A 72,089-nucleotide genomic window follows, 5' to 3' on the forward strand; every position below is an offset into this window, starting at 1 on the left:
GATGCTGCTTGGCCTGCTGCGTTCATCCAGCTCCACACCTTGTTATCACAAAGGCATTGTTAATGTTTGTTTAGACGTGTCCTTTTCCTAACTGGAGGGCAGCAGTAAGTGCTTTTAATTCAATGCTTTTAGTTCGGCTATCTGGGTGGAGTAACACCATTCTTTCTGTCTCCTGCCAAAAGTTCCTTTTTCAAATTAACCACAGTCCACGCAGTCCAGGCGTCACCATCATAGTACTTCCACGCCCCATCCATAAACATGCATTTCACATCCAGCCTCTCTAATGGTCCTTCGTTAACTTGACCTTTTTGCTTTTCTTCCTGCTCCATTGGGGGAAGCAATTAAATGTGTCTCTCTTTCCTGATTCACATAGCTTGCCAGGCTCTCTCTATTGTTTTTAACTCCTTTCACAGCTTGTCTCCTGGCAACAGTATGGTTTCCCATTTGGCTCATCGACTGTCCATAACACCTCTCAGTTTACCAGCTTGTAATAGCTGGACTGTACTATGTAGGGAGTGTATTACACCTTCCCAAATGTGTCGAGGGGGAGGATATCGTTAGCGCCCAGGTAGCACCTTGGATGACTCAGACACACAATTGTTGTCCCATCATGACCAGATCCACTTTGCCTGAGTAGGTCCCAAAGGCCAGAGCTTGTCTCTGTGTCTCTGTAGCACTACTGCAGAATGATTGCTCTTGCTTTCTCTGCAAAAGGGGTGAAAGGGATTTTTCACGTCATGGAGTCCTATTGTTGGTGTGAGGGCCAGTCTCTGTTTGATTTTGACAAAGGCTGTCTTTTGCTCAAGTCCCCATTAATTGCCTCTGAGCTAGCTTGTCCCCTTTCATAAGGTCTTGCAGTGATCCAGCAAGGTTGCTGTAATTTTCTACCAACTTCCTGCAATAGTTAAATAGTCGTAAGACTTGTCTTACCCCTTTAACAGTAACCTGAAAGAAGTGCGGATGATGCAAATCAGGAAGAAAAACAAAGTTCCTGGAAAAGCTCAGCAGATCAGGCAGCATCTGTGAAGGAAAAAACAGAGTTTCAGGTCCAGTGACCCTTCCTCAGAACAGACGACCGGACCCGAAACATTAACTCTGATTTTTCCTTCACAGATCCTGCCAGATCTGCTGAGCTTTTCCAGCAACTTTGTTTTTGTTCCAAAATATTGTCTACATTTTATCAGTTAATAACTTGCTGTAAAATTCAGTATGTTCCAGATTCAGGTTCTTTAATTTGTGTTTTTGTTATCCTTCAGTTCACTATCCACAGATCACTTCACCTAATAACAATAAAATAACATTATACATGGATCCAAAATTTCTCCAGCTCTTTTCATCTGTTTCCATCTTGAGGATACTTCTTCAATACGTTTCCTTCCTTGCTAACTTTCTGAATGATTGAGTGGTAACTACCTACCTATGCAAGTACCCACTTTGAGCTACAATATACATGGGATCAAACAGTACGGTTCTAATGTTCATCAGGCTTTACCTGCAGCTTATGCTTCCCACTTTTTACTTTTCCCGGGAGTTCCCTTACTACAGACCTCTACACCACCTGTCTTAGCTCAGCCTTCTTTCACACACAGTAAGCGTCCAAACACATTACAATTTCACCTACTGGTTTAATCATACACTCAAAATGCATGTCATCTGTGGGCCCTTTCACTCTAGCACAGGTGGAGAAGATCTTGAAAATACAGGAAACATTCAACCTTAATCTTGATCCCAGTAATAAGGTACCTCCGAGTTATGAGGGATTCCAGAATGAGCTAACAGTGTAACCAAGGATAAGCTTGCAGTAGCAGAGCTAACAAAACACTCCTGTCTCCTTGACTTCTCAAGGCCAAATTGTATTTGACTGGTGTGCTTGAGTTTTTTGACCAGTGAACAGAAAGGTAAAATGAAATAAAATGTGACATGGACAGATTTCCAAATGGCATTTCATAAAGAGCAGCACAACTGACTTGTCAGCAAAGTTAGAGCTCATGGAATAAAAAAAGTTATCAAAACAATATGAAATTCCTGAGCAACAGGATGCAGAGAGTCGTAGCAAACAGTTGCCTTTTTAGATTAGAGCAAAGTTTATATTGGAGCTCTCCAGGAATCAGTATTGGGGTCTCTGCTTTTCCTGACCTACATTGATGACCTAGACCTTGATGTGGAGGGAACAATGTCAAAATTTTGCGACGATACAATACTTGTAAATATTGTCATTTAGGAGGAGGATAATGTAGAACTTCAAAAGTTAGAAGTAAACTGGTGGAATGGACGGACTGGTGGTAGATAAACCTTAATGCAGAGAACTGTACAGTGATCTACTTAAAAGCAGGAAGGTAGTATAAAAGAAAGGGAACAATTCTAAGTCATGTGGGCTGGTGGTGATTGTTCAGGAGTTTAGGGGCCTGGATGTGTATATACTTTTCATCTGTTTCCATCTTGAGGATACTTCTTCAATATGTTTCCTTCCTTGCTAACTTTCTGAATGATTGAGTGGTAACTACCTACCTATGCAAGTACCCACTTTGAGCTACAATATACATGGGATCAAACAGTACGGTTCTAATGTTCATCAGGCTTTACCTGCAGCTTATGCTTCCCACTTTTTACTTTTCCCAGGAGTTTCCTTACTACAGACCTCTACACCACCTGTCTTTGCTCAGCCTTCTTTCACACACAGTAAGCGTCCAAACACATTACAATTTCACCTACTGGTTTAATCATACACTCAAAATGCATGTCATCTGTGGGCCCTTTCAGTCAGTCCTCCCAGAGGCCATATTCTTTAATTTTTGTAGCATTTTAACATAATAGCCAAACATACTTTTTATTTTAATCGTGATTCTTCTTACATCCCTTTCACTAATACTACTTTCCTTGTTTTAAAGTCAGTTTCTCCATGGATTTTGTGTCTTTGTCTTCATTTAAACTATGTTTTTGTGCTCTTCCGAACCACACTAATCCTTTCGTCAAGTAGGTGTACATGCCTAAGACGTGTTCTTCAGTGCATGTGTTTTCACCGTCGCATATTTGTTATCTCCGAGGTAACAGCCCCTTTTGCGTACTTACATCAGCATCCCAAGGCCATGTCACACATTCTTCACTCCCACATGATTTTATCAAATGATCTATGAGGTTTTAGTTATCTCTCCATGTATAGTCCTGATGCCTTGGGCAGCGGCTTGATCACCAATTCAGCCTTCTTGAAAAAAAAGGACAAGGACTCAAACATCACTGAGATAAAACTATCAGTTTGGTGATCTCATCTAAACTTCTTGTTGTCTAAAATGTATTTTAATCTGAATTGCTTCTGCTACCAGTCTCCACCCTTAATTACTTCACCTCATCCAATTTTGCAATTTAATTCCAGAGTTGTGTAGAGACGTGTAGTCCTTGGAACATAATCTTATAATTTTTTAAAACACAAGTCAAACATTTCTGTTTGATTCAAGCACAATGTACTTTGTTTGTTATTTCTCTAAGAGGAACCACATTTTTAAAAAAGTTATTTAATTACACATTCTAGATATTTGATATATCTCTATGTAAATTTGTTAAAATTCAATATGCTGTTTACTCCCTTAAAGTTACTCACCATTTTTAAGTATTGAAACCATTTAGACTTTGTGCATGCACTTTATAATTTGCCAGAATCATTTTAAATGTACAGGTAACCATTCCATTTAAATGTTTTGGAATACCAGGGCATGTGACTCTTGATATAGTTTTTGTCATGATGTGCTTAATTGCACCCAGGCTCAGTGGTTTTAAGATTTCTGACACTTACTACAATTAATATTTCCACAGTACTTCCCCAACACTGAAGTTTGTTATTGATAGATGACTTGATGGGTTGAGGGTTGCTCATCCATCACTGTGTTGCAAAGTTGAAGTTCTGTAAATAGGTTCGGCCTTAAGTGTCTCCAATTTCTTTAAAAAACACAAACTCCATCCATTCCACGTCAAGCAGAATGGGTTAATTAGTATTAATCTACCACAGATTCAAAAAAGGGGGTAGGGCATAAACTCCTGTGTGTAACTACATCATCCATCTCTCCTCCTTCTTGAAGCAAAGGAAAGCCCACCCCTTTGTTAAATTTGACTTTCCTAAACTCCACACTCACGGGGAGTTGCATTTTCAACATTCCACCGTCTCAATCACTTGGATATTAACAATGAGTCAATCTTATCATCCAGAATTAAAGGTTCACTCATGTGTTAAAGTAGTAGCTGGAAGTTCAATCTGGCCAGAAGATAGAATTCCAGACATGGTAATTTCTGGAATTAAAATTTACCCAAGTCCAAACATAACACGGAGCCAATCCCAACAATCCCAAATTTTACTAAGCTTTACAAACCAAATTTTTGAATCAACATTTTGCAAACTTTTGTCTTAAGCAATGACTGATGGCTTCTTAAAAGGACACTACATTAACCATACACATTCCACATTGATACAGGCACACAACACACTTTCAAATCTCCATCCATTCCCAAAATGCAAACTAATTTCAAGATATCCGCAGATCTCAAGCTCCAGGTAACAAAAACACACAAATTGCACAAGACGACATTGAGCAACCAACAAACAAAGGTGAATTCAAACCAGATCACAAAGAGTTAACACTTCTACCAGTTCAGTGTACTGCACAGCACAGAAACCCAGGTTCCAGCTCTCTCTTCTGGTTATAACTGTCCCCCATACTGTCAGGGGCCCTAATTGTGCTAATATATTAGCTATAGACCCAAATCCAGAGTCTGCCACACTCCACCCCTCAAAACAGGTCTCCAGAGCATCAGGTTGCTTTTCCCTTCTCTTACACATTTTCCCAAATCCCATTCTCATTTGCCAAAAATGTCTTGGATCACAGAGTGTATCCACAAGGGGTTCTTTTCAGATTTGGTTCTTCAGAGAAGTTGCGATAACAGCAATTTGCTTAAATATTAGCATTTATTGAGTAATAACAAAAGATGGAAAAAGAAAGGAAAAAGAAATTAATGCTCACACCCTTCTGCCTGTCAGGGACCCCTTCAATCAACGGCTGGTCCAGAGGCTTAGGTTGATCCTGGGACCTTTCGCGATCCTGGTCCGAGGTGAAGTCCAGCGACTTGGAATGAAACTCTCTCTCTTATACAGTGTAACAAACTGCAAGGCACAGCAAAACAACAACAGCAAAACACGTTGATTGTGCAGTCTTCAGCATGTGCGGGAATGTTCACAGGACTTATTCAATGTCACGCAGCTGTCAAATATCATCAACAAGTTTAGCCCTTCAGCCCATCCTATACATATCCCAGGAATCTAAAGCCCTTTCTCCTGCACAATCTACCCATCCATGCATTTCTCTCAGTTGGGTGGCCAGCTAGTTTGCAATACCAACGTGTGGGTTTAATTCTTACACCAGCTAAGATCATCAAGAAGGACTCTCCTCCTCAACCTCTCCTCTTGCCTGAGAGGTGGTGACCCTCAGGTTAAACAACCATCAGTTGTCTCTCTGTAATGAGAGAGCAGCCCAATGGTCTGGCACAACTGTGACAGCTTCACCTCACACTTATTTGCTCCATCCTCCCACATTTGTACTTACCAGCATGTGGGACTGGGAGTAATTCAAAATGCTATTTCTGTGGTCCTGCTTGCTTGCCTCTTTCCCAGCTCCCTCAAATTAGCTGGCAAGACCTTTTTCTCTTTTTATGGATATTGTTGGTATCAAATGGGCCATGGCCTCAAACTGTTCACCCTTCACATTAGAATGATTTGCAGCCCTCGGTTCCATCTTTGACTATAACAGCAGTGAGGCAGTGTATCAACATGCATTAATTTCTGCTGCTAGAGACAGACACGTCTGTTTCTCTAACCACAAAATCTCTTGTCAAAATTGCTGTCCCAATCTATAGCTGATCCATCCATTGCTGAAGCTGCACTCCCCAGAAGCCACTTCCCACTTGCACCAGGGGCCTGTTCTAGTCCTTCCCTTTTCTTCTGTCTTGCACTCTCTTAAGTTGCAATGTGACTACATCCAGAAATATATTAATCACATAGTTCACATACTGGTGCTGCTGTGAAACCAGCTGAAAGTGATAAGAAGTATCCTGGAACAGGACATGCATTTCACAGATCTGATGTGGTCTGCCTTAATTTATAAAATTCAATACAAATATATTAATGAGCTGCAAAAGAATAACATTAAGAAATCCTCTCAGCACCCTCCTTTGTGTTGATGTCACTTTTAAATTCTTCTAACCTCCATCCCTGACACATGTTCTCACTGTACTTAGCTGCACCGTCCCTGAAATCATTCAGCAGCTAACGTCCAGGCTTTCTGAATTTCTGAAAGGAAGAAATTACTTTGTTGTTTACTTACCCGTCCTCAGAATTCCACCGGCTTAAATACTGTGATGTCAATTTAAACTCCAAGTGTGCTCTGGTGTTTGTATTAGATAACTACTCCCTCCCTTCTATTCTTTTTCAACTTGGCTGACCTCCTCCCTTGGTCTCCACACTTTCAATTTATATAATTCAGTCATTGTCAGTCCTCCTTTATGGGCTTTGACCCTTTACCTTGATTTTTCAACTAAAATAACAATATCAACATCTGATACTGTGCTGATTACATTACAAAGTCTCTACTGTTTAAAACTCACACTCGAGATATCGATGAGACCTCAGTACACTGTCAGCTGTGACTTAGTGGTAACACCCTTAAACTCAGGTTTAAACTATTGAGCATGAAATCTAGTGCAGCACTCAGGGAATGCTGCAATGTAGGAGATGTGGCATTTTGAATAACATGTTAAACTGAGGCTGCAGGACAGATTTTCCTAAAGTCAGGAAGACTCCATAGGCCTTGATCAATGGTGGGCAGGAGGTGAAAGTAGAAGTCCTGCCCTCCAGATCAAACATCTAATTCTTGTTGAGTGGGGAGGCTGCAGGATATGATTGTCAGGAAGAAAGCCAATCTAGGCAGGCCTATTTGAACTTAGTGCTGAGTTTTGTTGTTAATCCACAGTGTGGGAGTCACAAGTCATGGAGTAGATGCAAACTCTTCAAGTGTGGATCAGATCTGTTTAAGTGACATGATCCATACGCCCAGCTCTTTAAACCTGGAATACAAACCAGGCTAAGCTATCAGTAAGAATTAAAGAAACAATCTGTTGGAATGCTTTGGTTAACTGGCCATCTAGAATAGGTTAGAAAATAAAATGTGACTGCCCGTTCCACAGTTTCAACAGAGTTCTTTGTTGACATTTCCCAAGAGCAATTATTATGTCGTCTTGGAATGATTAGCAGAGTTTCAAAAGATACAGTTATTAAAGCAGGAGACATTAAAATAACAGTTTGACTGTTTAAAGGGGCTATTAAAAGACTAAGTTCTGATGAAAAGTCATCAGACTCGAACATTAATTCTGCTTTCTCCTCACAGATCCTGCCAGACCTGCTGAGTTTCACCAGCAATTTGTTTTTGTTTCAGATCTCTAGCATCCACAGTTCTTTGTTTTATATTAAAGGATTAGCTGTCCTTGATATAACAGATTAACTTGATATTTAAAAGATTTGATTGAATTTTGTGTTTCACAAATAGGAGATTTTTTTTCACTGTTAGGTAGATTAGGAATACTGTCTACTATCTTCTTTTCGGTCAATGAGTGCAACTCGGTACAGACTGAGCACGCCACCTCCCCCAAACCTTCTTTCCCAGGAGTGTAGGTTGGGTCTAATGAAAACCCTTTAAATAGAGGTGTGTGACAGGATGAGAAATTTCCCAACCCAAGCTACCTGCCTTTGCGATGAAAATACCACCCCCACATATCTCAGATTAACATAAAAGATCCAAAGGCATTAATTCAAAAAGAGCAGGGTTATTTTTCTAATGTCCTGACCAATATTTATCAATTTATTCCTCAACCAACATCACCAACAGATTACTGGTCATTTATGATATAACCATGAGAATTTGCTATCCAGTAAGTAACTGCAAAGTGACTGCCACATTTCCTACAGTACTGAAGTGGCTGAATTTAAAAGTGCTTCATTTGCTGTAAAGCACTTTGGGATGTTCTGAGATCATAAAAGGTGCTGCATAAATATAACTTTTACTTCCTAGAGCTAGATTTTAGCTAAAGTGCACTGCCTAATCACCTTTTCCTCCACAGATCACGATGCTGAAGGATTGGAACAAACCTTGGAAGCCGGCCCCCATGTCTTCCAGTTCAGCTACAAACTAGAAGAATCTCTCCCATCTAGCTTTAGTGGTAGTCATGGGAAAATCCGTTATTATGTGCGGGCGTTCTGCACAGCCATTGGAGGAACTCTAGCACAGGTGGAGAAGATCTTGAAAATACAGGAAACATTCAACCTTAATCTTGATCCCAGTAATAAGGTACCTCCGAGTTATGAGGGATTCCAGAATGAGCTAACAGTGTAACCAAGGATAAGCTTGCAGTAGCAGAGCTAACAAAACACTCCTGTCTCCTTGACTTCTCAAGGCCAAATTGTATTTGACTGGTGTGCTTGAGTTTTTTGACCAGTGAACAGAAAGGTAAAATGAAATAAAATGTGACATGGACAGATTTCCAAATGGCATTTCATAAAGAGCAGCACAACTGACTTGTCAGCAAAGTTAGAGCTCATGGAATAAAAAAAGTTATCAAAACAATATGAAATTCCTGAGCAACAGGATGCAGAGAGTCGTAGCAAACAGTTGCCTTTTTAGATTAGAGCAAAGTTTATATTGGAGCTCTCCAGGAATCAGTATTGGGGTCTCTGCTTTTCCTGACCTACATTGATGACCTAGACCTTGATGTGGAGGGAACAATGTCAAAATTTTGCGACGATACAATACTTGTAAATATTGTCATTTAGGAGGAGGATAATGTAGAACTTCAAAAGTTAGAAGTAAACTGGTGGAATGGACGGACTGGTGGTAGATAAACCTTAATGCAGAGAACTGTACAGTGATCTACTTAAAAGCAGGAAGGTAGTATAAAAGAAAGGGAACAATTCTAAGTCATGTGGGCTGGTGGTGATTGTTCAGGAGTTTAGGGACCTGGATGTGTATATACAAACCACTGAATCTGGAAGGACAGATTGAGAAAAAAACAGTTTATTAAGCATTTGGGATACATAGGTTTGATAAATAGGGACACAGAGCACAAAAGCAAGGAAGTTACGTTAAACACTGATAACTAGATGAACCTTATCTGAGTTTTGAGCCCAGTTCCAGGTATTACACTTCAGGAAAGCTATGCAGGCATGAGAGGGTGTAAGAAAAGATTCAAGAGATTGGTTCTAGGGTTGAGGAACTTCAGTTTTGGAGACAGATTGTAGAGACTGGAACTGCTGTCCATTGCAAAGAGAAACTGGGCTTAAGTTCTCCTTAGATGGAAGAATTCAAGCTCATTAAGTGTTATATAGAGTTGATCAGGAAATACTTTTCGCATTGATGGAAGGATCAACCAGAGGGCACACATTTAAAGCTGATTGGCAAAAGAAGCAAAGACAACATGTGAAAAACCTTTTTATACACAGGGAATGGTTAGGATCTGGAATGCACTGCTTGAAAGTGTGCAGCAAACAGGTGAAATCAAGCTTTTTTAAAAGAAAATTGGATCATTATCTGAAAAGGAAAAATGTACAGTGCTACAGGGGAAAGGCTGGGGAGTGGTATGAGCTGATTAATTCCTTCAGAGGGCCGGTACAGGCACAATGACATGAATGGCCTCCTTCTGTACCATAATTATTCTATGACTACCTGTTTTGTTTTCAGTCTTCAACTGGGTTATAATTGTAATGGTTTGGTTTACAGTTGTAAGACCAAAGAGTAATCTATTGGCTGGTACTTATGGGGTACCATGTTCCCCGGTGCCCGCTTCATGACTTTAAAAAAAATCAACATCAACCCTGCAGTCATTTTACACTCAGCAGATCGTTAACTTGTTCAGTGTGAAAACTCTACCCCGATCTGGACAGATATGTACCTGAGAAATCCATCAGTCAATCGTCCCAGTGGCACCAGGTTCAAGTAGTGGCCATTGCTGGGACAGCAATCAGTGCCACAAAGAAGAGAAGGTTGTGGAAACCAGGTTGAAGGCAGCCCTGGCTGGCAGGCCCCAGTAATGGTAAGAAGGATGTATGGTACCAGATGTGGAAAATGATGGGGTTGGTTTAAATGGGATGAGAGGGTCGTGCATCCAATGAGCACAGCAGATCACTTCCAAAGAAGATTCCAATCACCATCTTTGAATATCTTAGAATCCCTACAGTGCGGAAAGAGGCTTTTCAGCCCAACAAGTCCACACCGACCCTCAGAGAAACCCACCCTGACCCATGCCCCTTAATCTACACATCCCTGAATACAATGGCCAATTTAGCATGGCCAATCCAGCTAGCCTGCACAACTTTGGACAGTGGGAGGAAACCCACACAGACATGGGGAGAATGTGCAAACTCCACACAGACAGTTGCCCAAGGTTGGAATCGAACCCAGGCCCCTGGCACTGTGAGGCAGCTGTGTTACCCATTGAGCCACTCAACTACATCTGTTGGAATCCCCAATTGGGATGATACTCACTCTCTCTATGGCCAAATAGCTATGAAGACAAGGTGTGGCCATTAACAGACTACTAAAGTGACTTAAGAGACTAATGGCCATTTGATACATCCACTGTTGAATGTAGGGGTTTGCGTCTGGGCATGCCACTTACTGCATTTTTTAAGATTCCTTCCCTTTCCCTTCAAACACACTGCAAGTGGAGTGTAAAATCTAGCGTTATATTTTGTGCTCAAATCCTTAGAATATACTTTGAATCCAACTAAGATTGACCATTCAATACCAGTAAAGAGAAAAGACAACCTGACGTAGAAATGGAGATAACAAAGTGTGGAGCTGGATGAACACAGCAGGCCAAGCAGCGTCTTAGGAGCAGGAAGGCTGACATTTCGGGCCTAGACCCTTCATCAGAAATGGGGGAGGGGAAGTGAGTTCTGAAATAAACAGGGAGAGAGGGGGAGGCGGATCGAAAATGGATAGAGGAGAAGGTAGGTGGAGAGGAGACAGACAAGTCAAAGAGGCAGGGATGGAGCCAGTAAAGATGAGTGTAGGTGGGGATGTAGGGAGGAGATAGGTCAGTCCAGGGAGGACGGACAGGTCAAGGGGGTGTGAGGAGGTTAGTAGATGGGAAATAGGGGTGCAGCTTGAGGTGGGAGGAGGGGATAGGTGAGAGGAAGATTAGATTAGGGAGGTGGGGACGAGCTAGGCTGGTTTTGGGATCTCCTCCCCACCTCCCCACCTACACTCACCTTTACTGGCTCCATCCCTGCCTCTTTGACTTGTCTGTCTCCTCTCCACCTATTTTCTCTTTCCATCTTCGATCCACCTCCCCCTCTCTCCCTATTTATTTCAGAACCCTCTTCCCCTCCCCCATTTCTGATTAAGGTTCTAGGCCCAAAACACCAACTTTACTGCTCCTAAGATGCTGCTTGGCCTGCTGTGTTCATCCAGCTCTACACCTTGTTATCTCGGATTCTCCAGCATCTGCAGATCCCATTATCTCTGATGTAGCAATGTGCACCTCAAACACTTTAATCTTACACAGCAAAGACCAACACCCCAACAACTGGCAATTCAGCTCAATTGATCCAAGCTGGTTTTTATGCTCCACATGAATGTCATCAATTGGTTTTCACTAACCTTATCTAAACTGTCATTTCCTTTTAACAGATACTAACTGACCTACTATGATTTTCATTTCATATTTAAAGCTGTACCGTTCAATTTTTCAACAGTGTCAGTGACACCATTTCTTCCCTCTGTCTCCAGCTCCCTCTGAAGTTGACAGCTGAGAAAGAAATTTCATACTGGTGCTGGAAGATACCAGGAATTTCTATGAATGTAACAGTGGACAAGAATGGGTTCATCCCTGGTGAAGACGTCATCATCACATCTGAAATCGACAACCGAACGATGAGATTTCTCCGGATAATCTGTTACTCCATTGGAGCTGAGATTAAGTACAAGGCATTCGTTCAGGAAGCACTGTGCGACCATTACCGCGAGTTCATTGAGAAGAGCGAACTTAAGAAGATGGAGGCAGTGATCGAGGCTCCACCAAGACAGGTCACAAAAATCCTCGGATCGTTACAGCTGCCGAAACCAATGTTTATCAGCGATATGTCAAGATGTAAGATTATTTCAATCTCATATCAACTGCAGGTGACAGTTCCCGTCCCAGCGTATCACGTCTCGCTGTCGGCCTCAGCCCCCATCAAGATCGGAACAGTTCCAGTACATATTTCTCTTTAGAACTAGCAGTTGTATGGTTTGAATAATCAGCTTGTATTTAATTCATATGGGAACCCAGGACCAGTTAATTCTGTATGTTACATAGGTATAAGCATTACTAAATCCGAATAAAAATGTCTATCTTTTCCAAAATAAATGTTTTATATAAGTTTTTACATGTGTAATTTTATATAATGGATGTGAATAGTACAAAAATGACGAGCAAAAACAGACCATCAAGCCTGTCTCACATTCACGTGGCTACATACATCCTAACCACCATCCGAACGCTGCCCCACCCCACTTCCCTCTTGGTTGTCTAATCTCAAAGAGGATACAAAAAAAGAGAAAACTCAAGGGAAAAATAACCTGGAAAATTCGAGATAACAAGGTGTAGAGCTGGATGAACACAGGCCAAGCAGCATTTTTTTTCTCTCATTGCAATAACTGAGCTCAGTAATCTACTTTTGCTGTCTTATGGAAATAAGTCTAGGAGATCATATTTTATTTTTAATCTTTCATAGGGTGTGGACATCTCAGGCGTTTGTTGCTTTTCCCTGGCTGCCCTTAAGAAGGTATTGGTGAACTGCCCTCTTAAACTACTGCATTCCATCTGCTGTGGTTACACCCAAATGCTGTTAGGAAGGGAATTCCAGGATCTTGACTCAATGACAGTTGAAGAAATTTGGATCAAGTCTTAGCTGTAAAGCCATTTACTTCCTATTGGATGAGATCTCTGTTGAATACAAGCAGAGAGTGAGCACTTATGGCACCAGCCAACAATGCTGTTGAGTAGTCAAAGAGTTGCAAGCTTTAAAAATCTCCAAATTTTGTGCACTGTATCAAAAAGCTGACTTCTGGAAATCCAAAATTACATACAGGAAATGCTTGTGACAGAGGTGAATCTTTTAAGCATGAAGCTTCACTGCCTCTTGTCAGTGTCTGCATTTAATGATGCCTGTGGTCATAAATGTGGAACCCGATGGTCAAGATTGATGTTGGCCTTGCAGGGGTTTCTCTTCAAATTAAATTTGGGCCTCTATGTTTCACTGGATAATGATACAGCTGACTTAATCCAATGTCAAATCCAGATGCAAAATTAGCAAAAGATATATTTGCAAAATATAATATATGTAAACAGTTCACAAGATGATCAGATTGAATGATTTATGCCAGGCCTATGTAATTGGACAGATTTTATAATCCCAATGCCAGTCCTTCCCATTCCTGCTGAGAGAGGGAAGAGAAATAAAATCAGCCTGGGATTTTATTCCTGATTACTATTCAGTGACTCCTATGTTGACATCAGCTAAGTGTAGGATCAGGCTTAGCTGTGATCTGTAATTGTGGTAGACAACCCACTGTATCTTATTATCTTGTCAATTACTGTCCAATCTGTCACCTTCTAATGAGTACTTATGATTGAATGTTGCTGGGGAGTGGTGCTGTACCCTGAGAAAATACCACTGGGGAGGGGTAAGGAAATCAAAAGAAGGAAATACATTCTAACACTAGTAAAGGAATCATCTAGCTGTGATGAAAGGTTACATCAGAAATGTTAACCCGTCTTTTTTTTAAAAGATGCTGAACCATCTGCCATGCATTTCCAAAATAGAGCTAATGCACTGTGGAGCTGGAGGAACACAGCAGGCCAGATGGCATCAGAGAACCAGGAAAGTTGATGTTTTGGGTTGGGACCCTTCTTCAGAAATATTTTTCTTTCATATTCTCTCCAGATGGTTTGTACATGTAGTTAGTATTACAAACAGACATGTTAGGAGCAAGAGTAGGCTATTCAGCCCCTTAGTATTCTGCCATTAGTAATATCATAATTAATCTGATTGTGGCCTCAACTCCACATTCCTACCTACCTCAATAATCTTTGATTACTTTATGAGGAAAAATTCTTCATTTGCTTTAAAAGTATTCAAGACTCTGCCCCCAAAGCTGTCTGGAGAAGAAAGCTTGTACAGCCCATGAACAAATAAACAAAAAAAATGGAGAAAGGTGATCAACCAGTGTTGTGGAAACCACATGTAGCACGGGAAAAGCTGAACAAAAAAGGGCATGGGAGAGTTACTGCGATCAGGTTTTCTCCCTAATTTCAGAGTAGAAATGGTTCGGACAGGTACCTATTCTTTAATTGGGAAAGCTAGATGAAACTTTACACTGCTGCACACTAGCAAGATTGGAAAAAGTAGCAGAGAAAAGATTACAAATGATCATTAGGTAATTTCATGGTTGCAATTTAAGTTGTGACAATTGGACAAGGAAGTGAAACTGAAGGATGAAAGAAGTTCCATACTTTTGAGGTTCTGAGAATGAACAAGTGAGAACAGAAAGTTCCAGTGAACTTTGATTTGTTTGCCTTCCACTAAATATTAAGTAGAGTGCCACGTTAGTTACCTGCCAATCCTTTCCAATTCACTTCTGATCAAATCATTCAGTACTAATTTATGAAGATAGTTTCAGGTGATAATAAAAAGAATATACAACATTTGTGTAACCTATTAACAAGGTGCATTAGAAAATATGTAGAAATAAATATTTTCTGAATAATTTCAATATAGTAAACTGTTAATGTGAATTGTATGGTGTATCAAAGGGGCAAAATCTTCTTATAGATTCTTCTTATAGAAGAGTTTCAATCCAACAAATTGTCATCATTCCAAATAATAATGTCACATCAGATTATTCAAATAAGACCATAAGACATAGGAGTGGAAGTAAGGCCATTTGGCCCATCAAGTCCACTCCGCCATTTAAATCATGGCTGATGGGCACTTCAACTCCACTTTCCTGCACTCTCCCTGTAGCCCGTATTTAAATGGCAGTTCAGAAGCATAGCATATTGACACTACTGACTTAATTTTCCCTCGGAACTTTGGGTCTCTGGGCGGACTAATGGGAATTCTGACTCTGTACCCACTGGGAAAGGGGCCTTGTTGGAGATCTCCAAACTAATTGTATGTATGATAAAGGATGGCAGTCTGACTCACCAGTCAGGAGGTCAGCAAATCTGGAACCTTGAAAGCCTAACTGAGTGTGGTGGGCACACTGGGGCAGGACAAATAACGAGAGGGCTCACTTGGAGTTATAAAATTACTAGGTATTTGTCCAGGCCAAAGAGGCAGCCTGTCTAACTGGAGGAAAGCTAGTGTCAAGGACCCTACCCTACAAGCCTTTAAGGATGGAACTCCCTAGACCACTGGAGGGAGGCTGCTTCCAGTACTTTGTCAGTCTCCCTGTGTTGGTGGGGGAGGGGATGTTACTCCAGGAGCTGAAAATTGCCTCACATTTTATTATCTTGGATTCTCCAGCATCTGCAGTTCCCATTATCAAGGATAAATATTGGTTAAGGCACCACAGCACTCCCACTAGTGGCTTCTCTTCAATCAGCGCCAAGGACTTTCTAACATCCACCCAGGGAGTCCAACAGGCCCTAATTTAACATTTAATTTGAAAGATGGTAGCTTGAACAATGTTGCAGTACAGTATTGGAAGGGCTGCTTGGGTTATTTACTCAAGTCTTTTGAATGGGATTTGAATACATGATCTTCTGATTTGGAGGTGAGAGTGCTACCATTCGGCTAAGGCTGACATTTTTGCACATCTTTACTAACCTGGTAACTTGTATTTTAAGACATGACAAGACAGTCCCTCATCCCTTCTTCCATCAGTAAATGACACCTCCCACCTCACTGACCAACACCCACTCCCACTTCCTACCTACTAGCCTCACCCCTGCCACCTTGACCTGTCTATCTTCCCTCCCACCTACCCATCGCTCCCTCCTCATTAACCAACTCCCATCCCAATTCCCTAGCTAAAGCCACCTTTACTGGCTTCATCCCCGCCTCCTCGACCTGTCCGTCTTCTCTCCACTTATCTGCTCCGATTTCCACCTTCTATCATCGCCTCCCTCTCTCTCTATTTACTTCAGAGCCCCCTTCCCCTTCCCCATTTCTGAAGAAGAGTCCAAACCCGAAATGTCAACTTTCCTGCTCCTCTGATACTGCCTGGCCTGCTGTGTTCATCCAGCTCTACACCTTGTTATCTCAGACTCCAGCATTGGCAGTTCCTACTATCTCTCAGTAAATTACAGTTGTATTCGTGTAATCATGTGAAAAGCCTTCAGCTCTATGTGGCCCAATGACGGAAACAGGTTTGTGCCCCTCAGTGCACTGTGGAACGTTGCTGGTAAAAGTTGAGCTGTTCCAGACCCGGGCAAGGCAGAATAACTGAAAGAGAACTGAAGCTCAAACACTTCATCCACTTCACCAACACCTTCCACCCCAACCTCAAGTTCACCTAGATCATCTCCAACACATCCCTCCCCTTCCTGGACCTCTCTGTCTCCATCTCAGGCAACCACTTAGCAACCAATATCCATTTCAAGCCCACTGACTGCCACAGCTACCTGGATTAGACCTCCTCCCACATGCCTTCCTGCAGAAATTCCATCCCCTATTCCCAATTCTTTCGCCTCCGCCGCATCTGCTTCCAGGATGAGGCATTCCACTCCCGTACATCCCAGATGTCCTTGTTCTTCAAGGACTGCAACATCCCCCCAGCAGTGACCAAGAATGCCCTTGACCGTGTCTCTCGCATTTCCCATAACTCATCCCTCACACCCTGTCCCCGCAATAACCGCCAAAAAAGAGAATCCCCCTCATCCTTATATACCACTCCACCAACCTCCAGATACAATGCATCATCCTCTGACGCTTCCACCATCTACAATCTGAACACATCATCCTCCGACACTTACGCCATCTACAATCTGACCCCATCACCAAAGACATTTTTCCATCCCCACCCTTGTCTGCCTTCCAGAAAGACCACTCTCCACAGGACTGCCTTGTCCGCTGCACACTCCCATCCAACCCCACCACACCTGGCACTTTCCCTTGCAACCTGCAGGAAATGCTACATTTTCTGCCACACCTCCTCCCTCACATCCCAGGCCGCAAGATGACTTTCCACATCGAGCAAAGGTTCACTTGCCAATCTGCCAACGTGGTATATTGCATCCACTGTACCCGCTGTGGCTTCCTGTACATTGGGGAAACCAAGCGGAGGCTTGGGGACCGCTTTGCAGAACACCTACGTTCGGTTCACAACTGCACCGCCCAGTCGCGAACCATTTCAAATCCCTCTCACGTTCCTTAGACGACATGTCCAGCCTGGGCCTCCTGCAGTGCCACAATGATGCCACCCAAAGGTTGCAGGAACAGCAACACATATTCCGCTTAGGAACCCTGCAGCCCAATGGCATCAATGTGGATTTCACAAGCTTCAAAATCTCCCCTCCCCCACCTGCATTCCAAAACCAACCCAGTTCGTCCCTGTCTCCCTAACCTGTTCCTCCTCTCACCTATCCCCTCCTCCCACCTCAAGTCGCACCTCCATTCCCTACCTCCTAACATCATCCCGCCCCCTTAACCTGTCCGTCCTCCCTGGACTGACCTATCTCCTCCCTACCTCCCCACCTAAACTCACCTCTACAGGCTCCATCCCTGCCCCTTTAACTTGTCTGCCTCCTCTCCACCTATCTTCTCATCTATCCACCTTTGATCCGCCTCCCCCTCTCTCCCTATTTATTTCAGAACCCTTTCCCCATCCCCCTTTTCTGATGAAGGGTCTAGGCCCGAAATGTCAGCTTTTGTGCTCCTAAAATGCTGCTTGGCCTGCTGTGTTCATCCAGCTCCACATTTTGTTGATTCGGATTCTCCAGCATCTGCAGTTCCCATTATCTCTGAAGCAATACTGACCTGCTTGACTGCCCTCTTGGCCAGGGATATGGTGTAACTTCACAAGAGTCTGAGGTGTAAAGCAAGAAAATAGGAAATAACTCACAAAAGACATTAAAGTAGTTGGAATCAGCTGAAACAAACACAACAGCAGTAAAACGTAAGAGACAGGCATTTGGAGATAGATTTGATTTTCTCCTCAGTTTCCAGTCACATTTAATTGGATGCAGAATGTAAGATTTTACTTTTGTCTCTTTATTAAGGTCAAACTTCCTCTTTGTCAAACGAGTTTTCTCCTGTTCCTCTTTTTTTGTTGCTGAGGCTTAACAATATTTCCAGGGCTTAATGTTCAAACATAAGCTTGCAAACTTGTCTGCCATTTGCCTGTTAACATGATACTGTTGTTCCAGTCAAATTAGGCAGATGACCCATGGATCCCACTGCAATCCAGCTCCAGTTTTGTGATTCGATGCTAATTTCACAGAAGCTCTTTAAAACCACAAAACTATGGGATTTTAAAACTATCCAATCTTCATTGAAAGTGGCAAAAAAATCCTTCACAAATGTCATGCAACAACATTCTTTGAAAAGAACAAATCTTGCCACCTCCTCTTGATGCTCATTACTGACTATCTTTCAATGAATATTCTGGGGTCACCATTAACCAAAAGCTCACTGTCACATAAGTTCCATGAAGACAAAAGGTTGTCAGAGACTAGGTATTCTGCACTGATTTCCTGCCCCCTAAAAGCCTCTCTAATAGACAAATATCTGATGTGTGATGGATGCTGTTCTGTTCACTGGCCTAGGCTCAAGAAACTTGACACTAACCAGAATAGAGCAATCTACTTCGTTAACACACAGTTTATTAGAATAAACATGCATTCCCTCAGCGCACTGACACCAGAGTGTATATTCCATACAAAACACACTTCAGGAACTTGCAAGGCTTCTTCAACAGCTCCTTCCAAATGTACAATGCCAAGCAGGGCAATAGGCATCACCTTCAAGTCATACTCTATTCCAACAGATATCTGCTGCTACTCCTTCATGAGTCAAAATCACTGAAATTCCCTAACAGTTCATCATTAAGACTGCAGCACCTCAAGATGAAGGCTTGCCATCACCCTCTGAAAAGCCAAGAATCATAAGTAAATACAGTCTTGGCAGCAATGTTCATAACTTGAGAATACATTTCTAAAATATTTTCTTTATATGAGTGCTGATGTCTGTGAAAGTTCCAGACTTGCGCACCTAACTGCTGGACCTGAAAGCACCTTTGGTCACTGAACACCACAGTTAATGAACAATAAAGAGAGCAGCTGGTGACAGAGTCTTTAGCTTCTGTCATTGTTGGTTACTCAATGTCAGGCAGCATATGAGAGTTCATGCTCCCCTCTCCAGGACACAACGTCTTGTCTTTCATACCCTGACCAAATATTTTGTACTGCATTTTCCTGCTCCCGGTGTAGCGACAAGAGTGGCAGAAGACAGTATCGGAGTGTAAGAGCTTGGTGGGAGAATTCCCTTTCCCTGCCTCTCAGTTTCCACCCTCCACAGCTTGGGTGAATTTGTTCGCGTTGTCTCTTTACGTTCCCACTTCGTTCTCTCTGGAAGGTGGACGCCCTCAGGTGTACAGTTCTTCGGACGCTACAGTTTCAGGAAGGAACAAGGGGGAACATCACCATGGTCAAGGAGAACAGTTGAGGTTGTGCCGGGTCTCCCGGTTAAATATTTTTCCCTTAACTGAAATAATTAGCTCCACATCGTAGATGGGATCTTGCTGTGCACAGATTACCGGTGACATTTCATACCCCTAGAATCTGGAACTTCGCCAAACCCTGAGTTTACAAAAGGCACCACAGAAATGCAAGTCTTAGTACCAAGTTTTGAATTACATTAGAAGATGGGTATTTGTTTCAGCAGAGGACTACGGAATTCCTATGGACGGAGGAAGGTTCTCACCTCCAGCAGCGGCCACGGGGAAGCCTACTTTCGTTTTCTCCTTTGTTTTTTTAAGCAAGATAGGTATTTGGTCCGCCATTGGCTGCGTTCACAGCTGTCGTCAGCAAGCTGCGATTTGGTGAGAAGTCTGTGTTCCAGCTTCATGGGCGCTGTTATGGCGTGATGGTAGTGTCTCTATTTGTGGACCGGGATGGCTGGGTTCAGGTTCCCCACACTGCTCCAGAAGTTTGTAAAAACATCTCCCGAGTAGCAAAAACTGGTTCCTGTGGCGCCACCGAACAAGATAAGTCAGAGGTAAGTGTTTGGAGAACAGGAGTCAGGGAGGAGGAGGCTTCTCTACCCAGACCGGGGGCTCTCCCCAGCGGGACGGCCCCATACCTGCTCCATGTGTCCCGGCTTGAACTGCGTTTCCATCTCCTCAGTGGCAGAAATGGAGATCTGTCTCTACTCACTGGAGAAACACAACGGGGGACGTTTCGCAAGCTTAAAGGCGTTTCGGGACAAAAGCAAAACACTCTAAAAGATCATTACGGGAGTCAGTCAGTTTCTAATATATTTCTGTGAGGGAGAAAATACTCAAAAGGAAGGGGGAGAGGCTTGGACACCATCAGAGGTGAGGTATAGGTGAAATTATTCCAGGATAGAATGAGAACATTGTACTCCATGGGAGTTCAGAGGAGGATACTGAGTGTAACTTATAGCTAGGATCCATGTGTTGTACAAACCCTTTTGTCTGGGATGTGTAACAATTCAGGATAAGAACAGGTTTGGTCCACGGCTACATTCATATCCAGGTGCCCTTAGAAAGGGAACGGGTGGTGTCTACCAATGTCCTTGAGGACTTTAGAGATAGGTGGGCACTGCAGAGAGTAGATAGGTTTACTTCCCCTTCCAATTCCATTTTGACTTAACCCCCTTGCCCTCTTCCCTATCTCTCCCTCACCTTTGATAGTGCACGTTGCCCATAAGGCCTTGCATGCAAATTAATCAATTGTAAAACATATGTGATTTACTGGTGAAGATTTAAAAATACCATGTGTGATTTGGTGATGGGGAAAAACAATTCAGTTGTGTGTAAGAGCATTGCTGGATATAAGAAAAAGAATTAAATTTGATATGTTAGAGGATGGATGGCTTGGTTGTGCCTGATGTTGAAGGAGAAAGCAAAATTTGGAAAAGCCTTGCTGGAGGGGGACAGAAAAATCAAAAAGCGTTTCATAGATTAGAGTTGAGAAAGTAGTGTAAATTTAATTGGATTTAGATTGAAGGGAGTGAGAAATTGTGAAAATGAGATGGTTCACATCATAGTGGTAGTTGTCTAATTAAAATAGCTGGATGGGAGGGTGGAGGACAATTAGGGGAGAAAAAGAATAGGAAACAGAGGCTGAAGTGTTAGCTTTTGCTACTTGAAAGGCTGAATTATTTTCTTTAAACTCTTGAAAGAAATGAGGGATGACATTGAATTAAGAACTATGTGAGCTGAAATAATAATTGGACTGATTCTATTGAAGATACAGATTCAGAGCATATGGAATGCAGTTTGAGAGAGGGAAACTTATATGTAGTAAAGACGTAGGGAAATCAGTATGAGAAATTAATGTACTTCTCAAATTTTTTAAGTTTTTATATTAAAATTGTGTTTGAAAAATTACAATCGGTAGAGTTCATATTTCAGGTCACTGATCTGTGGTCTCCATGGTAAAATTAATTAGTGGTTGTTAACCCACATCCAATAATACTAATGGAAAAACCTGTGATTTGTGCAATAAAAATAGTAATTTTACTGTAATTCATCTAGACTAATTATAAAACAAAGAAATTTTTTTCCTAATCATTAGTAAAATCCTTGCAGTCACACAACATGAAAAATAATTTGGCTTGATATTATTGGATATCAGATTAAATGCAAAAGTCAATAGCCTTCAAGATAATATAAAGCCAGTTGTTCCTGCTGTGTGAACAATTGTGTAACAATTGTATGATTTTAGTGTTACGCACATTAAAATTAAAATTGGGACCAGGAAGAGAAATATTACCAGACATGTCAGCACAGAAGTTGTGCCCCTGAGAAAGATGACCTTTAGCTTTTCTTTCTGTATTTCCATACATTATGGACATTATAGAATATAAACAGGTATTTGTAAAACATAACATGCTTCATTTATTTTTCACAACAGGAGGAAATATGATGGATACAGGTCCAGTCATTTCATTTCCATATTAGTATTGCTATCTCCTGGCATTCCATCCTACGCAGCTGACCCTCGCTGTAGCATTGGGAATCAGAAGGGAATTTTGTCTACTAATGGATCACTTGGAAAGAAGAGGCTATATATAGAAATATGGATAACTTATAAAGACACTGTAACCCAATCAAGAGTTGTAGGTAACATCAGGATCTCAAGGGTGAAACTTGAGTCTTGATTGTTGCTTTGAACTCATTTTTAGTATCAGTATTATAATAAAATTATCATTAAGCAAAAAAAAAATCAGCTATCTGGAAAGATAGAACAGGGTAGGACTGCCATCCCTAGAAAATGGGAATTGAACTCCCTTTTACTTGTAAAAACCAAGAGAACTGCGGATGTTGTAAATCAGGAACATAAACAGAAGTTGCTGGAAAAATTCAGCAGGTCTGGTAGCATCTATGAAGAAAAAAGCAGAGTTAATGTTTGAGGAAGTGTCACTGGACCTGAATGCTAACTCTGATTTTTTTTTTCTTCTTAGATGCTGCCAGACCTGCTAAGCTTTTCCAGCAACTTCTGTTTTTGTTCCCCTTTTACTTGTCCTGGAGCTACAAATGGTGATGGCAAAAGTTCCAGTTTCTTCCCCTCTTATGACCAGGAATCTGTCCTGCTTTTCTTGCTTGCCTATGCGTTGTGTTGGAAGGGCTATTAACTGATACTCTTGTCTGTTTGGTTATGTTATGAATACATGTTCCTTCGCTACCAGGCGCTGGAGTGAAACTTCTGGCTTAGCAGCAGGACACCACCCACAGCAGCACAAGACCTGGTTAAGTGATGTAATATGAGTCTTTAATTTATGAACAGCTTTGATAGTGGTCTGGAGATGCTGTTTCTACTTCTGAGGTTTTGAGAAATCAGATGCCATGTATCTGATGTCCACTAATAACTCCAATAAGGAATGCAGGAGAATCATTTGAAAATGGAACTCATATCTCTAAACTTTGCTGGCAACCTGAACAATCTCTTGGATTTTCTTCAAATGTAAAGGAAATTTGTGTGTAAAGAAGTTACCTGGAGTCTCTTTTAAACAATAAATTAGAACATGCATTGCCTATTACTATGTGGAATAGTTGAAGTCAATAGCACAGATATACTTCAATGTGAGAGTACATCTGGGCTATTGAGAGGAAATGAGACAATGTACTGATGGGGTGAGATGAAGAGGGGTAGAAGGAAGCTTATCTGGACTTTAATAATGTCATAGCCCATTTGGGCCAAATGGTCTGTTTTGTACTGGAACTGTGATGTACATGTTTCCATATTGGCTAGGCTGGGATGGGGCAAGAGAGTGAATGGGGTTATTTCATTTTTTCCTTGCAATGGCTCCTCCTGTTAATTTACCTTCCGGTTTATACTGGGGTGTGGTCACATTGGTGGCTTTTCTTTGATAAACAACAACCCCTGAGTCAAGTTATCTGTGACCTTAGAGACTATATTGTACGCAGAAGTTTAAAAATTGCTGGAGAGGAGAAGGCAAAAAATGGGGCCAGCTGTTTAGCTCTTGCAAGGCCTTGCTCCAATTTAAACCTGAGGAAGAGAATTTAAAAAACAGAAAGCAAATCTGTAATTTCTTCTACAGCAAAGTTGAATTCTAGAAATCTTCCATCCTTGTAATTATAGTTTTTTATTCCTGGCAACATCCAAAAGTATATATGATATCTGATCTCTCTGTGACTTTAATGTGGACTCTAAAATCTGATTCCCAAAACATTATCCTTACCTGTTATACCCATGTACCAGATGAGGTAGATATTTATGAGTGTCAGATATAGTTGATTTATTTTTCCTTTGGGGGAATCCAGTTTTGAATCTTGTGGTAGCATCCTTACGGCATCATCAGCTGCAATTGACTGATACAGCAAGTGGTTAGGATCTGGAATTGAATTAAGTGAGAATGGCCTGTCAAAATCTAGGCCTTTTGTTTCAGTTTAGTTGAATTTCATGTGGAGTACTTACCCATTGACTAACTGGTGAGATTTTGTGTCATTATCAGGCTGGGCAGTAGTGTTAACTGAGCCAACATGGATGGTTGAATGGCTTCAGCTAACATATCAGTAGTTAAAATATATTAGCTCTACCAATGTGACTTTTACACTCGTCAATACCTTGCTACTGCACAAGTTAATATCAGGTCTCGTGCTGCAGTTTACATGATCTTCACCTTGAGCAATGGACACACAAAGCACTGGGCAAGGAATTGCCAATTAGTGTCTGAGTTTCCCAGCTCCTTAAACTTTTAGATGGAAAAATTAAACATTATCAGTTTATTGGTTTGCAAACCAATGGCTTTGCACTTTTTTTGTTGGATGGCTATAAGGCAGTGTAATAGAGGGAAATGGCCAGAGAAAAGGCAGAGATAATGAAGCAATCATTTTACAAATTTCACAACAGGTTCCTGTAGCCACATAGCGAAATAGGTAACATTCTTTCTTTGATAAAAGAAAACAAGGTGTAGAGCTGGATGAACACAGCAGGAAGGCTGACATTTTGGGCCCAGACCCTTCTCCAGAACTGGGGGAGGGGAAGGGGTTTCTGAAAAAAATAGGGAGAGAAAGGGAGGCGGATAGAAGATGGATAGAGGAGAAGATAGCTGGAGAAGAGACAGACCGGTCAAAGAGGTGGGGATGGAGCCAGGAAAGGTGAGTGTAGGTGGGGAATAGGGAGGAGGTAGGTCAGTCCAGGGAGGATGGACAGGTCAAGGGGGCAGGATGAGGTTGATAGGTTGGAGGTGGAGATGGGGTATGAGGTAGAAGGAGGGACAGGTTAGGGAGACGGGGATGAGCTGGGCTGGTTTTGGGATGTGGTAGCGGGAGGGGAGATTTTGAAGCTTGTGAAGTCCACATTGATACCATTGGGCTGCAGGGTTCCCAAGCAGAATATGAGTTGCTGTTCCTTCGGGTGGCATCGTTGTGGCACTGCAGGAGGCCCATGATGGACATGTCATCTGAGGAATGGGAGAAGGAATTAAAATGGTTCGTGACTGGGAGGTGCAGTTGTTTAGTGTGAACTGAGCTTAGATGTTCTGCAAAGTGGCCCCCAAGCCTCTGCTTGGTTTCCCCAATGCAGAGGAGGCCACAGTGGATGCAGTGTACCACATGAGCAGATGTGCAGGTGAACATCTGCTTGGTGGAAAGTCATCTTGGGGCCTGGGAAAGGGGTGAGGGAGGAAGTATGGGGGCAGGTGCAGCACTTCCTGCGTTGCAGGGGAAAGTGCCGGGTGTTGTGGGGCTGGAGGGAAGTGTAGAGCGGACGAGGGAGTCACAGAGAGAGTGGTACCTCTGGAAAGCAGACAGGGGTGGGGAGGGGAATATGTCTTTGGTGGTGGGGTCGGATTGCAGATGGCGGAAGTGTCAGAGGATGCTGCATTGGATCCGGAGGTTGGTGGGGTGGTACGTGATGACAAGGGGGATTCTGTTTTGGTTGTTATTGCGGGGAGAGGGTGTGAGGGATGAGTTGTGGGAAATGAGGAAGAGATGGTTGAGGGTATTCTCGACCACTGCAGGGGGGGAAATTGCGGTCCTCGAAAAACAAGAACATCTGAGATGTACCTACAAAGAGGCAGGCATGGCTTGGACCCATGTGGGTACCCATGGCCACCCCCTTTGTCTGTAGGAAGTGGGAGGAATTGAAAGAGAAGTTGTTGAGGGTGAGGACAAGCTCAGCTAAGTGGATGAGGGTGTCAGTTGTCAGTTGGGCCTGCAGGACAGGAAGAAGTGGAGGGCCTTTAGGCCATCTGTATGGGGAATGCAGGTGTATAGGGATTGGGTGTCCATGGTAAAGATGAGGCGTTGGGGACCAGGGAATTGGAAGTTCTGGAGGAGGTGGAGGGTGTGGGTGGTGTCACAGATGTAAGTGGGGAGTTGCTGGACCAAGGGGGAGAAAATGGAGTCGAGATAGGTGGAGGTAAGTTTGGTGGGGCAGGAGCAGGCAGAGACAATGGGTCGACCAGGGCAGTCAGGTTTGTGGATTTTGGGAAGGAGATAGAATCGGGTGGTGCAGGGTTGGGGAATGATGAGGTTGGAGGCCGTGGTTGGGAGGTCACCTGAAGTGATGGATGGTGTTGGAGATGATGTGCTTACAGTATGGTGGTCGGGGGTGGGGTCATGATCAAGGGTGCGGTAGGAGGAGCTGTCAGAGAGTTGGCATCTGGCCTCGGCCATGTAGAGGTCAGTGCACCATACTACAATTGCGCCTCCCTTCTCCGCGGCTTTTGTCGTGAGGTTGGGATTGGAGCAGAGTGCTGCACGTTCTGTGGGGGAGAGGTTGGAGTGGGTGAGAGGGGTGGAGAGGTTGAGGCGATACTGTCACAAGGCAGTTGGAGATGAAGAGGTTGAGGGAGGGTAGGAGGCCTTGAAGTGGTGTCCAGGAGGAAGGGATGTGTTGGAGGTGGGAGAAGGGCTCAGTAGCGGGAGTGCTAGGCTCATGGTTGAAGAAGTAAGCGGTGGAAAAACTGCTCCAAGTCCAAACGTGACCGGTATTCGTTGATGTGTGGGTAGATGGGGGGGTCAAAGGTGAGCCCCTTACTGAGGACTGGCCATTTGTCCTCAGTAAGGTGAAGGTCTGAGGGAATGGTGAAGACTCGGCAGGACTGGGTGTTGCTGTCTCCTCTCGAGCTGCTGGCAGTGGGCAGAGTTGCATTGGCAGCAATGGTGGGCGGAGCAGCGTGGGCAGAGTGCTGTAGGAGGCAGCAGCAGCGGTGATGGTAGGTGCGTCCTCAGCGTCTGTGGTGTTGGTCTCGGAAATGTAGGCGATGGCATCAGCAGCGGTGTTGATGGTGTTCGCTGTCCTGGAAGTGGTGTGCCCAGCAGCAATGGATGTGATGTTATCCATGGTTGCTCTGACGGTGGCCACATGGCCGATGGCGGCCGGCACATTGTGGGAAAGGTCCTGGGTAGGATTGGGGTTTTGGAAGGGGGAGGAAGCCTGTTTTGGGTGGTAGGCACCAGTAAGTTTACTGTGCTTACAGTTTTTTGTGTCCAATAAAGCTGAGTAGAATTGTGAGTTCAGGCTGTGGATCCTACGAAGAATACAAAACAGGAGAAGTCCTCTGCGGGTCTGGGAGAGGGAGGTTCTGAGCTGGGGTAGGCTTGATTGTAGTGCCAGGAGATGCCGGCGCATTGCTGCAAGTGTATGTTTCAGGAGTCGCAGGGAGAAACGCTACTGAAGGGTCTCAATGTTCTGAATGTAGACATTGTCATGGTTGGGACCAAATTGGGAAGGCCTGAATGTGGACTGTAGTCCAATGGGGATGATCTGGTTCCACAAGCTTCAGAATCTCTCCCCCCCCCCCCCCCCCCCCCCCACAACCGCATCCCAAAACCAGCCTAGCTCATCCCCGCCTCCCTAACCTGCCCTTCCTCCCACCTATCCCCTCATTCCATCTCAAGCTCCACCCTCATCTCCTACCTACTAACTTCATCCCGCCCCCTTGACCTGTCTGTCCTGCCTGGACTGACCAATCTCCTCCCCACCTACACTCACCTTTACTGGCTCCATCCCCGCCTCTTTGACTTGTCTGTTTCCTCTCCACCTATCTTCTCCTCAATCCATCTTCTATCTACCTCCCCCTCTCTCCCTGTTTATTTCAGAATCCCCTTCCCCTGCCCCATTTCTGGAGAAGGGTGTAGGCCTGAAACGTCAGCCTTCCTGCTCCTCTGATGCTGCTTGGCCTGCTGTGTTCATCCAGCTCTACACCTTGTTATCTCAAGATTCTCCAGCATTTGCAGTTCCTAGTACCTCTGAAACATTCTTTCTTTGCTGTTAGCAGAACCGGTTTTTCCTCTCTCTTTCTCTCAGCACCATTTCAGCGAACAGTAACAGGGAGTGGTAGGATCGACAGTGTTTCCCTCTCTCTTGCCACTCAGTCTGTTCCTGTTTATTTTAATTTCTTGTTCTGTTCAATGTCAGCATTCCCATCCCGTTTGTGACTTTACCATAGGTCTCACTATGTCCCGAAATCACTTATCTTGTCCAGTTTCTCTTCCTACCGTACAGTGTAATAATAATTATCCTCGCTGTCTCCTTCCCAAGGGGAAATGTTAAAAGGAGGCCTGACAATTTTAGTTGTAAAAGAGGTGACTATTTTGAAGAACCTTTTGTTTTAATCATTTCAAAAAGAATGTAGGGTAAGGCCTGAGGGTGGATTATCTAGCTCATTTTTAGCTGCAGTTATTTTGTGGCCTTGGAGGATAAGGGAGTAAAAGAACTGACAACAGATAGTAGTGAAATATGAAATTCCATCCAAAACATTGCATTTTGAAACAATTTATAACACACTGTTCTCGACTGAGTTGTAACCTTTTAACAATGGAGCATTATTGTGAAAAAAATACTAAACAACTGCAGGTGCTGTAAATCAGAAACAAAAACAGAAAAACTTAGCAGCTTTGGCAAAACCTATGAGAGAAAGCAGAATAAATGTTTTGGTCCAATGAGCCTTCTTCACAATTATTGTGAGCTTGGTTTTACCTTTGTACCATGGCACAACTCCAATCAGTGTCATGAGGTAGAAGGGCTCTGCTTCCTAAATATGTCAGTGTTTTTTTCAGGGATTGGAGCATTCTTCATTTTTGCCAGTGTTGTTTTATTGGCTGTACACAATATTTGAGTTATGGGAGAAGTTGTCACCGTCAAACAATGTTTCTAAGGCTGTGTTGATGGTCACCCGATTTCACATCTTTATATTTAGGATTTGATACACATTGATTTTCCTCTATGTATGGAGTTAAAATATTCAATAGCACAGTTGGTGCTGTCAGGGCCTGGGGAAGGAGAGCATAAGGTGTTCAAAGCTGGGGCCCCGGCCTGGTTCAGCAGAACTGTCTCCTCTTCTAAGAGACAACTAATCGGAGCAAGATCGTTCTAGTGGATAGAGGTGAGGGAATGTTTTTCAGTTGGAGGGTTGAGTGTCTTTGGAATTCACTTCCTTAAATGACCATGGATGCAGAATCTTAAACTGTTCTTAAGGCAGAGGTAGATAGATTCTCGATTACAAAGGGGATGAAAGATTATCAGGGATGTGCAGGAAAGTAGAGGTGAGGTTAAAATCAGATCAACCATGGTTATGTTGAATGGCAGAGCAGACTTGAAGGGTCACGTGGCCTACTGTTGTCTCCAGTTTGAGTGTACCTGAGAGTGAGAGAATCTGAGAATCAGCTCTTCAGATTAAATTCTGTCTCTGTCATGTTTCTACAATCACAGGCCTGGGTCCAAACCTTAGGATTGCTATCAGCTGGGTATAGGGATTGTTGTTGTCTGTGGGTGGGATGTGGTTGGTGGAAGGGAAGAGAGGGTTAGTGGAAGGGGAAGAGTAGGCTGCAGGGATTAGTGAAGGAGACAGCTGCCACAGGGGATGAGGAAGGAAGATGTTGCAGGGGAGTGAGAAGAAAGAGGTTCAGAGGTGGAGAGGAGAAGGAGCAGTTTGAAAGGTGCAGGAGAACTGAACAGTTTAAAATTTATTGCCAGAAAATACTCAATTAACCGGGTCCCAGAAAAACACGAATGTTGATATAATTACCCACTGTACTTGTATGCCAGACTTTTGTGATTTGGGCATAAAAAGATGGACTCCTGAATCCGTTTGTGTTGCAGTATCTACAGTCTATTTCCAGTCAAGTAATATTCAATTCCTTTATTCTTCCTGCCAAAATGCATAAGCTAATTTTTCCACATTAGATGCCATCTGGCAAGTTTTTTACTACACATTTAACCATTTGTATTCCTCCATAGACAAGGTGTGGAGCTGGATGAACACAGAGGCCACGCTGCATCTTAGGAGCAGGAAAGCTGATGTTTCGGGCCTCGACCCTTCTCCAGAAATGGGGGAAGGGGAGAGGACTCTGAAATAAATAGGGAGAGAGAGGAGGTGGATCAAAGATGGATACAGGAGAAGATAGGTGGAGAGGAGACAGACAAGTCAAAGAGGTGGGGGTGGAGCAAGTAAAGGTGAGTGTAGGTTGGGAGGTAGAGAGGAGATAGGTCAGTCCAGGGAGGACGGACAGGTCAAGGGGACAGGATGAGGTTAGTAGGTAGGAAATGGGGGTGCGGCTTGAGGTGGGAGGGGGCGATAGGTGAGAGGAAGAACAGGTTAGGGAGGTGGGGACGAGCCAGGCTGGTTTTGGGATGCGGTAGGGGGAGGGGAGAGTTTAAGGCATTTGAAGTCCACATTGATACCATTGACTGCAGGAGTCCCAAGCGGAATATGAGTTGCTGTTCCTGCAACCTTCGGGTGGCATCGTTGTGGCACTGCAGGAGGCCCAGGATGGACATGTCATCTGAGGAGTGGGAGGAGGAGTTGAAATGGTTCGCAACTGGGAGGTGCAGTTGTTTATTGCAACCGAGCATAGCTGTTCTGCAAAGCAGTCCCCAAGCCTTCGCTTGGTTTTCCCGATGTAGAGGAGGCCACAACAGGAACAGCGGATGCAGTATATCACATTAGCAGATGTGCAGGTGAACATCTGTTTAATGTGGAAAGTCTTCTTGGGGCCTGGGATGGGGGTGAGGGGGGAGGTGCAGGGACAGGTGTAGCACTTCCTGCGGTTGCAGGGAAAAGTGCCTGGTGTGGTGGGGCTGGAGGGGAGTGTGGAGCGGACAAGGGAGTCATGGAGAGAGTGATCGTTCCGGAAACCAGACAAGGTGGGGAGGGGGAAAATGCCTTTGGTGGTGGGGTCGGATTGCAGATGGCGGGAGTGTCGGAGGATGATGTGTTGGATCCAGAGGTTGGTGGGTTGGTATGTGAGGACAAGGGGGATTCTGTTTTGGTTGTTATTGCGGGGAGGGTGTGTGAGGGATGAGTTGCGGGAAATGCGGGAGACACGGTCGAGGGCGTTCTTGATCACTGAAGGGGATAGTTGCGGTCCTTGAAAAACGAGGACATCTGAGATGTGGCGGAGTGGAATGCATCATCCTGGGAGCAGATGCAGCAGAAGCGAAGGAATTGGAAGTAGGGGATGGCATTTTTTCAGGAAAGTGGGTGGGAGGAGGTGTATTCTAGGTAGCTGTGGGAGCCGGTGGACTTGAAATGAATATCGGTTTCTAGGTGGTTGCCCGAGATGGAGACAGAGAGGCCCAGGAAGGTGAGGGAAGTGTTAGAGATGGTCCAGGTGAACTTAAGGTTGGGGTGGAAGGTGTTGGTGAAGTGGAGCTGTTCGAGCTCCTCTTGGGAACATGAGGCGGCACCAATACTGTCAATCAATGAAACGGAGGAAGAGGTGGGATTTAGGGCCCGTGTAGGTACGAAGAGGGATTGTTCCACGTAACCTACAAAGAGGCTGGCATAGCTTGGGCCCATGCATGTACCCATGGCCACCTCTTTCGTCTGTAGGAAGTGGGAGGAATTGAATGAGAATTTGTTGAGGGTGAGCATGAGTTTGGCTAAGCAGATGAGAGCATCAGTGGAGGGAGACTGGTCTGGCCTACGGGACAGGAAGAAGCAGAGGGCCATTAGGCCATCACCTACAACAGAGAGCTCCTGGACCAAGGGGGAGAAAATGGAGTCGAGATACCTGGAGCTAAGTTCAGTGGGGCAGGAGCAGGCAGAGACATTGAGGTTGACCAGGGCAATTGGGTTTGTGGATTTTGGGAAGGAGATAGAAGCGGGCGGTGCGAGGTTGGGGAACGATGAGGTTGGAGGCTGTGGATGGGAGGTCACCTGAGGTGATGAGGCTGTGGATGGTGTGGAAGATGATGGTTTGGCGCTCGGGGGTAGGGTCATGATCCAGGGGGCAGTAGGAGGAGGTGTCAGAGAGTTGTCGCGCCTCAGCAATGTAGAGGTCAGTGCACCTACTAACAGTTCTACCTACTACCTCATCCTGGCCCCTTGACCTGCCCATCCTCCCTGGACTGACCTTTCTCCTCCCTTCCTCCCCACCTACACTCACCTTCACTGGCTCCACCCCCACCTCTTTAACTGGTTTGTATCTTCTCCTCTATCCATTTTCGATCCGCCTCCCCCTCTCTCCCTATTTATTTCTGAACCCTCTTCCCCTCCCCCATTTCTGATGAAGGGTCTAGGCCCGAAACGTCAGCTTTCCTGCACCTAAGATGCTGCTCGGCCTGCTGTGTTCATCTAGCTCCACATCTTGGTACCTTGGATTCTCCAGCATCAGCAGTTCCTATTATCTCTGTGTTGCTCCGCAGACTTGTTGTATCATCCCCATCACTTGCCTACTGATGCGTTTTGTGTCACCTGCAAACTTGGTGATAGTGCATCCACTTTCATCATCCAAGTCATTATATAATAAATAATCATAGCCCCAGAAATGATCCCTGTGGCACTCTACTAGTTACAGGTTGTCAACCTGAAATGCCTCCTTCATCCCAAATCTCTGATTTATTTTAACTAGTGAATTCTCTACTCATGCTAATGTACTACCTCAACAACATGGGCTATTATCTTATTAAACAGCCTTGCATACCGAACTGTATTCAATGTCTTTTGGAAATCCAAATATATTACATCCACTGGTTCTCCTTAATATGTTTGTTTACCACCTCGAAGAACAAATAATTGTGTATTGGAAGATTTCCCTTCATGAAACCATGTTGTCTATGCTTGAAGACATGTGGGTTTCTCAGTGCTCTGCTATTACATTACTATAAATGACATCCTTGACTGGGGTTGTTAACATAGGCTAATCAGGGAGTCCTGGCTGAACAGGAGATACAGAGAGTCTCCTAATTCTAGGGATTTTCTCTGGGCAATCTAATCAGAGCCTATGTACTGTGCACATCTGAATAAAAGGTGACTTGGGGTTATTTCACCAGCCCAGGTTTCTAACTCTCAAAGTGAATGCTAAATTCTACCATGTTATGATCACTGTTCCCAGGGGATCTTTTATTCTGAGATAATTTATTAAAACTGCCCCATGACACGTTTATTCTGAGATAATTTATTAAAACTGCCTCATGACACATTATCTGATCCAAATACCCTGATCCCTGGTTGGATCGATAGCAAATTGAACTAGAAAACCATCCCAAATACAGTCTATGAACACTTCACCACAGCTACCTTTTGCCAATTTGATTTTCCCAATCTCCATGAAGATTAATGTCTTCCAGGCTTAATAGACCACATTTACGCATGCCCTCATTATCTCTTGATTTATTCTTTGCCCTTCAGAACAGCTTCTACAAGGGGGCCGATAGACTATTCCCATCAATGTTTTCTCAAAACTTTTTTTTTACCCTCCATCCACATGCATTCTAAATCATCTGATCCAGGATGATTCCATCTCATGTGAACAAGGCCATGCCTTCTCCCTTCCCTTCCTACCTATCCTTTCGAAAGATCACATACCCTTGAATATTTACTTTCCAGTTTTGATCTCCTTAAAGTTATATCTCTGCAATGAAAACCATGTGTATTAACCTGTATTTGTACTGTCAGTTCATTTGTTTTGAATACTACGTGCATTCAAGTAAAGAACCATACATTTTGGTTTTATTCTTCCATTGTCCATGTTTGCTGTTTTATGCTTGTATATTCTGTCCTTTCTTGTCCCACTCTGGATATCATTGTTAAAACAGCTGCCCCGCAATGCTGCCATCTCCTTTTGCTTTGTAAGCCTGTTTCTGCACTCCTAAGCAGCCCCCTCCCCGATTTATTTTGAAGCCCTCTCTCCAGCCCTTGTGCTGGTAACCAGGAAACTGGTCCGAGTGAAGCCTGTCCAATGGTAACAGCTGCTTTACTGGTGCCAGTGCTCTTGAACTGAACCTCATTCCTCCCAAACACATTTAAATACTTTGCTTTATATACCCTATTGCCAATTTTCCCATATGTCAGTAATCCTGAGGTTTAGCTGCTAACTATTGCAAATCTCACAGCAGAAACTCCTCCCCAGCCCCATCAATATTATTAGTGACAATGTAGGTGACAACAACTTGATCCTTCTCCTTCTGCTCCAAGTTCCTCTCCAGCCCTAAGGAGATGTCTTGAACTCTGGCGCTGGGCAGGTAATGCAGCCTTTGGGACTTGTCCTCATTGGCTGCAAGAACAAATCTATCCTCCTCATTATACTTTCACGTACCACTACTACACTCCTATTTCCTCATCCCACTTGAATGGCCATCTGTACCACGGTCTTATAGTCAGGTACCCCATTCTCCTTATCGTCCCTACTCTTATCCATACAGGTCATTATTGTTGCAACAATTGCAGGGCGAAAGGCTTCACAAGAGCTGCCCGTTTGGGCCCCATATGTGTCACGCCTACAATCACCCGCTCCTGTCCTTGATTACAGACCAAGTGCAAATGACCTAATAGACTGCCTCCTGAAGCAAAGTATCCAGAGAACTTCCCCCTCCCTGATGTGGTTCAATGTCTACAGCTCAAACTCTAGAGCCTCAACTTGAATTTTAAGTTGCTTAACATGCAAACATTTGCAACTGATGTGTTCGATGTTGATCCTGGTGTCCTGCAGATCCCATTCATCCAACCTGTCACCTGTATCCTATGTAGTGAAGTTATTAACTAAAATTACTCTTCTAACCTTACTTTTGCTTTAAAGTACTTTATTTTGGCAAAAATCAAACAAACCCCTTTGTCTTTCCTCAGCTGAACTCCTTGAGATGCCACAGATATTTTAAAAATATAACCTGTTTAGAGATGCTATGACTTTACTGTTGCACTTTATAAGAAGCACTCAAGTGCTCAGTTGTACTGAGTTAGCTACTTACAAAAGTTCCCAACACAAAAGAATGAAGTCTTAAAAATTAGAGTTAGACCTGGAGATGGTAAAGACTACAGATATTGGAAGCTAGAGTCAATAAATGTGGAGTTGGAAATGCACATTCAAGGAGCAGGGAAATGAACATTTCAGGCAGAAACCCTTCGTGGGCCCGAAACATTCATTTCCTTGCACTTTGGATGCTGTCTGGCCTGCTGTGCTTTTCCAGCTCCACATTTATTGACTCTAGCTTTCAATATCTGTAGACTTTACTGTCTCCAGGTCTAACTCCAGTTTTTAGACTACATTCCCTAGTCCTAGCCTTGGATTTGGTTCCCTTAATAACAGGAGATGTTTTGCAGAGAACTAGGTGTTTTGCTGCAGGAAGGGAAGGAAGAACAAGGGCGTTCATTCTAGCATCAGTTTTAATGAACATTTGAAAAACTCAAGTCTCCCAAGTTCTCATCCAGATATGAATGGTGGTGTAGAGACCCAGTTGATCTTACATCTGCAGTTTGGTTTAGTCAGTAGCATTCAGATCTCTGTTTCTCCTGTTTGTGAGTTTAAACTCCTTCACTTGAGTATATAATCTGGATTAACAGTTAGTACAGTACTGGGGTGAAACTGCATTGTTGCATGTGTTGATTTTTAGATGAGTTGAAATATAAAATCATGTCAGGCTTGTTACGTAATAAGTTGTCAAAGATTTCAGAGCACAGATGAAGGCAGGACTCCAGTGCTCTTCCAAAATCACATTTCAATTAAAAAAAACAGAAAATACTAATAGTGTTTGGAGCTGGACGAACACAGCAGGCCAAGCAGCATCTTAGGAGCACAAAAGCTGACGTTTTGGGCCTTGACCCTTCATCAAAAAAGCTTTGGCCTGCTGTGTTCATCCAGCTTCACACTTTGTTATCTTGGATTCTCCAGCATCCGCAGTTCCCATTATCTCAGAAAATACTAATAGTGGTCATTTTAGTCTTTTTTTCTGAACTTGCTGAGGAAATTTACACCACTTAATCGGTAGACTTTGCAATATCAAGAAGCAATTCAACTTATTGACCTCAGGCTATGCTTACAGCAATTAGAATTGTGTGTAAATGGGATATATCATGTTAAATTTAGCTAGATTTCAGCAGCAGGATAACGTGATGTTCTGTGTGTACTTTGGAGCAAAGTCTATATTTTGTGTTGGGGTTATGGCTCCTTTAAGAACTGGATTTCTCTGGGAGATTATTTCTATTAAAATGCAACTTGCATCCAAACAACTGATCAAGTGACTAAGTTGCTGAAGGAGATTAATCAATAGTAAAGCAAAGAGTAAACACAAAGCTAACAACACAGAGGGAAGGTCTGTGTGTATGGCCCTGTTTTCTAGCAAATAAAGGCAAAATGCTGCAGATACTGGAAATCTGAAACAAACAAAGAGAATGCTGGAGAAACTCAGCAGGACTGGCAACACCTGTGAAGCGAGAAACAGTGTTAACATTTCTAGTGTGGTATGACTCTTCTTCAGAACCTTAGTCATACCAGACTCAAAAAATAACTGTTTCTCTCTATACTGATGTTGCCTGTCCCGTTGGGTTTCTCCAGAATTGTGTGTGTGTTTTTCTGTTTATAAGTTGTTTAGGAAGCACTGGTGCCAGGGAACATCTGTTTCAAGCAAAATTCAGCTGAAACTTAGTGAACTAGCCAAAAGGGATTAAAATCCTTGATAACTGAACGACTCTACCAACAGTGAGTTGGACTTCTGGGATGGCTAAACAGGGAAGAGAGAATGAGAAAATAGTTTCTATGTGCAAGACAACAGAGCTGAAGAATATTAAACTACAGGAGTTCTGTCCTGAGATAGTCATGGTTAAGTTGATAGCCTTTGTTGCATAGGGAGGCTACAGCTGTACGGACAGTTGGAGAAGATTTGAAGGGACAAAATCTTTGGAAATAAGTAAGAGGCCCAAGAAATATCAATCCTTATACAAATATTTGAAATAATATTCAGACCAAGTGATTCATCTCCCATTTTCTGCTAAATATATGACTTGGGCTCTTTTTAGCTGTTTTAAGTTAAATGATCGTTGAAGAACATTTTGAGTCGAGTTTGGTTTACAGTACAAGTATTTTTAATATCTTTGGAACTAACTAAGAGCATAATTATAGACAGACATGTTCATGGATTTTTGTTGTAAAATTCTTTTGTTTTAAACCATGAACCATGTGGCTATATTTCAATAAGTATCTGGGTTTTTGGATTTCCAAAAGAAATAATCAAAATTTTATCAGTCTCTACCAAGATCATGATAACGATACATTTATATTGTGTAACTGTCCCTGTGCTTGTAAAACAGTTCAACATCTGGTGTATGAGGAGCAATGCCATAGGATATCTTCTAGACCTATCATAACTTAAATACCATTTAACGGGGAAATAAAACTTCGTGAATTTAGAGTATGATGAGAGGAATCATTAGGTTTATTTTGTTTCTGTTGAATAAAGCAGGATTTTCCAAATGACTGTATTGATACAGATGTGGCTCATTAGTATGATTTAACGTAGCAATGAGCCATGATGATGAAAGACTTGAATTTGAACATCAAATCGCATTGAATTATCTGGTTTCAACTGGAGTGACATTAAGCTCCTGTAGTGCAACATGCACAAAAATGGGCATCTTACTCTTGAGTGTTATTCATTATCTCCCAATGTAATGTGAGTGTGTGGTCATTAATTGAAGAGAGGATAGCTCAATCCTGTGATATTCTGTATGGGTAATTCAGGTTCATACCTGAAGAATAGCTACCTGACTATGGAATCAGCTCTCTGTACGAACGAACTGCGTAAAAAGGAGAGAAAAACATATACAATATTAGTCTTGAGATTGTTGTCAAACAGAAAAATAATTATTGTATCAGAGATAATGGGAACTGCAGATGCTGGAGATTCCAAGATAATAAAATGTGAGGCTGGATGAACACAGCAGGCCAAGCAGCATCTCAGGAGCACAAAAGCTGACGTTTCGGGCCTAGACCCTTCATCAGAGAGGGGGATGGGGGGAGGGAACTGGAATAAATAGGGAGAGAGGGGGAGGCGGACCGAAGATGGAGAGTAAAGAAGATAGGTGGAGAAGGTGTGGGTGGGGAGGTAGGGAGGGGATAGGTCAGTCCAGGGAAGACGGACAGGTCAAGGAGGTGGGATGAGGTTAGTAGGTAGCTGGGGGTGCGGCTTGGGGTGGGAGGAAGGGATGGGTGAGAGGAAGAACCGGTTAGGGAGGCAGAGACAGGTTGGACTGGTTTTGGGATGCAGTGGGTGGGGGGGAAGAGCTGGGCTGGTTTAGGGATGCAGTGGGGGAAGGGGATGAACTGGGCTGGTTTAGGGATGCAGTGGGGGAAGGGGAGATTTTGAAACTGGTGAAGTCCACATTGATACCATATGGCTGCAGGGTTCCCAGGCGGAATATGAGTTGCTGTTCCTGCAACCTTCGGGTGGCATCATTGTGGCAGTGCAGGAGGCCCATGATGGACATGTCATCAAGAGAATGGGAGGGGGAGTGGAAATGGTTTGCGACTGGGAGGTGCAGTTGTTTGTTGCGAACTGAGCGGAGGTGTTCTGCAAAGCGGTCCCCAAGCCTCCGCTTGGTTTCCCCAATGTAGAGAAAGCCGCACCGGGTACAGTGGATGCAGTATACCACATTGGCAGATGTGCAGGTGAACCTCTGCTTAATGTGGAATGTCATCTTGGGGCCTGGGATGGGGGTGAGGGAGGAGGTGTGGGGACAAGTGTAGCATTTCCTGCGGTTGCAGGGGAAGGTGCCGGGTGTGGTGGGGTTGGAGGGCAGTGTGGAGCGAACAAGGGAGTCACGGAGAGAGTGGTCTCTCCGGAAAGCAGACAGGGGTGGGGATGGAAAAATGTCTTGGGTGGTGGGGTCGGATTGTAAATGGCGGAAGTGTCGGAGGATAATACGTTGTATCCGGAGGTTGGTAGGGTGGTGTGTGAGAACGAGGGGGATCCTCTTGGGGCGGTTGTGGCGGGGGCGGGGTGTGAGGGATGTGTCGCGGGAAATGCGGGAGACGCGGTCAAGGGCGTTCTCAATCACCGTGGGGGGGAAGTTGCGGTCCTTAAAGAACTTGGACATCTGGGATGTGCGGGAGTGGAATGTCTTATCGTGGGAGCAGATGCGGCGGAGGCGGAGGAATTGGGAATAGGGGATGGAATTTTTGCAGGAGGGTGGGTGGGAGGAGGTGTATTCTAGGTAGCTGTGGGAGTCGGTGGGCTTGAAATGGACATCAGTTACAAGCTGGTTGCCTGAGATGGAGACCTGCCTCTTTGTAGGTTACGTGGAACAGTCCATCTTCCGCACCTACACAGGCCCCAAACCCCACCTCTTCCTCCGGTACATTGATGACTGTATCGGCGCCGCCTCTTGCTCCCCAGAGGAGCTCGAACAGTTCATCCACTTCACCAACACCTTCCACCCCAACCTTCAGTTCACCTGGGCCATCTCCAGCACATCCCTCACCTTCCTGGACCTCTCAGTCTCCATCTCAGGCAACCAGCTTGTAACTGATGTCCATTTCAAGCCCACCGACTCCCACAGCTACCTAGAATACACCTCCTCCCACCCACCCTCCTGCAAAAATTCCATCCCCTATTCCCAATTCCTCCGCCTCCGCCGCATCTGCTCCCACGATAAGACATTCCACTCCCGCACATCCCAGATGTCCAAGTTCTTTAAGGACCGCAACTTCCCCCCCACGGTGATTGAGAACGCCCTTGACCGCGTCTCCCGCATTTCCCGCGACACATCCCTCACAGCCCGCCCCCGCCACAACCGCCCCAAGAGGATCCCCCTCGTTCTCACACACCACCCTACCAACCTCCGGATACAACGTATTATCCTCCGACACTTCCGCCATTTACAATCCGACCCCACCACCCAAGACATTTTTCCATCCCCACCCCTGTCTGCTTTCCGGAGAGACCACTCTCTCCGTGACTCCCTTGTTCGCTCCACACTGCCCTCCAACCCCACCACACCCGGCACCTTCCCCTGCAACCGCAGGAAATGCTACACTTGTCCCCACACCTCCTCCCTCACCCCCATCCCAGGCCCCAAGATGACATTCCACATTAAGCAGAGGTTCACCTGCACATCTGCCAATGTGGTATACTGCATCCACTGTACCCGGTGCGGCTTTCTCTACATTGGGGAAACCAAGCGGAGGCTTGGGGACCGCTTTGCAGAACACCTCCGCTCAGTTCGCAACAAACAACTGCACCTCCCAGTCGCAAACCATTTCCACTCCCCCTCCCATTCTCTTGATGACATGTCCATCATGGGCCTCCTGCACTGCCACAATGATGCCACCCGAAGGTTGCAGGAACAGCAACTCATATTCCGCCTGGGAACCCTGCAGCCATATGGTATCAATGTGGACTTCACCAGTTTCAAAATCTCCCCTTCCCCCACTGCATCCCTAAACCAGCCCAGTTCATCCCCTTCCCCCACTGCACCACACAACCAGCCCAGCTCTTCCCCCCCCACCCACTGCATCCCAAAACCAGTCCAACCTGTCTCTGCCTCCCTAACCGGTTCTTCCTCTCACCCATCCCTTCCTCCCACACCAAGCCGCACCCCCAGCTACCTACTAACCTCATCCCACCTCCTTGACCTGTCCGTCTTCCCTGGACTGACCTATCCCCTCCCTACCTCCCCACCCACACCTTCTCCACCTATCTTCTTTACTCTCCATCTTCGGTCCGCCTCCCCCTCTCTCCCTATTTATTCCAGTTCCCTCCCCCCATCCCCCTCTCTGATGAAGGGTCTAGGCCCGAAACGTCAGCTTTTGTGCTCCTGAGATGCTGCTTGGCCTGCTGTGTTCATCCAGCCTCACATTTTATTATCATCAAATAATTATTGTATTCCCTTTCTCTTTCAGACAGAACTGATGAAGCCCAGCAAAGCATCTGAGTCAACCTAAGAAGTGACATTAGAAGATGCGTGCAGTGTTTGTAGACTAAAAACTTGCAATCCCAGTATGATGTGCCTATGAGATGAACTTCTATTGTCAGTTCAGCCTAAATGGAATTGGAAGTAATGTCAAAAGACAAGCTGGTTCCTTTATGTTCCATTAGGGTGACTCCACCTTGACATTAGGTGCAGTTATGGCAGAGGATTGCAATCATGTTCCATCTCTTGATGATTTGTTCAACATTTTGTCTGAAGTCACTGAGCAAAGGCTGTTCAGCCTATGGTATAAGTTTAATCCTGACAACTCAAGAACTTCAAATGTTCATCAACTCCTTTACAGCATCATATCATTCTTCTTGAAAAAGAAAGATGAGGCCGAGAGAGCAGCATTGTTAGTGTTAAATGAATTGCCAAAGAATAGGTCTGCTTTGTACATTCTGAATAAAATTCGAGGTTCTGAAGGTGATGCAGAGCGAGAACAAAAAACAGCTGAAATATCAAATGAACAGTTTTCTGCAGAAGATGGTAATGTCCTCAGAGACCTGGCTTTGATGCTTGGAATGCTTGTGGAAGAAAATTTGTGCAACCCTTCCATGAGGAACCGAGCGTGTCAAGCTGCTATCAAAGCGTTCAAGTCCAACACTCAAGAGCACAAAATGGAATTTCAGGAAGTTATTGAGGAATTTAGGTTGCAGTTTGGTCCTGTACCATTTGAAGATGAGGAGAATGCTGAAGTATCAGCTCTGAAGTCAACTGAAGAACAAATTCCAAGTATGAAATCAAACATTACAAGCAGCACCAATCCAATAACTGTCCCAAGTAAACCAGCAACTGACTCACTGAACAATTCAGGAATTACAATACCCAGTCATTTTGAAATCAGCACATCTCCCCCTGCATCATTCATTTCCAAGTCACGTAGAGGCAACTTAAACTCCCCAAAAGCAAACACTGAAGAGAACACTCTTAACCCTGATCATTCTACCAAAATACCATTGAATCTGACTTCTGACAAATCTTTGGGAGAGGTGAAGGTGACCGATGGCATTGGAGTTAAATGTGGAAAAGAGAAGAATGTTCTTTTGAATTGTCCAACTAGAGGTTCTTCACATACACAAGTGAATGAAGTGAGACCAACAGAATGTACAGGAGAAACAAACAATGGCCAGCTAGTTAGTTCAAAGTCAAAAATGTCAGAGGACTGGGGGACAGGGAATGAAGAACATACCAATTCTGTTTCACATGATCCTTCACTGGAAGCAACCAAGCTACTAACAAGTGACCAGTCAAACTTCTCTGAAACCATGCCTAGAAAATTTAGCCTTTCAGCACCTCCTCAACCGTCAGATGAGGACATCTTTGAGAACAAATTTTACTCTTTTGTTGTCTTGCATGCCCGAGAAGATGCAGAAATGGCAGAAAGTGTTCAATCGAGACTAGAATCATTAGTAAAAATGGAGGGGGCAACATTTTCTGAGGAATTTTCTCTTCCAGGACAATCTCCAATAAAGTGTATTGAAGATGCAATTAACAACTCTGCGTTCACAATCCTTCTCCTTACACACAATTTTAACAGTCACTGGGAAGAGTATGAAACCAATAGTGTTCTGATGCATTCAATCAGAAATGAGCATAAGTACAACACAGTCATTCCATTGCTACCAAAGAAGAATCGGATGTGTAAAAACAACATCCCTTTTGCATTGACTGCTATTAATAGTCTCGATGAGAATTCGAGACATTTTGAAAGGCATGTAAGAAAGACATTTACTTGGGATGTACTAGAGAGGCATAAAAAAAGTTGGCTTCAGGAGCAAAGACATAAACAGATAGAAGAAAAAACAGCACAGGCCAAAAAAGACTATCAAAATGCCATGAAAGCCCTATCAGCTGACAGGAATTATATGCAGATTTGTAGTCAACTCGCACAGAGTTATCAACACTTCCAAACAATGTACCCATCCCATCCTGGACTTGCTGCAGTTAATGGACATGCACAACCTGTGATAAATCCACCACCTTATCCCAACCTCCCTGTATATCCTGGGTTTAATCCTCCTTTATTGCGTTTCCCGAACCAGCCAAATTTCAACCCACAGCATTATATCTGCCAGATTATGCAACCACCCTTTCAGGTCATTAATCCTAGCAATAGCCAAGGAGGTCAAAATCTAACTGTCAGTAGTTCCACACAACAGCAAAGTCAAGGCACTAACATAATCCAGATTCAGCATGCCAAAAATGTACAGATAGGGGACTCCAACCAGATGACAATAACAGATTTGACTGAGAGCTGTGAAATCACAGATGATGATGAGGAGGGAGATAGTGAGCACGATTAGATGTCTTGCAAATTATTTCCTTTGAGAAATCAAAGGCCAATTGGATTGTCGATTCTTTTGAATGTATTATCCAAAATGAAACTCAATGTAACCGCTCGACATGGTGGCTCTGTGGTTAGCGCTGTTGCCTCAAAATGCCAGGGGTTCCAGTTTGCATGTTCTCCCCATGTCTGCATAGGTTTCTGCCAGGTGCTCAGATTTCCTCCCAGGGTCCAGGGATGTACAGCTTAGGTGGATTAGCCATGGTAAATGCAGGGTCACAGGGATGGGTAGGGGCTCCGTCTGGGTGGGATGCTGTTTGGAGGGTTGGTGCAGACTTGATGGGCTGAACTAGCTCTTTCTGCGCAAAAGGGATTCTGTGTCTCTAAGTGTAAAGTGCATAATTTTCTTTACCTTCTGCTGTACAGAAATACTCTGCTTTGCCAGCAGGCAGATCAGTTTTTATTATATGGTGTACTTTGCTACTCTGAGCTCAGTTCTGTGATTACTGCAAGGCTTTGACAGAGAAGCTGCAATTAGACATGAGTTGCTGCAGGACAGTCAACCTGCTCCTGATTGCAACCCAGTGGCTCTACTTTGATACACGTTAATCAGACACGGACAGTGTAGTGCTGCTCCTTGCTACAACACCACTGTCAAACACTCAATGAAATAGAATTATCATTTGATCTTTGGGAAGGGGAAAATTACTGTCCAGCAGCATTGAAAGTTGGTAATGTAGAGAAATGATGACTGAGTGTCTCGATGGAATAGTAGCTGCTGAAAGAACTAAAAACAATGTGAGGAAAATGTTTTTGTTGCACAGCCACTAGTTAATATCTGAATTGCATTGTTGAGAAGGTTGTTGTGGACTCCTTGAACCGAAGGGTCGGTTTCCATGCTGTATGACTTAATGAGAATGTGGCAGAGACAAGTCATCATAGATTTCAAAAATATTAGATAACTATCTGAAAAGATTTGTAGGGCTGCATGGAAAGGGCAGGAGAGTGGAACTCGCTGAGTTGCTTAAGAGTTGGCATGGACAAGACGAATCAAATGGCTGCCTCTTTTTGCTGTAACCATTCTATAATTACAACTATGTTTACATTTAATGAGTATTTCATAAGCTGCAAGGTGCTTTGCGATGTCTGTTGGTCATGAGAGGTGCTCTATAAATGCAACTCTTCCCTTTTTTCTGTTACTTCTGGGACAGATGTGAAAAGTGTGAAAGACTGAAAGTCAGAGGGATCTGTGTGAGTGAGAATGTGTGGAAAGCTTATGGGAGAGTTTCTGGGGATGAATGAGGAAGGGTGAAGAGAAGCATGGGGAAGGGGGGGGAGGTGACTTAGCATTTCATTCTGGGTATTGTGAAGAACCTTACCAGTTTTATCTGGTTTTCTTGTGATGACTGTAGTAGCTTTGTTTGATTCCTAAAATTGAACTACTTAAAATGATTAACACAATCCTTTTTGTGGTTTTTTTTCTTCCCAATTAATGCACGGTCATTGTTGTTATTGTGCATTAACCTTGTTTCAAGACAAATAAGTGCACTGTAAAGTTGGTGGAGCTGGCATTGTTGACACAAGTTACCTGACTTCGACTTTAGATTGTTCCAAAAGTTTAACAGTGATGTATTAGTTAAAGGTATTGCCTGATGTTGATACTGAGTTATGCATGGCACAAATCTTAGCTTTGCCTTTTCCCTATGCCTTCCTGAAGGTGGAGGCAACTCCCTTATAGAGGCACATTTCAAGGTCACTGTTCATTTTTCCCAAGCAGCAGGTCTGTGCGACAGTGATGAACATTACACCTGATCTCATTCCCATGTGGCCTCTTGTCTGCACAGGAGAGTCAAAACCGGGGAGTGAAAGTTGTTGGTTTTGTGTACGAAGGTCAAAGGATCAAATTGGAAGAAAAGTTGCCCCTTCTGGCAATTAGAATTCAAGTCTTGTTTACAGCAAAAAAAAACTGCAGAGGTACATGCAAACTGCAACATTATTGTTGATCCCTTAATGCTGAAATTACCCTTCTTTGGGAGCAGATGAAATGAACCCAGGCACTGATTAGGAATGGTTGGAGAAAAGTTTAGAATCGAATCCCCTGTCAGAAACTGTAAAATATTATATGTGCTAGGCAAATCTACAATATCTTGGGTTTCTGTTGATCAACCAGCTAGTCCGGATTTATTTATTAGATTTGGGAATCTTTCTACACAGCACTAAATAATCTTGCAAGCCAATGCCCAAGTTTGCAAGATAGTCCTAGCCAGACAAGCTGTGGACAGACTATTGGTATTGAGTCTTTTTTAAACTCCAGCAGTGGTGATTTGCACCTTAATTCTTTGGGTTTAGTTTGAGAAAGCACTGTAATCTTGCATATAGTGTGCGCATACTGATTTAGGCAATCAGCTGTATTAATATGTTTTCAGTAATATGGACCCTGAATGATAGGTTTCTTCTATCCTGATTCCTAAATAATACTTTTTAAGAAAAATCGTAATTCCTGGTTACAAATGGTGAAAACACTTTTAAATTGAGGGACAAATTTATAGAACGCAGGTAGCTTCTCAAATTTTATTGTCAATTTTGATAATTAAAAAACAAAATTTAATTGTCCAGACCATCTATTAAAATGCCACTGTAACTCCTGCTGCCAGGTGCATATGCAGCAAGTTGTTTGTGCATTCAACCCACACTACAGTTGGCATATGAGCATCCGTTCCTGATGCCATTTTTGTGAAGCTGCATGTTTATGTCACCACTGAATGAATGTTGTTGCTGTCATTGACAATTTGATTTATTAAAGGTAAAGAAGTGGCTGCACTGTTAAAGAGATCAACTGCCCCATTCCTCTCCGAATACCAATTAACCTGCCACAATCTGTAATAAATAAGACCATTTAAAAATAAACAATGTGCAATTTTATTTATATGCTCATTTTTACCTAGTTATTTGAGATATTGTCCAGGGAAGCCCTGAAAATGTAGCTTCAGTTGGATGATGGTCATACTCTTAATCCCAGTGGTGTTGTTTCAAATTCTACATGTGAAAATAAATCTGTTTTATTCAAAGTGCTGTCATTGATTTCCTTTTTACTGAACATTTTATGATCAGTTCTCGTTTACTGAAATTTGTTGATTACATTTCATCATTCACTAAATTGTCAGAATTCTTGATAAGTTAAAGTATCTACAAGAACTTGCAGGTGGATAAAGACTACCCAGTCGTATTAGTCTGCATGAAAGCAAATAGCTGCCACTCTGACACTGACATTGAGATTGCATGTATTGGGGGAAATGCTGCCTTGTGTTGTGGCCTGAACAACCAGAAAATTGTGGCCTTGAAGTTGTATTGTGGGGTAGTTATGAGCCTTTAACCTATGGCTAGACACTGCTGCTAAAATAAGTATTTCAAACTGAATGGGTCAAGTTTATGCATGCTGATTATTGTCAAGGTCAGTGTGTTTCTGGAATTTTAAAAACGCAGTTAGAAGCAACTGAAGCTTAGTTAATGACTGAAAGAAGAAGAAGAAGAAAAAAATGTTTTATGTGGATTAACCATCATTTCCTCTTTTTAGCAGAGAGGTCACACTTTCTTTGCACCATGCAACTTGTGGTCTTCCAGTGTGCATCAAAATGTGTTCATTATCATTGCCATTTATTTCCACTCAGAATGACCAGTTAATCTATGGGAAAAGGAATTACAATTGACCTTATCACTTCCTCTTAAACCTTGGTGTTCTATGAATTGGAGCAGCTTCAAAACAATGACAGGATCAGTCAGTACAGATTTATGGAAGGGAAATCAGACTTATCAAATGTACTGGAATTTTGAGGATGTAACTAGTAGAGTTGCTGAGTGGGAGCCAATGGACATACATTACTTGAACATTCAGGTGGTTTTAAATGAAGTCCACTTAAGAGATTGGCATTTAAAATAATTGTAAGGGATTGGGCTAGCGACATGTCACAAAGAGAACTAGTTGGCACTAGTTCAGTGGCACAGCAGTTAGCACCACTGCCTCATGGCACCAGGAACCCAGGTTCGATTCTAGCCACGGGCAACTGTGTGTGGAGTTTGCACGTTCTCCCCATGTCTGCATGGATTTCATCTGGGTGCTCTGGTTTCCTTCCATGGTCTAAAGATGTGTAAGTTAGGTGGATTAGCTATACTAAATTTCCCAGAGTGTTCAGGGATGTGTAAGTTAGGTGGGTTACAGGAGGATGGGTCTGGTTTGGGATGCTGTGAGGGTCGACGTGGACTTGTTGGGCTGAAGGGCCTGTTTCCACACCGTAGGGATTCTATAATTAATAATATAATTCTATAATAATGCAGATAGGAAACAGTAGGAATAAATGGGTATTTCTTCCTTCCCCCCCACCCCCCCCACACAGCAGGCACTGTGACCACAGGGGATCAGTGTTTGGATCCCAGCTATTTACAACATAAATGTAAATCTCCAGCTTTTCAAAGATGACACAAAGCTGCGTAGAATGGTGAATTCTGAGGATGCAGCAAAGGTGCTGCAGTCTGATTTGGATGTGTTGATTGAGTTGGCAATTGCATGGCAGATAAATCTAATGTAGCTAAAAGTGAGATTATGCACTTTGCAAGCAAAAACAAGGTGGCAAACTATGTGAATACAAACAGGTTAGGACAGTGGAGGTGCAGCGAGACCGGGATATCCTCATATACTAGTCACTGGAAGTCAGCATGAAGGTGGTGAAGAATACGAATGGTATGCTGGTCTTCAAAGCAAAAGGATTGACTACAGGAGCAGGGATGTCTTGTTGCAATTGTACAGGGCATTGACGAAACCACATGTGGGGTATTGTGTACAGTTTTGTCTCCTTATCTGTGGAAGTATATTCTGGCAATGGATGGAGTGCATCAAAGGTTTACCAGAAGCATTCCTGGGATGAAAGATTCATGTAAGAGGAGAAACTGGACCAGTTGGGATTATATCCACTGGGGTTTTGAAAAATGAGCTATCTTGTTGAAGTATTTAAAATTCAAACAGGACTAGACAAGAAAAACACAGGAAGGATATTCTGGATGACTTTTTAAAATTCATTCACAGGATGAGGGCATCACTGGCTAGGCCAGCATTTATTCTTCAGAGAACAGTTGAGTCAATCACATTGTTGTGGGTCTGGAGTCACGTGTAGGCCAGACCAGAAGGGTGTTTCCTTCCCTACGGAACATTAGTAAACCAGACAGGTTTTTCTCACAATTAGCAATAAATTCGTGGTCAACATTACACCCTTAATTCGGATATTTTAAAAAAATTCAAATTCCACCATTTGCTGTGGCAGGATTTGAACTGGGCTCCCCAGAACATTATCTGGTCTCTGGATTAACAGTCTAGTGATAATACCATTATGCCATCACCTTCCCACTGCAGAGTCCAACATCAGGGGTTACAGCCCAAAGATATGGGGTAGGCTATTTAGAACTGAGATGAGGAGAAATTTCTTAACTAACAGAGTAGTGAGTCTGTGGGATTCGTTGTAACATAAAGCAATTGAGGCCAAAACACTTAATATTTTCAAGAAGGAGTTAGTTTTTTTCTTAAAGAGCTGAAGGAATCAAAGAGTACAGGAGAAAGCAAGAACAGGGTATTCAGTTGGATAATCAGCCATGATCATAATAAATTGAAGAACAGACTCAAAGAGCCCAACGGCCTACTCCTGGTCCTATGTTTCAATTAATTGAAACTATATGGGTGAATGCCAGTGGAAATGTTCACATGGTGAGTGGTTGAAGATACAAAGTACTTTAATCAAATTAAAGGCTGTCATTGCTAACTTATGAAGGTAGCCTGAGTTTTCCAAAAATTCATGCATAGAACAGCTTTTCACTTGAATGTTTTTTAAAGGTGGGAGGAGAAGGACTTAAGAACCTGGAGGGAAAACATTTTCAAATAGGGTGGTTCGTCCGTGAAATGAACTGCCACAGGAAGTGGTAGATGCAAGTACCATTACAAATGTTTAAAAGACATTTGAACAGGTACACAAATAGGGAAGGTTTAGAGGGATATGGGCCAAGTGCAGGCAAGTGGGATGAGTTTAATTTGGGAAACTTGGTCAGCATAGACGAGTTGGACTGTTTCTATGCTGTATGACTTTTATGACTCATGCAAGGTGCTTTCCCATGGATGCTATAAAAATTGACACTTAATCACATGGGATATTAGGAGAGATTATCAAAAGTTGATCAAAAATGTAAAGGAATCTTCCCTTAAAGGGAGAAAGTACAATCGCGGCACAGGGATTTTCTAGCGGAAACTCAAACTCAGGACCTAACTATCTGAATGTGAGGCCAATGAAGTGTTTTAAAATTGTGGATGCTGAGAAACCAGGTAACTTGGAGGGGTTTACAAAGATTTGGTGGGGTAAGAACAGAGAAATTCAAAAACAAGAAAACTGACACCTTTGTATCCTCATTGTTCCCAATTTCAGTGTCTCTATTGCTAAATTTACTATCAAGTTCAATTCTTCAGACATTACAAATATCTTTCTTTTGTTAACAACTATCAACACACTATCTATCAACATTTTAGCACTGAAGACCCATATAGTGAGGCACTACTGAATCCTCCTTTCAATATCTGCAAGGACTAGACAGTTTTTTAAATCATTTTTTAAAATTAATATTATGATGGTCAGTGATTTGCAAACTTGATTTGCTTTATTCTCCTGCTGTATGTTGAAGTCAAGGAGGCACTGATTTCTTCCTGGAATCTTTGTAGAATCCTAAAATTCAACTTCCTAACTGTGGTCTTTCCATTCTCCTTTGAGCTTATAGGTATCCTTTCCCTAGATTTATCATTTGTTTTCAAGAAGGGATGAATAATTAGTATTCTACATCAGCTTGTTTTGGATATACATTTATTATAAGAGCCACACAATCACTGGTATAGCTCAGCAGCAATTTACATTTAATACTCTTCAAGCCAAACAATCTAGTGTAAACTCTGGGCGAAGAATGTGCTAAAATAAATATGTTCTAAAAGCTACGTTTAAGTGTATTATGAAGAAGAAATCAGTATTAGCATTCTTATGCATGTGTGAAAACATGCAGTCACACAGTGGGTTTGCAAGTTTCCCATAAAAACCCATTAAAACAAATTTGATCTATACATAGTGCCTTTAACACTCCAAGTATTTACAACAGTGTTTAAAAATCTCTGCCTTCCTTTAAAATCTCTATCGTAACTGCAGTTACATTTTTACACTGTTTTAAAAAAAAAACCCACAGATCTGTTTCAGCGAACAACTGATCTATTAACAGGCTTGTGGCTCAACAAAAGTCAAATGACACACATCCAGTGCTAAGGAAAATATTTTTTGCAGTTAACGAATGTGCAAGTTTCAAAAGATGTTATGTACCCAAAAAAGGTATCTGCTCTGTTTCACTTCAGTATGTGTGCCTTTGACAAAATATTTTCTTTGCTTACTTTTTTTATTGCAGTACACTGTTGTTACAACAAATTCACTTTGACCATTCTCCATTTTTCTGAACACACACAAATCAAGAAACTAAATTGCATGGCCATCTCCTTTCCAAATGTTCTAAATCAAAGGGTTAGAGTTTAGTGAAATACCATCTGAAGGATTCAAGGCTGCTAATTCTCATTTGCAAGAAACAATTTAAATCTAGTTTTGCATAGCCTTTTGATTTTTTGTAATGGATTGCAAACAAAAAGGTGTGTGTATATTTGTGAACAGTAGTATCTAAAGACTGACCACATGGATGCAGGGAAAGTACAAAAGATAAGTGGATGCATTACAGAATCAGATAACCATATCTGTTTTCAAACACATGTACCATTCACTGATGCCAAAACATGCAGTGGTGAGTTAAACCTTATAACTAAAACAGCTAGTCCCTGACAGAAGCATGCTAATACAAATAAAATTATTCATAAGAACAAGCGATGATCCTCTCCAAAGTGAATTGTTCAAGTAATAGTCTGGTTGAACGGTGTATGATATTTTCTCAAAAACCAGCTTAGCTACAATCATGAGCCTCCATTTACTAAACTTGTTGATCAATTCCTGGAATTTGGGACTGATGTCACTTCAGTGTTTTGGTGATAAGCAAGACATGTATCATTGATGGGGCCAAAAGAAGCTGAAAAACTTTGACACTATTCTGTAAACAGTAACAGAGTCCATCAACCTCAGGAAGGGTAACCAATTCAGTTCCAACTGTTTAAAAATAAAACACAGATTTGTAAATAGCCACAACTCTTTTAGGAAAATCATGGAGGAAAGAAAATTAGGTAGGACACATCTACCAACCATTAGAATGTGCTAGATATTTTACCGAGTAGAGGACCTTCAAAGTGCCTGTGCTTCTTTCCATTATTACATTCCTCTGTCTGATCTATGAAGAATCCTCTATAAACTCAGAGTCTTGTCATAGCTATGTTTCAAACAGATAATTGAATGCTGAAAGGCATAAAGTTAAAATCATTAGGTTGGACATGATTTCAATATCCTAGTAATATCTGAAGGTAAAATAAACCCACTGGTTTAACAAACCAACTCTTAGGCCTGCCGATAAAAGTAAAAGCTAGTTTTACGAAACACTGTCTAGCGAAATAGTAACTATTTACCATAATATCTGTGTACGTTACTCAGAAGTCACGTCTAATGTTGGAACAGCAAATGGTGCAAACTCAACAGGTTGACTGGAATCTGCAATTAACTGACTTATCGGATGTTGAACAGCACGCTGATTGTCTCCAGTTCTGATGTTATCTCCACTTTGCAGTAGTAGGAAAATATTCTAATTGATCTTTACCCCAGTATTTCATTAAGCGTGTTATGTGTTTCATTTTGGTAACCTATTCCATATTGAAATTTAAAGTGTAACCCACACTCGTGTGTTTCTTTGGACGTCACTACACTTACTGTGAATATATTATTTGCTAAATCTTAAAAGGCAGCTGAAATATGCAGGGGTCATTGGATTTATTGGGTGTGTTTAGATTTTCCTACAGTAATGAAGTACAGCTGAGGATGTGGTGTGTGCACAAATCAGAACTTCCAAATCCACAAAACGTGAAATGACATGTGCTGTAGCAAGTGGTTGCAACAGGAAAAATCAAGTTAAGAGTGTAAGAGACTAAAAAAAATTGCAGATTATAAACTAATTTTCTCTAAGTGAATCATTGGATTTCCTTCACCCACAATTCAGAATGGACAGTTTAGCAGATATCAACCGGCAGATATTCTGCCAAACTAAATTTGTTCTGTGCACTTAGCCCTAAAACTGAAATAGCCCTTCAGGAGGCAGATTGATTTTAATCTCACTGAAGTGTCTCTATCATATTTATGGTCAGTGAGTTATTCAATCCTTATGTGAACCATGCATCCAAATTCATAAAGACTTAATTTTGCACTTCAATGTAGTTGAATGAAAGCATCCAATTCTTCTGGAATTAATCCTTTGTAAATGACCTTATGTTTTTCAATGGCACGAGCAGCAAGGCACTGCAGGGTGATGTGGTTGATGGGTTGAATCAGATTCTTGGCCATCTTCTTTTCATCCAGCAAATCCCAAGCAGTTTTCTTGGAAGAATTGGTGGCATCAAAATGTGCACCAGTGTCAATTAACATATTCATAATATCAAGATTGTTGTTGAATGCAGCTATATGGAGGGGAGTGTTGTTCTCATAATCTCTCGAGTCAACATCAGCACCACATTCCAGCAGTACCGAAGTCACTTGCAATGAAGGGAACTTGCAAACTGGATAACGGCCAACTGACGTTGTGTCCTTGTCAACTGCTAGATGTAATGGGGTAAATCCACCCTTCCCTCTTGGGTTCAGCTTCAACAGCCGATAGATGGTTTGCTTCTTGTAATGCTCCTGATCAGCACGACATTTTACCTTTTCTAACAAAGAGATCAAGTGTAAAATAATAGATAAAGCTTTTGTGAATTGTGCAACATCAGGTGGGTTGTCTCGTTGATTCACTGCCCGCTCAACTTCACGAACGCTTTTGCACAAGATGCCCATAAGATCATTGAAAGATACTTTCATGGCCAAGGTGCCTTTTGGACGGTCTTGCAGGACAAAAGAAAAAAGCTCAGCAAAGGAGAGCAAACTACTAGCAGTCATAGGGCTCAATGGGTCCAAATTGTTCTGCTGCATATCCAGCGCATACTTCCACAAATTAATGCACCTTTCAAAGTTTCCAGAATCAGCATAAACTGCACCTCGATAACGAATATAGTAGGAAGTGTCTGGATGGGATGGGCCAAGAATTCTCTCTCGGATCAATAACGCTTGCATTCTCATCTCATCTGGGTCAGTGATCAAGGCTTCCAACTCTTCAGATGTTGTAACTTCTTTTGCATAATCATAGGCTAGTACCAACTGACCCACCTGTGGCTTCTTAACTACTTTGCTTTTATCACTATGCCTCTTCTCCATTGCTCTCTTCCAAAGCTTCATGGCTCCCAGCAAATCCCTTTTCTTATCAACAAACGTAGCTCCCAATAATTCAAGTGCATCAATTCGGTCTTCCTTCTTGGTCTGCACATGGTTAATAAGAAACTCCACAATATTCATGTGGCCTGTGACACTGGCAGCAAGTAAGGGGGTCATTCCGTAACCATCCTTCTCCATCTTAGCCCCACATTTTAGCAGCATTTTCATGATTTCCAGACTTCCTGACTCTGCACAATCGTGCAAAGCAGTGTTGCCCTTCACACTCTTCCTATTCACATCCGCTCCTTTCTCCAGCAAATACTTGGCAATCTCCTTGTGGCCTTTGTAGCATGAGATCATGAGGCAAGTATGCCCATGCCTGTTGGCCACTTCCATGTCTGCTCTGTGCTCGATGAGGTACTTGACGATCTCCAGGTGGCCGTCGAAGCAGGCGGCCCGCAGTGGAGTAGAGTTGGTCAGGGTGGTGTTGTTAACGGACGCGCCGTGTTCCAGGAGGGTCCGGACCACCGACAGGTGCCCAGCGGCCGACGCTGCCCACAGCGGCGGGGCACCTTCGATGGTTTCCCCGTCGAAATTGACCGAGCCGCCCAGCTCCACCTTGGCCTTGCAGTGCTCCATCAAGTAGTCCACTACCTGCAGGTGGCCATACCTGGAGGCGATGAGCAGGGGGGTACCGCCGTTGGTTTTCTCCAATGTCACCGCCTCCAGCTCCTCGGCGCTCCGGTTGTCCAGCAACTTCTGCATAAGTTTCAACTTGCCGTCCCGAGCTGCATTGAAAACTGCCGTCTTGATGTCCATGGTCGGGCCCCGGCTGCCATTTAAACTTCGGCCGGGCCAACAGTGAGGGGAATAAGGTGAGGGGTTTCGGGGGGAGTATCAGCGGCCGGGCCCTCGACCCACTCGAAGCGCCGATTATTATCTTTCGAAAGTAAAATGGAGACCCTTCAGCGGAGTGCTCACCGCGCATGCGCCACTGCCGCCGCGAATGCTGGGGTGTTGGTGACCAGCCTGTCACGTGGTTCAGGCCGGGTGAACCACGACACCCAGGAACCCTCCGCGGAACGTTCCAGGCGATTGGCTCATCATGCCCGTGACCGACGTGAGAATTAGCCAATAAAAATGTAGAATTATTCCCATGGGGCCGCTAACCCTATGAGAGTCGCCAATGGGTTTGGCGAGGAGGCGGGTGTTTATTCGAAGGGCGGAGATGGCGGTTGGCGGCAGAGGTGCTCAAGTTACGAAGAATAATAAAGCAAGTGTGTTGAATCTGGAAATGGTGCACATGATCTTAAAAATGATCCGACGTGCTTTATGTACGTGTCGATAAGTAGGCGAAGTGCCCTGTCAGGTTTACAGGGAGGGATCCAACAGATATCAGTGAGGAAGCCACCAGTTACTGAAATGGTAACTCAATATCAAATGTGCCTGTTTTGATGTAGAGAGAGCGTAGAAAATACAAAGAGTAAGCCACACAGCCCTAAAAGCCTGCTCTGCCATTCAGGAAGAGACAGAAAGACTTCAGATGCTGGTATCCAAGGTAGACAAACAGGAGAATGGAAGAACATAGCAAGACCGGCAGCATGTGGAGGAGTTCTAAGGAAGGGTAGTGCCCGAAACGTTGACTTCTCCTTTCCTCCAGACGTTGTCTGGCTTGCTGTGTTCTAACTACCGTTCAGTAACTGCATCAATTTCACTTTTTCGTTCTATCCTCATTGTCCTTGATTCCCATAGTGCCCGAAGATCTGATCTAAATCTGCTCACTAATTAAATATCTACAGCTGAGAATCATTAGAGACGTAAAGCACAGAAACAGACCCTTTGGTCAACTTGTCCATGCCAACCTGATATCCTAAATTAATCTAGTTCCATTTTCCAGCATTTGGCCCAATCCCTCTCAACTGTTCCTAAACAGATTCTCAATATTATTATATGCTCATTCTTATATGAATAATATAACACCGTGTATGTATATATATATATATGTATATGTGTAGGTATGTGTGTGTATATATATGTGTGTGTGCACGTGTGTATATGTATTTTATATATATACACACACTGCACAATTAGAGAGAGAGACAGTAGAAGCTGATCAGAGGTTATCAATAATATATAATTAGAGTAGAAGTTAATCAGAGATTAATAATGTTATGTAACATAATCATCGGTATAAATATAATTGTATAATATAGGACAGAGTGGGGTTGAATCAGCTTCTCAATAATATTGTATACTCATTCTTGTTCATATCAATAATATAACATCATGTATATACTATACAATTAGAGAGACAGACAGAAGTTAATCAGTCATTATGAGTATTGTGTAGCCATCTTCCTTATGTAATGACAACACTATATTGTAGAGACAGTGGAGCTGAATCAGAGGGTATCAATCATATCATATAACACCATGTATATAATATTTAACTATAGACTGTAACATAGCAAAATTAACCAGATATTTTTAATATTTTATAACCATCAGTATTAATGTAATTAGACTTTATATACTGTAGAAAAGAGTAGAGGTGAATCAGAGATTATTAATATTGGGTCTGTTCTCAATGGAGAGAAGGAGGCTCTGAAGGGATTTAATAGAGACATACAAGATGATCAGAGGATTAGATAGGGTGGACAGTGAGAATCTTTTTCCAAGGATGATGACTTCAGCTTGTACAAGAGGGCATAGCTACAAATTGAGGGGTGATAGATTTAAGACTATTGTCAGAGGCAGGTTCTTTACTCAGAGAGTGGTAAGGGCGTGGAACGCCCGGCCTGCCAATGTAGTTAACTCAGCCACATGAGGGGAACTTAAACAGTCCTTGGATAAGCATATGGATAATGATGGGATAGTGTGGGGGCAGGGGCTTAGATTAGTTCACAGGTCGGCGCAACATCGAGGGCCGAAGGGTCTGTTCTGCGCTGTATTGTTCTATGTTCTATATGCCCATCCAGATGTAATTGTAGCCGCCTCCATTATTTCCTCTGGCAGCTCATTCCATACCTCTGCTTGAAAAAGTTGCGCCTTGTGTCCCTTTTCAATCTTTCCCCTGCCACCTTAAACCTATGCCCTCTAGGTTTGGTCTCCCTAACGTTGGAGAAAAGACCTTGATGATTCACCCTTTCCATGTCCCTCATGATGTTGTGAACCTCTATAGAGTCACCCCTCAGCCTCCGATGCTCCAGGGAAAACAACCCCAGCCTGTTCATTGTCTTTCCTAGGGTTCAAACCCTCCAATCCTGGCAAAATTCTTGTAAATCTTTTCCAAACCCTTTCAAGTTCAACAATATCTTTTCTATAGTAGGGACACGAGGATTGAACGCGGTATTCAAAAAGTGGCCTAACCGGTGTCTGGTACAACCACAACATGACCTCCGATCTCCAAAACTTGATGCATTGACCAAAAAAGGCAGCATACCAAATGCCTTCTTCACTAGCCTGTCTGTCTGTGAGTCCATTTTCAAGGAACTGTGAACCTACACTCCAGGGTCTTCCCAAGGCCTTACCGTTAAGTCCTGCTGTGATTTGCCCCACCAAAATGTAGAACCTCACATTTATCTAGATTGTATTCCATCTGCCACTCCTCGGCCCATCGGCCCATCTGATCAAGTCCTCTTGTACGCTGAGGCAACCTTCTTTGCCGTCCACTATATCACCAATTTTGGTATCATCAACTCAGGTTAGAATGCATAATTCCCGACCTTCGTCACCATGTAATGACATTGTCATGTTGGCTACTTGATCAAACATATTTACATCTAATTATTAATTATAATTTAACTTAATTAATTTATCTCTTTTGTAATGCTTTCGCTTTCAAAGGAGCATCTTTAATTTTCACATTTTTAGATCTGGTGGGCCCGCTTTCACTAATCCCCATACTATCATCATTAAACTCCCTCTTCTACGATTCAGCCTGTTGGATTTCACTTAAATCTGCTTGTAGACCTGACCTATCTCTTCAGACATAAATTTATCTTCGACTAGACCCCTCCACCCCGCTGCCCCCATTAAATGAAAGTCCCCATCCAATTTTGCCCGTCCTCGCCCAACTTCAAACTAATCTCTGAAGGACTGGTGAAATCCACTGTTAGAGTTTATTATGTGGAATACAGTTACTGTACTGCATTTGGGGAAAGGTTAGTGACTGGTTTCTCACTTCCTTCAGCTACAGAATATTTTAGTTCTGTGCGGTTAAGACAGTTAGGGATAAGAAAGATGGTTTGGCCATTCTCAATTCATCCATCCAACAGCTGAACAACTAATTGGCCCTTCAGAACTTCTGCTGTCCTCCCTGAGATTCCATTCCAAACAAATTAGTTAATAAAAAATAGTTGACCTGATATGAATTGATCACAGGGAACATTTGTTGTACCAGAATAGTTAAGCCCAACATGAACTCAGTATTGCTTTTTATTTACAATGAACTGCAGTCACCGTTTGGTTGATTCCAAGCAGCTCTCCAGTGAATATGATTATACTGTCAGTCCTCAGGCAATTTGAAGAGAGAGGATGGAAAGTGATTAGAAATTGCTGAAGCAGGAAGGAATTGGTCAGTTGAAGTGCAGCAGTGTGGTGGAAGTTATGGGGTGGTGGGATAATAATGGTGGAACAGCGGGATAAGAGACCATCCAGAAGTGATTGACCAATTTGGAGAGGGAAGTTCTTGGTGCAGGGTTAGGAATAGTTTTTGTCACAAGAGTGGAACTGACAGAAGTATTGTAGAATTCATTGCTTGATAGTATAGAACTGGAATATTGCTGAGAAAAGTGACAGTCTGTCAAAGCTTTTCATCTTTACTCTATTATTTTAATTCATGGGATGTTGGCATCACTGAGTAGTCCAGAATTTACTGCACGTCCCTAATTGCTCTGCGGAAGGTGATGGTGAACTGCCTTCTTGAACTGTTGCAATGCACATGGAATAGTTGCACTCTCAGTGCCATTAAGGATGAAAGCCCAGGACTTTACTTACCTGAAATAACTCCACATACCCTTTATTTGCAGGTGTGTAGCACTTGGCATTGGTCTGGCTTCCTCAAAACTAACTCTCAGAGTGAACAGAACCTCTGACATTCCTGTTTATATCTGTCACCCAGGACTCCCTGACTGAACCAGGTTAACAGCTCCAATCAGGGAACTCATATTCTATGAGATCCACATGGCTGACCTTATTACAATCACTACATCCCTCACCCTCTACGTTCAGGGGCAAAGGTGTGTTCTTTTTCTTGTAGCCTTTTCTGGGGCATTTTCGCACCAGGTCTGGTTCCTCTGACTCAGCCTTGGATATGGGTGGTGTGTACCAGACTGTTGCCCAGTTCTTGCACCCAGAACATCTTGGACGAAGTTAATCTCCTTCTTCACGTGGGAAAGGCATCAAGGCTGACATTGTATTGGCATTTGCCATGTCCATCTCGGACTCCGCGGTTTCTTCAATAGTAGAAGGATTGGGAGAATCCACGGGTTCTGACAGCCTTTCCGGCTGTTCTGAGGGTCCAAACAAGTTTTGCTCCTGCCCTGTCTGTGAGTTTGCAGCTTTCAGGTGGTCCACTTACTTGTTCAGGACCACCTCATCTAACGAAACTTTGTACATCACGGGAGTTGACCTCACATCAATCATGCCTCTTTATCCATACAGGGCAGAGGAATTTTGTGTCTGACATCGGCATTCCTGATGCCCCCACCCACCCCCAGGTCCAGGAAGATCAGACTTAACCTGGTGCAGAGTCTTCTCCCCATTAGCAACTCAGCTGGAGCTGGTTGCATGAGGGGTGGTCCAATAATCAAACCGGAGCCAGGACAGCTTGATATTGACTGAAGCTGTGGCTGTTTCTTTAAACTTGTTTTCAAAGTTTGGACTCCTCTTTCTTCTAGACCATTAAACAATGGATGGTTTGGAGCTGTCCTTATATGTCGACTGCCATTTGACTTTTGGAAATATTTGATTTCCCTCCTTGTAAATGATGGCCCATTGTCTGTGACCAGCATTTCTAGGGCCCTGTGTATTGCAAAAGATGCTCGTAGATTTTCAAATGTCATCCCCATGTTTGCACTGTATGCATATCCAGCCACTTTGCGTGGGTGTCCACAATGACTAAGAACATTAAGCCTGTGAAAGTGCCAGCATAGTCGACGTTTAACCAAGCCCAGGTTTTATCTAGCCATTCCCACAAATGTGGAGGAGCTGGTGGCGCTAATTTTTGTTCTTGTTGGCACTTTGGGCACTGCCCCGCCAACATGAGCTAAGCCTGCATCCAATCCTAGCCACCAGATGCCTTCTCACCAACATCTTCATTTTGGACAGCCCTGAATGATCCTGGTAGAGTTCAGTATCTGGCAGCAACCTTATCTCGGATTAGCCTCTCTTGCTCCCCATAATAAAATGCCACCTTGTACAGTGATCTGGCCTTGCTAAAGGTCCAACAGAGTTTCAGTTCTGGTTGTGATGGCCCTTTTGTTTCCCCCATTGTCACCAGCTGTTTTTGTTTTGTCTTCCAATGGGTATAACCCAGGCTTGTCAACTCTGTAGCCCAAGTGAGTCGCTTGGGTGCCTGGAACACACATTTTTTTCCTTCTAAGGCATATGCCTGCCTTGAAGGGCTATGTCCAAATCTCTAAGAGCTCTTTATTGGTCTTCCCTGTTACTAGCATGTCATCCAGATAAATGTTTATGTGGGTTAGAACTTTTATAATGTTCTCCATTGTCCACTGAAAAATATCACAGGCTGATGATACCCCAAGTGGCTGTCTCATATGTTGATACAAACCCTTACGTGTATAAATTGTAGCATACTTTGGGAATCCTCATCTAACCACAATTCCAAGTATGTATGATTCATGTCCAGCTTTGTGAAGGACAGCACACCCCACCACCACCGCAAATCAGCATTGGGAGGGATTGGGTATTTACCCAGCTGCAAGAGACAATTTTTCAACAGAAGTTTCTGGAAAAGCTCAGCAGGTCTGGCAGCATCTGTGAAGAGTTAATCAGAGTTAATGTTTCGGCTCCAGTGACCCCTCCTCAGAACCCGACCCAAATGTTAAGTCTGATTTTCTCTTCACAGATGCTGCCAGACCTGCTGAGCTTTTCCAGCAACTTCTGTTTTTGTTCCTGATTACAACATCCACAGTTCTTTTGGTTTTTAGAAACAGTTTATCATTTGTTTAAAATCCCTATCAAGGTGAACCGATCCATTCATCTTCACAATCGGTACGACTGTGCTGCCCATTCTTTTGATGATTCCTTTGCTTACCAGCCTCCTGATTTCTGCCTCTATTCTGCATGTAAGGCAAATGGCACTGGGTGGGCCTTGCAAATTGTGGAATTGCTTCCTGATCAACTTGCAAAGTGGCTTTGGCTCCTTTGATAGTCCCGAGACCTTCCTGAAGAGCAACCTGGTATTTAATTAGGCAGCCATTTTCTAATCTAAAAAAGTTGAACCAATCAGTATGAATCCAACTAATTTACCTCCATCAGGCTTCAGTCCAAGCCTCTTACTGCAATCAGTGGTAACAGAACCAGCTGCTTCTCAGAGACAGTTGGAACAGCAGATGCTGGAGAATCTGAGATATCAAGGTGTAGAACTGGATGAACACAGCAGGCCAAGCAGCATCAGAGGAGCAGGAACGCTGACCCGAAAGGTCTAGACCCAATTGTGAAGACCAACGGATCGGTTCGCCTTGACAGGGATTTTAATTTTCATTGGTTCTGATTTGAATGGTGCTAAGCAATTTAACTGTTCCAAGCCAAATGTGGTGGGCTTTCCAGGTTATGCAGTCTCCTGGATACTGACCAATGAGTTCTCTTCCTCAATTCAGGCCTAGTGGGACTCTTACCTTGTCTCGAGTCTGCATACTGGAACTACACTAGCTTGCCAGCCTGCATGCTGAAGAAAGTATTAACTTTTTGACCAAGGCTTGGCTTTGTTTTGGGGATTTATTGTGGACTGATCTAGAGTCCCTTTGTTCAGGATATGTCCTGGGCAAGGCTATGCAATTGCCTTCACCCAAGTGGTATTCCACTTCCGTTGCCACTAAATTATCTCCACAGACACCAGTATTCCATCACCAAGCCGCCTTCTTTTTACACATATCACTGGTCCAGCTTCCTTAGAGTCACCTCTGAGAGTGAACAGAACCTATGCCACTCCTGTTTATATCTGTCAGCCAGGACTACTTGATTGGATGCGGGTTAACAGCCCCAATCAAGGAACTCCTATTCTACGAGATCTACCTGGCTGACCTCGTACAATTTTACAATACTGACAGTAATGGAACAGCAATAAATTTTCAAGTCAGGCTTGTGTAGAGTCTGGGGAGGAACTTGCACCTCGTGATATACTATGTATCTACAACACTACCCAGGGCCCTACCACTAACTGTCTAAGTTCTAACCTGGTTTGTCTTACCAAAATGCAACTCCTCACATTTACCTAAATTAAACACAATATGCCATTCCTCAGCCCACTTACCTGGTTGATCAAGATCCCTTCCTCACTATCCATTATACCACCAATTTTGGTGTAATCTGCAAACTTACTAACCATACCTCCTACCTTCTCATCCAAATCATTCATATAAATGATGAACAACAGTGGAACCAACACAGATCCTTGCAGCACACCGCTGGTCACAGGCCTCCAGTCTGAACAAGAACCTTCTATCACCATCCTCTGTCTTCTACAGTCAAGCCAATTTTGTATCCAAATGGCTAGGTCTCCCTAGATTTCATATAATCTAACCAGTCTACCGCTCTGCCTTCATCTATCATCTTGGTCACTTCTTCGAAAAACTCAATCAAGTTTGTGAGACATGATTTTCCATGCACAAAGCAATGCTGACTATCCCTAATCAGCCCTTGTCTTTCCAAATACTTGTAAACCCTGTCTCTCAGAATCCCTTTCAACAACTTACTCACCACTGACATCAGGCTCACTGGTCTATAGTTTTCTGACTTTTCCTTGCAGCCTTTCTTAACTAATGGCATGACATTAGAACATAGAGCAGGACAGCACAGTACAGGCCATTCAGCCCACAATGTTGTGCCAAACTTTTACCCTAATCCTAAGGTCTATCTAAACTCCACCCCTACCTTATACTATCATCCTATCTAATAACCGCTTAAAATAACCGCTAATTAGGGCAACTCCACTACCCTCTCCAGCAATGCATTCCAAACCCCGACCGCTCTCTGAGTAAAGAACCTACCTCTGACGTCTCCCCTATATCTACCTCCTCTCACTTTAAAACTACGCCCCCTCATAAGAGCTACCTCCACCCTAGGAAAAGGTCTCTGGCTGTCTACTCTATCTATACCTCATCATTTTGTACACCTCTATCAAGTCATCTCTCATCCTTCGTCATTCTAAGGAGAAAAACCCTAGCTCACTCAACTTTTCCTTGTAAGACCTTCCCATTATTCTAGGCAACATTCTGGTAAAACTCTTTTCCAATGCTTCCACATCTTTCCAGTAATGAGGCGACCAGAACTGGACACAATACTCCAGATGCGGCCAAACCAGGGTTTTGTGTAGCTGGAGCATAACTTCACGGCTCTTGAACCCAATCCCTCTATTAATGAAAGCTAACACACTGTACGCCTTTTTAACAAGCCCATCCACCTGGGTGGCAGCTTTCAGGGAATTGTGGACGTGAACTCCAAGATCCCTCTGCTCCTCCACACTGCCATGAATCTTTCTGTTAACCTTGTATTCTGCTTTCAAGCTTGTCCTTCCAAAATGAATCACCTCACACTTTTCAGGGTTAAACTCCATCTGCCACTTCTCAGCCCAGCTCTGCATCCTATCATTGTCCCTTTGTAACCTAGAACAGCCCTCCGCTCTGTCCACAACGTGGCCCTCCTTCGTATCATCCGCAAACATGTTAATCCACACTTTCACTCCTACATCCAAATCATTTACAAAAATCACAAACAGAAGAGGACCCAGGACAGATCCTTGTGGTACACCACTCATAACTGAGCACCATGTTAAATATTTTCCGTCTACTACAACCCTTTGTCTTCTAAGGTCAGCGAATTCTGAATCCAATCTGGCCACATTTCCCCCTATCTCATGCTTCCTTACTTTCTGCATGAGCCTACCATGGGGAACCATTTCCAATGCCTGACTGAAATCCATGTATACCACATCCACATGTTTGGTCACCTCTTCTAAGAATTCAGTAAGGTTTGTGAGGCATGATCTACCCTTCACAAATCCATGTTGACTATCACGAATCAAACTGCGCCTATCCAAGTGATCATAAATCCTATCTCTCAGTGCCCTTTCCAGTAATTTGCCCACCACTGAAGTAAGACTAACTGGCCTGCAATTTCCGGGGCAATCCCTATTCCCTTTTTTGAACAAGGGAATGACGTTTGCCTCTCTCCAATCTTCCGGCACTATACCTGTGGACAGTGAGGATGAAAAGATCATTGCCAAAGGCACTGTGATCTCTTCCCTTGCTTCCCATAGAATCCTTGGATAAATCCATCAGGTCCAGGGGACTTATCTATCTTCAAGTCCCTCAAAATTCCTAGTACATCTTCCTTACTAACATCCACCTCCTCTAGCCTACCTAAGACAACAAAGCGTGGAGCTGGATGAACACAGCAGGCGAAGCAACATCTTAGGAGCACAAGAGCTGACGTTTCGGGCCTAGACCCTTCATCAGAAAAGGGGGAGGGGGCGAGGGTTCTGAAATAAATAGGGAGAGAGGCGGAGGTGGATTGAAGATGGATAGAGGAGAAAATAGGTAGAGAGGAGACAGACAAGTTAAAAGGGCGTGGATGGAGCCTGTAGAGGTGAGTGTAGGTGGGGAGGTTGGAAGGGCATAGGGCAGTCCAGGGAGGACGGACAGGTCAAGGGTTTGGGATGAGGTTAGTAGTTAGGAAATGGAGGTGTGGCTTGAGGTGGGAGGAGGGGATAGGTGAGAGGGAGAACAGGTTAGGGAGGCGGGGATGAGCTGGGCTAGTTTTGGGATGCAGTGGGGGGAGGAGAGATTTTGAAACTTGTGAAATCCACATTGATACCATTGGGCTGCAGAGTTCCCAAGCAGAATATGAGTTGCTGTTCCTGCAACCTTCGGGTGGCATCGTTGTGGCACTGCAGGAGCTACCAGATTGTTTCACACTGTCCTCCCCGATAACTAGGTCCCTCTCAGTTGTGAATCCCAAAGAAAAGTATTCATTCAGGACGTCTCCTATCTCTTTACGCTCCATGCACCAATTCCCTTTACAATCCTTGATTGGCCCTACCCTTTCTCTGGTCATTCTCTTATTCCTCATGTACGTGTAAAAAGCCTTGGAGTTTTCCTTGATCCCACGTGCCAATGTTTTCTCATGCCCCCTTATAGCTCTCCGAAGCGCTTTCTTCAGCTCCTTCTTGGCTAACTTGTATCCCTCTAGAGCCTTATCCGATCCTTGTTTCCTAAACCTTACATAAGCATCCTGCTTCCTCTTAACCGGTCGTTCGACCTCTCTTCAGAACCAAGGCTCCCTCACTCGACCTCATCTCCCCTGCCTGCTAGGGACAAATATATTGAGCACATGCAGTATGCATTCCTTAAACAAACTCCACATTTCTATAGTGCTCTTCCCTGACAGCATCTGTTCCCATTTTATGTTACCTAGTTCCTGCCTAACAATAATAATTACCCTTCCCCCAATTATAAACCTTACTCTGCTGTACGTACCTATCCTTTTCCATGACTATTGTAAAAGGAACAGAGTTATGATTGCTACCAACAAATGCTGGCCTACCAACAGGTCTAAAACTTGGCCCGGGTCATTGCAAAGCACCAAATCCAAAGTGGCCTCTCCTCGTGTTGGTCTATCTACATACTGTGTCAGGAATCCTTCCTGAACACCCTGGACAAAATCCGCTCCATCTAAACTATTAAAAGTTTCCAATCAATATTTGGAAAGTTGAAGTCACCCATGATTACACTCCTGTGACTTCTGCACCTTTCCAGTATCTGCCTCCCAATCCGGTCCTCCACTTCTCTGCAACTATTAGGGGGTCTGTAAAAGAACCCCAAATAAGTGACCGATCCTTTCTTGTTCGTGACCTCAACCCAAACTGACTCTATAGACATATCATTCTCGAACTGCCTTTCAGTAGGTACTATATTAGCCCTGACTGGCAATGTCAGTCCCCCGCCTCTTCTACCACCTTCCCTATTTCTTTCAAAACATCTAAATCCTGGAACTTCCAACAACCATTAGCCACTCTCCAGTCTTCCAGCACTTCACCAATGGCTATTGATGATATAATTATCTCCGCTAGGGACCCCATAATTTCTTCCCTAACTTCCCAAAATGTCTTAGGAGACACCTGATCAGGTCCCAGAGATTTTATCTACTTTTATGTGTTTTAAGATCTTCAGCACCTCCACTAAATGCCATTATTTATTTCCCCCAAATTCCTTAGCCTTCCATGTTTTCCTCCACAGTAAATACTGACACAAAATATTCATTTAGGATCTCACTTATCTTCTGTGGTTCCAGACATAGATGACCTTATTGATCTTTAAGAGGTCCCATTCTCTCCCCAGTCATTCTTTTGCCCTTTGGCTGGTGATGGATTGGGGTCCAATCAAGCGGGTTTGAATCTTCAACACAGTTTTTGAGAGTCAAGAGTTAGTGTAGAATTCTCAGCTCTTGACCCACTTTTGTCACTCATGCAGTTCAGTTTCTAGGCAATGATAAATCCTAGGATTTTGGAAGTGGTGGATTCAGCAATAATAATATTATTGAATACAATGGGGATATGATTTAATTCTATCTTGTTAGAGATAATCAGTGCCTGGTACTTGCCTGGCATAAATGTTACTTACCACTTTATCAACCCAAACCTGAAAGTTGTCCAGATCTTGCAGTATTTGCTTATAGGTGGCTCCAGTATCTGAGGAATTATGAGTGGTGCCGAATATTGTGCAACCCTGTGTTGAAGTTCTTACTTCTGACCTCATTACAGAAGGAAGGCCATTGATGAAGCAGCTGAACATGACTGGGCTTAGCAACTACACTTAGAAACTCCTGCAGTGATGTCCTGGTGCTGAAATGATTGACTTCCAAGAACCACAGCCATTTTTCTTTATGCTAGGTATCACTCCCACCACTGGCGGGTATTCCTCTTGATCCCAATGGCTTCAGTTGTGGTCAAATTCCTTGATGTCACAGTCAGTTAATGCTCCTTGATATCAAGGACAGTCACACTCACCTCACCACCAGATTTTAGCTCTTTTGTTCAAGTTTGAGCCGAGGCTGTAATGAGGTCTGGAGACAAGTGGCCCTGACAGAATTGAAACTGAGCCTGAGTGTGACACCATGTTTTGCAAATCATTTCGCTAGTACTTTTTGATCACGCTGTCACCGACTCTATCCACAACTTTGCTGATGATTGCAAATAGACTGGGAGTGGTAACTGATAAGGTTATAATTGATCTGCTCTTTGTGCAGGGTATACCTGGGTAGTTCTAGAGCAAATGTTTTAAGGATTATTGATAGTATGTTGTCAGGGCCCATAACCTTCGCAGCATCCAGTTGTTTCTTAATATCACGTGGAATGAATCACATTGACAGAGGACTGACATATGTGATGTTGGGGACCACCAGAAGAGGCAGAGATGGATCATTCATTTACACTTCTGTCTAAAGGTGGTTGCAAATGCTTCAGGCTAATCTTTTGCATATGATGTGCTATGTTCTCCCATTATTAAGCATTATTTTTATTGAATCTTCTCCTTCCATTAGTTTTTCATTGACTACCAAATGGTGTGGCAGGATTCCACAACTTAGATCTAATCTTGGTTGTGTGATTGCTTAGCCCCATTAAATGCTGCCAGAAATGTTGTTTGCTGGTAATGGTAGGGTGAGGGATATACTGGGTCATAAGGCTTCAGATTGCAGTTAAATACAACTCTGCTACTACTAAGGATGCACAGTTCTAAATTGCTAGATCTGTTTAAAATCTATCCCATTGAGCATGATGGTAAATGACACAGCACGATGAAGGATATCCTCAATCTGAAAGTAGAACTTTGTTTCCACAAGGTCAGTGTAGTGGTCACTTCTAATACTGTCATGGACAGATGCATCTGTGATAGGTTTATTGATGAGGATAAGGTCAAGTATTGTATGTTTTTCCTTTTTATTGGTTCTCTTCCCACCTGCTAGACATAACAGCTGTGTCTTTTATGATTTGACCAGCTCAATCAGTCGTGGTGCTACTGAGCCACACTTTGTAATGGACATCGAAGTCCCCTAACTACATTACATTCTGTACCTTTGCCACCCTCAGTGCTTCTTCCAGTTGATGTTCAACATGGAAGAGCACTACTTCATCAGATGATGGAGGAACAATATGTGGTAACAGCTGAAGGTTTCCTTGCCCATGTTTTGCTTGATGCCATGATATTTCATCGGGTTTAGAGTCAATACTGACCACTCCTAGGGCAACTCCCTCCCACTGTGTACCCCTATACCACTCTGGTCCTGCCTGTAGGTCAGGATATACACAGGGATAGTAATAATGCAACATTTTGAGTAATAATTCAGCCTGTATGATTATGTCAGGCTGTTGCTTGACTAGTTTGTGGTGCATCTCTTCATAATAACGTACACTTGCTCATGCTAGACATTTATATCCTCTGCAGGGAAAGGATCAGGTCCAGCATTGCATCTTTTTTTGAACAAAAGAAAAGCATGTGCCACAAGGATTGGTGCTGGGTCCACTGCTTTTTGTCAGAAATTATAAATGATTTGGATGTGAATATAGGAGGGATGGTTAATAAGTTTGCAGATGACACCAAAATGGGTGGTTTAGTGGACAAAGAAGAAGATTATGTCAAAGTACAACGGGACCTTGATCACATGGGCCAATGGGCCGAGGAGTCGCAGATAAGTTTAATTTAGATAAATGTGAGGTGTTGCACTTTGGTAAGGTAAACCAGGGCAAGACTTACACCGTAAATGATAGGGCCCTGGAGAGTGCTGCCATAGGCTGCTATAAGAGACTTAGGGTTGCAGGTATATAATTCCTTGAAAGTGGAGTCGCATGTAGCCTGCAGTGGTGAAGAAGTACTTGGCACGCTTGCCTCAATAACGTTGAGTGTAGGAGTTAGAATGTCATGTTGTGGCTGTATTGGACATTGGTGAGGCCAGTTTTGGAATACTGTGCACAATTGTCGTCGCCCTACTACAGGAAGAATGTTAAACTTCAAAGGGTGCAGAAAAGATTTTCAAGAATGTTGCTGAGACTGGAGGGTTTGAGCTATGGGGAGAGGCTGAATAGGCTGGGGCTTTTTTCCCTGTAGTGTCAGAGACTGAGGGATGATCTCATAGAGGTTTATAAAATCATGACAGGCATAATAGGGTGATTAGCAAAGGTCTGTTTCCTAGGGTGGTGGAATCCAAAACCAGAGGCCCTGAGGAATAACTTTTTCACAGGGGGTGGTTCGTATCTGGAACAAGCTGCCAAAGAAAGTGGTGCGGGTGAGTACAATTACAACGTTTAAAAGGTATCTGAATGGGTATATGAATAGGAAGTGTTTAGGGGCCAAACTGCCAGAGGTGGGACAAATTCAGATTGGGACGTCTGATTGGTGCGGATAATTTGGACCAAAGGCTTTGTTTCTGTGCTATATGACTCTATGACTATGTAGAAAATAGTTCTCTGGTCAATTCTCCATAACAATGCCTCACCCAAACAGAATCAATTTACCAATTGATCAGCACACCCTCTAATGCAGTATAAAAGGGTTCTCCCTTTGAAATTTGGCATCGTTGCATTTATTCTGAGGAGTGCAAGACAAAAAGCTTCAACAGCATGGTGTCTTCTTTCAGCAATACATTATTGAATTAAATATTTGTGTTATATATTAAATAGAATATTTAGAATAACTTGTAGTGAGTTTCTTTATGACTGGAAAATTAATAAGAATATTTAATCTGCAGCTATTCAATTTATCTTTACATTTTACCAGTTCCTGTGACTAATCTGGATATTAGTTTGATTTAATTGAGAGTTTGAGTAGGTGAGGCCCACAGAGACATCTTTTGGGTCCTAAACATGTTCACCATTGTTGGGGTGTATCTTGCCGAGTTCTTCTCCCACCCAGCAGCAGCTTTTTTGCTTGTTGTCCACTGGGTATCTTGTGGTCCCTTTGTGATATCATGCAGGAATGATGGGGAACAGTGAGGTGAAACGTTCATATACTGCCTTCAGAAAGCAGTCCAGAGAAAATAGTGGCCCATGAGTTTGGGAAGAAGTAGGAATGAGGCGGGTAGGACATTGCTGTCAGCAGACGAGGCTAAGTGGTTATACAGGAAGCAACCAGAGAGCAGGAAGCATCATGATTCAGACGTAGGCGGTAAGGATATTATTTACAGGAACAGAAGCTGCTGGCAAAGCTCAGCAGGTCTGGCAGCATTTGTGAAGAGAAATCAGAGTTAATGTTTCAGGTCCAAGTACCCTTCCTCAGGACCTGCTGAGCTTTTCCAGCAACTTCTGTTTTAGTTATGATTTACAGCAGCCACTTTTCTTTTGGTTTTTATTAAAGATGTTATTTAATTCAGTTATTGTTCAGAATTAAAAATCTGTATCAATTGCTTTTTTTTTGAGTTTGCAGGGTACACAATAAATTAGGAGCCAGCATAAATACCTGCAGTACCTGTTGCCTTGTATGTTGTGAAGAGCATTTTTCAATATTTGTCCTCAGTCAATATCATTTTTAAAAATCAGATATCTGATAATTATTACATTGCTGCTTCTGGGAGTTTGCTATGTTGAAATTGGGGCTATATATCACAATTGGCAGTAAAGTGCTTTGAGCTAGGTGGTGCTTGTGAAATCTTTTTTTAAAAATGTTAAAGGTGTTACATTCCCCTGCTACACAATATGCCACATGTACTGAGAGTAAATTATCAGCTTATGTTCAATGACAGACTTTCACCACTGGATGGCACCACAAGCAGATATTTCCTTGCGCAGTAGGTCTTACAAATGCACAGAACAGAAATTGATCGCTCAGCCCGTTTCGTCACTACTGGTGTTCGTGTACCACGCGAACTTTCCCCCATCCTTATTCATGTTGATGCTGGAGAGGTTGATGAAGAATTGGAATATGATAGCAGCAAAGATGGAGGGGAAGGTATGAGTATGGAGGAGGAAAGGGGAAAGCAGCAACTGAGGCCACATGTCTCCCACCATTCCCCAGCTCAAATTCAACCTGCACCCATTATTGGGTTTTTTTTCCTTCCGGCATCACATTGTGCCATCTTCCATCTTTTGGTTAAAGGTAAGAAGAAACCGAATGAACAACTGAAAAAAGAGAGTACAGAAAATAGGATGGAGATAACAGATGCAGATAAGAGAAAGATCATATTCTGTAACCTCTGATATGAAGCAACATGAAAAGGATTATAATTATTAAAATAAGTCTGGTACCTGTATCCTAGGGATGTACAAAGAGGAATACATCAGTAGCAGTTGCAAGTGGATTGACTTCTTAATTTTAGCAAGGAAGAAGATTCAAAGGAGGTAATAAAATAAATCCCGTCAACCTCCTCCAGAGGTACCCAGCAACACACATGCCAGTCTTCAGCCAATCTGATTCACTCTGTGTGATATCAGGAAAAGGTTGGAGGCACTGGATACTGCAAAGTCCTGATAATATTCCTGCAGTAGAACTGCAGACGTGGGCTGCAGAACCTGCTGCACCCCTAACTAAGTTGTTCAAGTCCAGCTGCAACACAGGCATCCACACAGCAATGTGGAAAATTGCACAGGTATGTCGTGTTCACAAAAAGCAGGACAGATACAACTCGCCAATTTCTGTCCATCAGTTTTGATCATCAGTAAAGTGAAGGAAGGTGTTATCAACCATACTATCAAGCAGCACCTGCTAGTTGACACTAACTTTGGATGTTGGAGGTTGGTCATCTCAGTTTCAAAACATCTCGGCAGGAATGCCTCAGGGTAGATATATTTTGATCAATCTGTAAAGCAATGTTACTACATACCTCTGAAGCAGCTGGGATTTGAAACCAGGCTTCCTGGCTCACAGAAAGGAACACTACCACAACACCACAAGAGCCCTCAAGTTTTTCAGGGTAGTGTTGTAGGCCTAATTATTTTCATCTGCTTTATCAATGACCTTCCATCCATCATAATGTCAGAAGTGGACATGTTCACTGATGATAACACAGGATTCAGCACCAAAGCAGCATATGTCCAAATGTGGCAAGACCGAGGCAATATCCACACTTGATCTGAAAAGTAACGGACTACATTTATGCCCAACAATTGCCAGACAGTAACTACCTCCAATTGGACAGTATTCAAGGACTCCTTGATACTCAGTGGCATTACCTTCACTTAGTTCCCCTGATCCACATATTGGAAGTTACCATGAACCAG

General features: G+C 43.1%; 2 protein-coding genes across 2 annotated transcripts; one reads left to right on the forward strand and one right to left on the reverse strand.

Annotated features, from left to right (window-relative positions):
• The first annotated feature begins 20,032 nt into the window (after positions 1-20,032).
• On the forward strand, positions 20,033-46,267 carry ticam1 (TIR domain containing adaptor molecule 1). Its single transcript, XM_048559838.2, has 2 exons — positions 20,033-20,290; positions 40,845-46,267. Exon 2 carries the CDS (start codon positions 41,071-41,073, stop codon positions 43,216-43,218), a length of 2,148 nt encoding a protein of 715 aa, XP_048415795.1. The 5' UTR covers positions 20,033-20,290; positions 40,845-41,070; the 3' UTR covers positions 43,219-46,267.
• A 3,773-nt stretch (positions 46,268-50,040) lies between these two features.
• On the reverse strand, positions 50,041-54,636 carry LOC125465972 (protein fem-1 homolog C-like). The gene has a single exon (XM_048560020.2). The coding sequence runs from the start codon at positions 54,458-54,460 to the stop codon at positions 52,610-52,612; it is 1,851 nt and encodes a 616-aa protein (XP_048415977.1). The 5' UTR covers positions 54,461-54,636; the 3' UTR covers positions 50,041-52,609.
• Positions 54,637-72,089: the final 17,453 nt, after the last annotated feature.

Source organism: Stegostoma tigrinum, chromosome 30 (genome assembly GCF_030684315.1).
Source record: "Stegostoma tigrinum isolate sSteTig4 chromosome 30, sSteTig4.hap1, whole genome shotgun sequence".
Lineage (NCBI taxonomy): Eukaryota > Metazoa > Chordata > Chondrichthyes > Orectolobiformes > Stegostomatidae > Stegostoma > Stegostoma tigrinum.

Coding starts and splice junctions, on each gene's coding strand:
- LOC125465972 (XM_048560020.2), bottom strand. CDS start 54,460: ATGGACATCAAGACGGCAGTTTTCAATGCAGCTCGGGACGGCAAGTTG.
- ticam1 (XM_048559838.2), top strand. CDS start 41,071: ATGGCAGAGGATTGCAATCATGTTCCATCTCTTGATGATTTGTTCAAC.